This window comes from Onychostruthus taczanowskii, unplaced genomic scaffold (genome assembly GCF_017590055.1).
Source record: "Onychostruthus taczanowskii isolate IOZ18803 unplaced genomic scaffold, ASM1759005v1 scaffold10, whole genome shotgun sequence".
Taxonomy (NCBI): Eukaryota; Metazoa; Chordata; class Aves; order Passeriformes; family Passeridae; genus Onychostruthus; species Onychostruthus taczanowskii.
In genome coordinates this window covers 451,463-522,670 of record NW_024496526.1, presented here as the reverse complement: position 1 = coordinate 522,670, position 71,208 = coordinate 451,463, and the positions used below count along the sequence as shown (strand labels likewise).

At 47.2% G+C, this 71,208-nt stretch overlaps 1 protein-coding gene across 6 annotated transcripts; it reads left to right on the top strand.

The window, feature by feature from the left end:
- The first annotated feature begins 34,207 nt into the window (after window positions 1–34,207).
- TBC1D24 (TBC1 domain family member 24) lies at window positions 34,208–70,558 on the top strand. 6 transcript variants are annotated; one of them, XM_041408126.1, is made up of 11 exons: window positions 34,228–34,257; window positions 38,480–38,533; window positions 45,646–45,776; window positions 48,924–49,956; window positions 53,739–53,756; window positions 58,008–58,166; window positions 59,113–59,176; window positions 61,986–62,081; window positions 63,976–64,210; window positions 65,837–66,031; window positions 69,852–70,558. In XM_041408126.1, exons 4-10 carry the CDS (start codon window positions 48,998–49,000, stop codon window positions 65,989–65,991), a joined length of 1,686 nt encoding a protein of 561 aa, XP_041264060.1. In that variant the 5' UTR covers window positions 34,228–34,257; window positions 38,480–38,533; window positions 45,646–45,776; window positions 48,924–48,997; the 3' UTR covers window positions 65,992–66,031; window positions 69,852–70,558. The 6 variants fall into 6 exon arrangements, with proteins under 6 accessions (XP_041264036.1, XP_041264060.1, XP_041264053.1 ...); XM_041408119.1 differs by lacking the exon at window positions 69,852–70,558 and adding an exon at window positions 67,744–69,805; XM_041408111.1 differs by lacking the exon at window positions 69,852–70,558 and having other exon boundaries at window positions 45,646–45,882; window positions 65,837–69,805.
- The last annotated feature ends 650 nt before the right edge of the window (window positions 70,559–71,208 follow it).

The window sequence follows — 71,208 nt, the reverse complement described above, 5'->3', positions numbered from 1 at the left end:
GGAGAGCATCCAAAGGAGGCCATGAGGATGGGGAAGGGCCTGGAGGGGCCATATGAGGAGCAGCTGAGGGTACTTGGTGTGTTGAGTGTGCAGCAGAACTGAGGGGAGACCTCCTTGAGCTCTTCATCATCCTCCCGAGAGGCAGCACAGGAGCAGCTCTGATTCCTTCACTCTGATGACCAGTGACAGGACTCAAGGAAATGTCTGGATCTGAGGGGAAGTTTAGTTTGCATATCAAGCAAAAGCTTTTTTACCCAGAGGGTGGTCAGGCACTGGAACAGACTCACAGGGAAGTGGTCACAGCTCCAAACCTGTCTGAGTTGAAGGAGTTTTTGGACAATGCTCTCAGGCAAAGAGTGGGATTCTTGGGGTGTCCTGCATAGGGTCTGGAGTTGGATTCAATGATCCTGATGGGTCCCTTCCAATTCAGCATGTTCTATGATTCTATGATTCTGTGATAAGGACTTTTCAAACACCGCCGTGTAGATCCCATCCATTGCTAGTGCCACTGCACGGGTTAGATCACCATGGCATGCAAGGGCTCTGGTTGAGCAAGCCAGCATTTCTTCATGCTGTAAACAAGCCTGAACCTTGCCAGATCAAATCACACAGGGGTTGCAAGCCCTGGACCCTTTCTAGAAACCACCTTCACCAGGGCCCTGCCCAATGGAGAGGACTCAGCAGCTACAGGGCAAACAAATCTCTGGAGCCATCCTCAGAGCCTCTGGCTTCTTCTGCCCATGGCATAGCCCTGCTGCAACCTGCCCCACTGGCACTGGGCTGTACCCACCAGCATCACACCCTCCAGCCCAGAGGAAACAGCTGGAGCTGAGTTGTGAGAGGTTTACCCTGGCCACATTCCCCATGCTACCCTGCACTCTGGCCCCACTGCCAGCTTTGTTCCAGCAGAGGCTGCATTCAGGATTTCAGGACCTCCTCCTGAGGGATTTATTTGTGCCAGCCGAGATGTCCAGCAGGATTTGAGCTGCCTGGGTTGCAGATCACCAACACACAGACCTCTGCCAAAGGACTGATGTCCCAAGAGCACAGGGCTGGCAGCTCAGAGCTGCCCATCCGACTCCCAGGAGCTATGCAAACCCTCTGTCAGCCCCTCAGCCCTTCTTGGAGTCAAAAGCCCTCCTCTCATCCAGGACATGAAAGCACTGCTTCCAAATTTTACTGAACAGGCTCCCACATTGGTGCCCAGGGAAAGGGCCTGTGGAGCTGAGGCCCTCAGACACACTGCACCTGTGGGGTGGAGCAGGGGGCAGGCAGATTGTGACCAGCAGCAGGGGCTCTGCAATCATGACTCTTCCCAGCCCTTCCCAGCACATGAGAGGGAATGTGGGAGCCCCAGCCAGAGGTGAGGGGCGGCTGATGAACGAGGTGATAACTCCTCAGCAGATGGTTCCAAAGGCTGCACCACGCTTGGGGGACACAGACAAAACACAGAGGTGAAGCCCAGATGTTTAATTTCAGCATCTGGATGTGATTCCTAAACAGAGACACTCACATATGACTGCTCTGCCTAAAAATAAATGGTTTGTTTGACCTTCCCCTTAGCCTGCCCCAATATTTTCTGGGTCTCTCCTAAACACACAGCAGCTGGTCCCTCCTCACTGGGACCAGCCATGTGCCAGACGAGTGCTGCAGGCATCACTGTTGGCGCAGCAGCTGTGGTGCATGTGAGGGACACAGCATCAGGGGACGTGGGGCAGGGCACAGCACAGACCAGAGCTGCCAGCCTGGAGGGAAGAAGAACATCCTTCTGTATTACAGCCACCCTGGTTTGGGCTCCCACTCAGCACATTTCAGAGCAGGACACCAACCCTGGGTGTCCACTCTGCCCAAGAGCCCGCTCACAGCCTCCACCCTGCCAGATGTCTGCCCCAAAAGTGCTGTGAGAGTAGAGAGGGATGGGGCTACAGAGAGGGACTGGTCTGCAACCATGTCCTCCTACCTTCAGTCCCCGAGATCCCCCCGTGAGACGCACCAGAGCAGCCTGGCTGTGTGAGCATCCCCTTGGCTCACCCAAGTACCCAGTACTCAGCACAGCCTGGGTCTCATTTCATCACAGAGCCCACAGCATCCAATCAATCACCCAGCAGGGACTGGTAGCAGGTGCTTCCAAAGCCGAGAAGGGACTAACCTGCTGAATGCCTCGGGAGCACTGGAATAACCTGCTCAGTGATCTGGGTCTCCAGGACACGTCAAAAACAAGCAGTGCCCTTCAAAGAAGATATCTCATCTTAGATCAGAGACGCCACGCGCCAGAGAATCCACCATACTCCTAATAAATGGGAATAGTAGGCGTTGGGTGGTGCTGAAACTGACAATGAAGATAGTGATTAGTGATGACGGGCAGTACTAATTATGGCTAATCTGCCTAATGGCCAAGTCTGAGGGTAGTGTGTGTGACTGATGATGACAAGTGATGGCAGCTGGAGGACACCACAGTGACCACAGAGATGTCAGACAATACTGGTGGCAGACAGAACAAATGAGTGGTGACACAGTAATCTGTTACTTGGGTTGTTTGTAATCCTGCAGACACATCTGGCTCTGAGCATGCCAGAGTCCTGCAAGGCTCCTGAAGGATCAAACAGGCAGTACAGGAGGTCAAACCTCTCTTTGCAGCTTCCTGTGGACAGTGTGGGGTAAGGAGTGGTGGTGTGGTGTGGTGTGGTGTGGCACACCAGCTGACACCTTGGTCCACTCCAGCCCAGTTCCACTGGTGTTCTTAGACCAGCAAGAAGAGGGCAGAGCCAGCATGGTGGTGCAGGAGCTGTTGGACCCCCCAGCACAGTGGGACAAGGACCCCAAGGTCCCACTGAGATCCAGTGACCAGCTGCCCACCGTGGGGCACCCACCCTGGCACAGCCAGTCCCACACAGCAGGAGCAGCCCCATGGCAGCAGCACATGGCTCCACAAGCCATGGCCAGGGCAGCCAGCCAGGAGCAATGAGTGGGTGCTGCCAGGGTGCCAGCACAGCCATCCTGGGGGGTGTGGGTGCATTGGGTGCTGCATAGCCACTTGCAGCCCAGCCTGGCCCTGGGCACACTGATGGCATCCCCCACTGCATCAGCTACAGCAGGCAGAAGGGACAGAGGTGCCCCAGGCAGCAGTACCACAGCAGGGTGGCTCATGGGTGAAAGCCAGGCTGGCCCTTGGGGACTGGGGCGATAACTTCACACAGGCAGAAAGAAAAGGGCAAAACATGTCAGCTGGCTGTGATAAGAGCAGTCACACAAAGCAGGCGCCACTTGCAGAGCAATATGTTCACTGTCATCACACTGGCAGCACAGCAGGGGCCAGCACCTCATGCCCATCAGATTTATTCTCTGCCTGAGGTTAAAGCAGGGCTCAGGTCCAAACAAAGCTGGGGCAGATCAGCCAAAAGATGCCCAAGTATGAGCACAGAGTTACTAGCACTCATAGGGTGCAAGCAAGCTCCAAGACTGCTGGAAAAAGCAGAAACTCTGCAACCCAAGAATGGCTCAACAAGCCTGCTAGTTTGGGGCAAGAAAGGCAGGTTTTGTGGCATTTCCCTGGGATGGGTCTTGTGGTGGTGCTTCCTGCCCCCACCCCTCCTCAGGCCAGCTCTACAGTGCCAGAAGGTCCTGATAAACCTTGATGGTAGTTGGGCAGTGAAGCGTCCTCTGACTGTACGAGGATCTCTTGCATGGTACTGGAGGGAACGATCCTGCCTGTAACAGGAACATCAGCTGCCCAATCAAGATGGGGAACAAAGGAAAAGCAGTAATTCTTGTTAGCCTTGGTAAATCATTTACCTGAATCACAGCCCAAGTGAATTGGTACCATTGTTACGAGATCTTTGGAAAAAATGAGTCGTAGCCCAAGTGGAACAGTACCATTATTACCAGAAGAAATGTCCTGTAGCTTCCAACTCGGATACTGGCCAGGATGGAAACTTACTGGTGGCTAAAGCCAATCATCTTGTGACTCTGTAAACATCAGTCCTAAGTGAGGCCCTCCTCTACCTAAATGGGGCCTATCAGTACCTAAAAACCTACAAGAGAGCTGGAGAGGGACTTTTAGCAAGGGCATGCAGTGATAGGACAAAAGGGAATGGCTTCCCACTGCCAGAGGGCAGGGATGGATGGGATATTGGGAAGGAATCGTTCCCTGGCAGGGTGGCAGGCCCTGGCACAGGGTGCCCAGAGCAGCTGTGGTTGCCCCTGGATCCCTGGCAGTGCCCAAGGCCAGGTTGGACGTTCGGGCTTGGAGCACCCTGGGACAGTGGAAGGTGCCCCTGCCCATGGCAGGGGTAGAATGGGATGGACTTTAAGGTCCTTTCCAACACAAACCACCCTGTGATTCTATGGTGATGAACAAGCTCTGCCCAAATCCCTCCCTAGCATGGCTGCCTGCCCATGCTGCAGCAGACCCCAGTGCAGCTGCATTCACCAGACACTGTTGTTGGCACTTTCTTCTCCAAGTCATTCCAGGGAGGCAGCTGATAGAGCCAGGAATACCCTGGTGTTCCCATGCGGATGTGGCTGCATCCCAGCTTGTCGGAGCCCACAGGGACTTGGAAAAGAGGTTGGCAGTGGTAGTACAAACTCAGAGCTGACCTGACAGCCCACACCAGTCCTGGCAGGAAGCACCAGTGAAGGACACAGGCACCAGTGGCACCTGCAGCCCCCAGAGCAGCCCGTCCAGCAGGTCCCCCAGTTTCACATCCCCACGTACTCAGGATGATCTCCACTGGCAGTGCTGGGGATGGCAGCATGGCATGGCAGCACAGAGCTGCTCCCAGCTGGAGCAGGCATTTTCAGAGGGATGTGCTCCTCTCCCACTTCCCACCGAGAAGAGACTCCAATACACTTTTGTCTCCATTTTGAATTTGTGCTGTTTTTAATTTGGGGGATGATGCTGTATCTAGTGCAGCAGCCCTTGATTAGCACACACACCAGCACACATGCACACACCACATTGCCAGACTCAATCACACATGTTTGCTCAAGACCTTTTGTAAATCTTTGGATTCAGACCAACTTTTCTTTTCTTACATGAATTTTTGTAGTCTGATATTTATAGTTTACTTAAAATAAATGGCTCCTTATGTTTCCTGCTTCCCGCTCCTGAGGCAAACATCTCACAGAGTTGCTGCCTGTCTTCTCTTGTTCCTCAAGGTTTTGCTATTTTTTTCCTCTTCATAAACATTTTTTTGGAGCAGATTCTGCATTTGCCAGATGCTGCTGAACCTTGTCCCAGGCCTTTTCAGTGGTTCTGGTGAGCAAGACACTGGTTCAGATTGAATCAGACATCACAGTGCATAGCGGGCAGCTATGCCAAAGGGCCTTTGTGGGACAACATGCTGGAGGAGGAGGAGGACAAAGATGATGAGGATGAGGCAGAGGGGTCTCTGATGCAGGCTATCGTGCAGACTCACTCCCTTGCAGCACTGGGACATGAGGCAATCACCTGGAGTCATTGCTCTTGCAGTGGGCAGAAGGGATGGCAAGAGTCCCCATGCCCACCATCGCTACCCTGCTTGGGTTGTGAGCATGGGGCACTGGCAAGTCCCCACTCCAGGAGGGACCTTCCCAGAGCAGGGTGGATGGTGGAGCTCCATGAAACAATCAGCTCCCTCTTGGGCCAGCACCAAGCAAGCTTCTCCTGGGCTGCTCCCATCTCCAAGGATAGATTCCCACCCTGCTCCATCTCAGTGTTTCCAAAGTCAGATTCCCAGTCCTCTCCAGGCCACTACTGCAGCATTTGAGAACACTCACAGTGGCCTCATGATTTGTCCACGTCTTCATGGGGAATTTCCCTTATTGCAGCTCCTGCTGCTGCTTCTCACTGCCTCTCTGTGCATCTTTGAGAGGCCCCAGGTGTATCCTGCTGTTTGCTCTTGGATGCACAAATGCCCAGCTCCAGCAGCAAAGGGAGTGTGAGTCCTGACAGAGGATGAAAACCTCCCAGGAACCTCAGCCACTGGGCAGGCAGGCCTGGGGGAGCCAAGGACGGGGAGCCAGGGACAACCTGAGAGAGAAACAGTGCCAGTCTGCTCCCTGGCAGCATCTTGGGGTGCAAGAGCCAGGGATGCTGGTAGAGCATCCCTGCAGGCAGCAGGAGGGCAGAGGGATTAAATCAAGGTTTACGTGGCCTTTCCCACCCAGCAGCCTCTTGGCAGCTCTCTCCACTGCTGAGGCCGACGAACCCCATTTGTTTTGGAAGAGCCATTTGTTTTCCAACCCTCTGCTGTGAAGGGAATGCTTTCACTGCAAAAATTATCCTCTCTTTTTATTTCAGGCCCTGGGGCTCCATTTGGTCCTGTCACCCCAGGAGTAGCACGCCTGCACAGACATGTGCAAGCTCACACCCAGACCTTCCTGTCATCTGTGAGTAGGATCCCACACATTTACACACCAGCCCAGGTGCTGCATATCCAGAAACATTTGTGCAGGCCCGCAGCCTTCCACCCTGCACAGCTGTGTGAGCTCACACACCGCCCTGACAGCCTGTGTGTGCTCACACACTGCCCCTCTGCAGGCAGCTTCTGCCACCCCAGGAGGGCAGCTCGGGGACCCTTCTCCCATACCCAGAGCACGGCCGCGCTGTGTGGGGGAGCCCAAGGTGGCTGCAGGAGAGCAGGTGCCACGCTCAGCCTGCCGGGCGGTGCCAGCAGGGCTGGCTCTGCAGTGCTCTTCGGGGCCGTGCGGAGCCCAGCACCGCTCTGCTCGCTGGCACTGCTGAGTGGGAAGACAGGCTGGGAATCCACCAGAGAGGCTGAAGCCCCTCTGTACCCCAGGCACAGACAGGATGGCACCACTGCCCTCCCCCAGGCAGCAGCGCCCCACCACCTCCCTGCAGGAAAATATAATCATAGAATAACAGACTGGCTTGGGTGGGAAGGGACTTTGAAATGTCAACCAGTCCAAAATTCTTCAATGAGCCAGGACACTTTCCACTATTCTGACTCCAAACCCTGTCCAGCCTGGCCTTGGACACTTCCAGGGATCCAGGGGCAGCCACAGCTTCTCTGGGAAACCTGTTCAGGGTTTCACCACCGTTATTGTAAAAAAAATATGTCCTAACATCAATCTAAATCTCCCCAATTTTAATGTAAAGCCTTCCCACCTTGTCCCATCACTACAAACCCTGCTAAAATGTTTGTCCCACCTCTTTTGCAAGTTGCCTTTAGGCCCTGGAAGGAACTCTAAGGTCTCTCCAGAGCCTTTTGTCCTCTTGGCTGAACAGCACCAAACCTCTCAGCTTTTCCCTACAGGAGAAATGCTCCACCCTCTGATTGTTCCTGATCCCAAAATCTTCATCCATGCAGAAGCCTGGATGTCAAGGCATGAGCGTAGCCTGGCTTTCTCCTCCAGACAGCCCTACAGGCACGTCATCTCATTGGGAACTGCTCCAAGCCAAAAGCACCACATAGGCCAGGGCTGTTTCCTTATGGTACTTTGATCACTGCTTCTTTTCTCTTTTTTTTTTTCTATTATTTTCCTTTTTTTTCCCCCCCTTCTTTTCTTTCTCTCCTGTTTCTTCTTTCTATTTTTTCCCCTTCTTGTTTAAATTATTATTATGGGGGGGTTTTTTTCTTTTCTTATATTTTTCTTTTCCTTTTTCTTCTTTTCTTTTCCCCTTCCCCTTTCCCTTTTTTTTTCCTTTTTCATTTTCTTCTTCCTCTCCCTTTTCTTTTCTTTCTCTTCCTCTTCTCTGTTCCAGCTGCATGCAATCCACACAAAGGTCATTTAACCTTCTCACACCCATTGATCTTTTGCTGTCTTGCTCTTCTGAGCAGGGCGGGCACATGAGCACAGCAGCACCACAGGGCTGGTGGAGGGGTAACACAGGGCTGAGCCCCTGGTGGGGTGAGAGGACCTATGGCTGGAAAATGCCAGCAGATGAGTAAAAACCCTCCCAAAAATGCTCCTGCAGATTGTGTGACAATGGGCTGAATGGCCCAAATGTTCCTGCTGGGAGCAGGGCCAGCAGCAGCCAATGCCTTAGCAAAGCAGCCAAAACAGCACCCAGTGAGCAGCTGTGTCCACCCTGCCCTGCCTGGGGCCAGGAGCCAGCACCCAGTGGGTAGCTGTGCCCATTTTGCCCCAGCATGGCCTCAACTTGCTGCTAAAAAACATCCAACCCCTGAGGATAAAATATCACAGAAAAAGAGGCACCTGGGCAAGGTGTGGTCTCAGCTCCAGGGAAAGGGAAAAGGGGTAAAAAGTAAATTGAACTCCTGAGTGCCACATGACATGAGGCTGAGGGTCCTCCCTGCCCAGCTTATCCTAGAGCAGGCAGGGATGGCAGCCACCAGAGGATTTCTTCTGACAACAAATGTAGAACAAGAAAGGAGCATAGCAATGGCCAACTAGTATTTTCTAGAGTCTTTCTGGATACAGGCTCTGGGGTTCCTAGTGGAGAAGGCAGATGGTACCCAGGTGGCTGTGCAGGGCACATCCCAAGCCCCAAGGCAAAGCAGCTCCAGTGGCTGCAGGGTTTGCACCCTGCAAGACCTCACCCAGCCATTCAGGTGCCTTTCTCCCCATCTTCATCAAGCCCCTGGTCCTTGCCCAGCACCCACTAGCACACCCCTCCTGGTCAGGGGGCCCTGGCCTGGCATGATGCCACCATTCCAACTACAAGAAACATGACCTAGAGAGACAAAATGCCCTGAGTTCCCCAGGCTGCTCACAGCAGGCTGAGGACTGTATCTCCCAGGCATGAGCATGGATTTCTTGGCCATCCCCCATGTCCCTGGAGGCCTCACACAGCCTAGTGACATTAAAGGGGCTTCGCTACCCTGGGAAAATCAAGAGTCAGCATGGGACAGGATCTGGGAGAAGGGAGCACAGCCATGGGAGCCAGCTCACACATGGACTTCCCAGCCACCTGGACCACTGTGCAGCAGGATGGCCCTATGGGAGCTGACAGCTCTCCAGCCACTGGCATTGCAGCTGATTTCAAATAGGGCAAAGCAATAACTCATGGAGCCATGAGGCCAATGTAACCTCTGGCTGTCCTGAGCATCCTCATAGGGGCACAGCCAAGAGACAACCTCACACCCTGGGAAATGTCCCCCATCCATGGACCATGGCACTCCTGGTGTGACCCCAGGGACGAGCACAACCCATTCCTGTGCCCATTCCCCTGGGCCTCTGACCCTCCCTGACTTAAAACAGCTCCCAGCTCTTTCTCTTCTGGCACAAGGAGTCTTCAGAAAGGATCCTGGGCATCCAGTTTGGAGGGGAGCTGGAGCCAAGTGCCTGGGGCAGGCCATGAGGATGCTGAAGTATTTCAGAGCATGGGGCCAGGCCAGCAGGACCTGGCAGGCGATGAGACGGGAGGACAATACAACGGCCCATTTGTGCTCCTCGCTCCCGGGCCCCCTGCCCTGCCCCATGCCATAGTAAGGCTGGTATTCAGGAATTAATTGATGCAATTAAAGTGTGGCATGACTTTGCCACGGCCTCCGAAGGCAGTGGCAGCAGGCCAGGGTCTGGGTGTGGAGGAGGAGCCCCTCGCGTGCTATTCTCCCCACAGAAAAAGGGCAGATCTTGGGTAGATCTGAGGCATGAAATTGGTATAAAGAGATTGTCAGGGAAGCGTAACCACGCTGGTCTTGCTGTCATCAGCAGCTGCAGGGTGATAATTCATCCCGGGAGGCTGCTGCATCCCATCCCACCACAGCAGCACCACTGGCAGGAGGTTGCCAGACTCAACACCAAGAGGTGTCCAGGCATGTCCCAACCCAGCTGTGCTCCGTGGTTGCTCTTCTCTGGTTCTTCTCTGCAGCTCTTGAGCATGACAGAACTTGGTCATGGGGCTGAGGGCTGCACTGGCAGGTTGGGGACACCTTGCCTCACCATGGACCATGCACCAAAGGACAGGAATGTCTCCAGCTTCCCCCTTCCCTGACCCTGCTCTCAAAGAAGGCAGAATTCAAGCAGCAACTGTAAAAATATCCCAACACTGGGCAGAGAGGGCAAGGGAACAGAGCCTGGCCCTGATTTGTGACTGCTTTTTACTTGCCTGTGACTTGCCTGTGTGGGAATAATTTTCCCACTGGGGTTCCTGTGTCAAGGGGCAGCCAAGCCTGGGGCTAGCCATGGCATGCCAGCTAGAGCCCTCCCAGTTCACTGCCAGCCTGGCTGTAAGCAACCCCCTGTGCTTCCAAGAGCCAGAAGAGAATGAAGTGGTTCAGCCCAGAAAAAACAGGATGCCGCATGGGGGATGCCTTGTTAAAGATATGCAAAAGAGGACACAGACATTCAGCCCCTCACCTCCTCAAGGGTGCTGGCTCCGCAGCCATTCCAGCAACTTTCCCTAGGTACAGGAGCAGCAGCAGCCACTACATCTCCCCATCTAAGCACTGAGCACATCTGTGTCTGCTGGAGGGAGCCGGGGGGCCAGTTGGGGTGCTCCACCACAGGCAACCAGTCAGACCCTGCTAGCAACATGGTCTGGTTACTGCAGAGTGAAGGAGTCCATCCCTGCCCCTATAGCACAGTGACAGCATCAGGACAGATATCTCTTCCCTTTTAAGAGCTCCACAGCTCCTTGCACTGCAGCATCTCCTCCATCCACCCTCCTCAGCATGGTCCAGGCAACAACATGACCAGGCCAGGAGGAGGTACAGACTAGTCTGCTGGGAGAAAACAGCTCAGTGCCAGCATCTCCCCAGAGTCTCCACCCCAGCAACCCCTGCAGTCCCAGGCAATGGGCTGTGCTTTGCTTTTTCTGGGGAAATGGAAAAATGAGCACGTGCCAGCTTATTTTACACAGCCACAGAGAGGTGATGGGTTAGGGTTAGGACCCGAGTGACATCACCAGCCAGCTGCTCCATCCCGTGTGGGCTCTGGAATGGTAGAGCAGGCAGGACATCCACACAGCTCCAGTCACTGGGCTTACTGGGCTGGGGACAAGCCAGAAGAGTGGCAGCCGTGGGGAATCTCCTAGCTCCAGAGCAAGAGGAGCCACTGGGTTCCCACCACAGCTCTACCAGTTTGAAGCAGGACAGAGAGCAAACATGAGCTCAAATCTCCAGGGCAGCCACTGGAAACCCAAACAAGCCATCCAGCTGCACCACAGAGAGCTAGGATTCTCCCCATCCTTCCTTTCCAAACCCAGGGACCGCTTCTTTGCAAGACACTGCCAAAGCTGTGCACCAGCTCCTCTGCCTGCAGAAACCACAGCTCCCACGCTTTGCACACTCTGTCCTCTCTCAGTCGCTCGCCAGACACTGTGGCTTGGCCCATGCCCCACAGGCTTGGGTAAGCACACCCATAGCCCCGGGTAAACAAACAGCCCTTCCTCCAGGGCTGATGCCTCCAGCCACCACAGCCACCTTCGGCTGAGCTGGCTGAGCCACCACACGTCTCAGAGCTTCAGCAAGGTCCAGCCCCTGTGGTGGCTGTGGGCTCGGCTGCCAGCCACTGCCTCCCACCACGGCTGGCTGAGAGCAGGGCTGAAACAACTCTCAAACAAGGAACATGCACAGCTTGGCTGGCCTGCACATTGGAAACAGAGATAAGCTGCTCCAAAAGCTGAATCCCAGGAAGGCAGTGGAGCAGGAGGAAGAGGACGGTGGAGCTGCCATGTGCTTCTGGGGAGGAGACAACCCTGGCAGATGCCTGATCCCATCTCTGGGTGCTATGGAGAGGAGGATCCCAAGGCGCGAGCAGAAGTGTCTAACTCCAGCCACAGGATGCAGGGAGGTCTGCTGGGCTGGAGAGCTTTGTGCCATCCCCTCGTGTCACAGCCAGCCCTGCCAGAGGCCACACAGCCAAGCACATACAGTGGGCAGTAAATCATTAAACTGCTTTGACTGCTCAGTTAGACCCTGCACTGGAACATCTGGGTACCTCACCCTGCCTGTGGCTGCATAAGGGCTGGAGTCAGGGTCTGAGTCTCACCACCCTCTTCCCTGCACAGATCATTGTGCTTTGCCCCAGGGAGCAGCTGCCTCGCCCCTTCACCCCATTATCATTTTCTAAGCAAACGGTCCTGCACGTGCAGCTTGGAGCAGAGCATCTGCTGGTTATGTCTAGAGCCTCGATTCCTTGGAAACTGCTGAAGCAGCAAAGTCCCCCTTGAATGCTGGGTGGCTGCAGGACAGGCAGCAAGGGCACAACATGTTGCAAAGGGGCAGCTCTCAGCTCCCTCAGGACCCTGAGGACCAGGACATCCCTGCTAAGAGGCCCAAGGTAAAGCAGCCTGACCCCCCCAGCAGTACCCAGCCTGCCACTGCAGGCACAGAATGGCCAACATCCCCTGCCACCAAGAGGTTTTCTCCCTCTCTCCCTTGTGTCCCTTTCTCCCATCACTACATCCTTGGAGCCCATCTTGGCCTTGGACAGCCTCATGCTCCATCAGGCCAGGTCAGATGGGGCTCCTTCACCCTCCTTCCTAGTGCCAATGGAAAAGACCCAGATCAGACACAGCAGCAGCATCCCCAGGATATCAGATCTTTTGGGGAAAAAGAGTCTTGATGCTAGAAACAAAACTATAAATGTTCTGGACTATCATGACGACTCAATGCTGCTAATGCTGCACTGCATTAGCAAGCTCTGCATCTTGTGGGCTTGCACTAGCACAGGTGCCCAGCACCCAAGGAGCTGCACTTACAGACCTGCAGGGTATTGTTCCCATGGCACTGGGCTGGGCAATTGCATCCATCACGCGTTTGTGGTAGGGATCACTAGGTTTCTGGAAGAACTTCCAGAAGAGCGGCCTCTGGGTTGTTATGAGGGGATGAAGTGAAGGTAAGAAATGCAGGAACTGGTCGGAAATGTGGACAGGTGTCCCAGGCCAGGGCAGATTGGGAGGTGCAGTGGGCACCACTGCAGTTGTTTGGACAACAAGAGTCAGTCCATGAACACAAATTCTGCATTTTCTTGAAGAGAAAATTGTGACAGGAAGAGGCAAGTCAGGTGTTCAGATCAGCAGGAGTGTGAACATGGAGAGAAAGCTTGGAGCACCCTGGCCAGCACCTCCACCACATACAGCCTTTCCACGAGGGCACTGTTTTCCTCTGCAGGGCACAGAGGTGCCCCAGGTGTGCAGCCAGGTGCCAGACCCCCTGCAGTACACAATGAACAGCCACAGAGACAGAGAAAGGAAGAATACATGCACCAGAACACAAGTATCTTCCCCAGATAATGCAGCTACTGGGGTCTCAGGGGGGAAATAGGATGGAAGGGACCCGCCAAAGGTAACACTCAGTGGTCTCAGCTCTGTCCAGCTCTGTCGAGGTTTGGGATCACCTCTCCTCTGGCCCAGACTCTGCCGTGGCCCTGACATACCAGCCCCAGTGCCAGTGAGGGCATTCTGCAGGCCGTGGCAGCCAAGCTCTCTGCCAGCAAGGCTGCAGGCAGCTCCTGGTGCAGCCGTGCCACGGCAGAGCCCAGTGAAGGCACAGGGGCTCCTCCTGGGGCTCCAGAGGAGCCACCTCCAGCCCACACACTCACAAACTGAACAGTCTGTTCCCTTCCATTCCCAGCTGGCTCCAGGCAAGGTGAGACTGAGTGTGCACTGGGCAGGCAGCCCTGCCCACCTGCTTGAGTGGGCAGTGGGCAGGGTCAGAACATTTGCCGTTGCTGCTCCTGATACAGCACCCAGCTCCCACACCAGAAAAGGAGAGAAACTCCAAGGCCCTGGCTTGTCACCTGTTTAATAGGCACAGCAAAAGGAAGTCTATAAATCCAGTTCATTTATCTAAATGGATTTGCATTTGGCATCCCTTCCAACAAGGGCAATGAAAACAGATTTTTAATATCATATGCTAAAATTTTACTAATAAAAAAAGACCACAGTTGCCAAATACAACTGAGCATCTTAAAAATGCTGTGTGAATTAAAGTGACATTACCAAATTTGAAGGGCAAATTCTTTGTTTAGAAGCTAGCCTGCATCAGTTAGACACAGGACAGCAGCAGAGATGAGGGACCCAGGCCAAGTACCCCAGTGTGCTCCTGCACACAGCTCTACGTACACACAGCTGCTTGCACACGTCTGGCCTCTGCACTGCTTCTCCAGCAGCAGAATCATCCCTGGCTGCCGAGTGGGTGTGCTGGGCCCGCTCCCCCAGCACAGCTGCCTGCGAGAGTCGGGAGGGAGCTGCAGCAGCAGCACGGCCGGTGGCAGCTGGCCCTGGGGGAGCAGCCAGCGCCTCGCTGCGCTCTCCCAAAGCTGTGCAGCCTCCCGGGGCGATCCCACCTGGGGAAAAACCTGGTGGGTAAGATCACCTCGGGGATCAGCCGGATGCCGAGGTGCATTCACGGCACAGAGCTGGGAGCCCTTGGGTTGAGTCACAGTGAGCTGCACTCAGGTGGGAGCCAGCAGCTCTCTAGCTCCGAGCATCTCCTCCAACGTGATTGCCTGCAGTGAGACACCCGCAGAGGAAAGCGGCCCTCAGGCTGCTCCTGCCACCACCAGCTGCTCCAGAGCTGGGCCTACAGGGGTGTGGATCAGGGTATCAGGGCCCTGCTTTTGGGAAAGAATGAGGATCCAGCAGCTGGGACAGTTACAAAGTCTGTCCCTGCACATTTCTGTCTGAATCGCTGGCTGATGCTGGCTAACGATACAGGCAAGTTATCAAAAAAGCAGTTGTCGAAAGGGATAAGTCTGATTGTTCATGTCTGCCTCAACCTGTCTGCATACCTTCATGCCATATCAACAACAGTCCCCAAGGCTTGGAAAGGCTCCCACTTCCCAAAAGTCAGCAGTTTGGAGGGCTGTTTTGAGGAGTCCCAGCCTCCACTCAGCATGCAGGAATATGCAGGAGACCAGCCATCACTCCTGCTGGCCTTGTCCCCTGGGGAGTGGGGACCTCTGTGCTGGCTAGAGATACTAAACTCTCTGAGTTCCAGGGCTCCGTGTCTCAGCTCCTTACAAAGATGTCTAAAACTGGGAGAGGTGAATCACCCCCTTCTTTGCCCTTAGGGCAAAGCTGGTCTGGAATTTTCTGTCATTGTAATTTTCCTAAAGGAAAATCCACTTGTGCCCAGCCACACTTCTCAGCTCTGTGACCTTTAAGACTGACTGTCTGCTGGGAAAGCAGGAAACAAACAAATTTGTTTGGATCAGTTTGATCCAACTCGAAATATTTTTGGTTGTGGTCTTGATCCAAAGTGTTTCATCTCAGATCAGTTCTACAACCATCTGTAATTCCCTGGCAGGCTCCACTGCCAGCACTGTGGCTGATATGCTGCTCCCTCCTGAGGCCCTGCTCCTGTGCCAGGGTGGATCTCTGTGGCTGTCCTGACCAGCCCTGGCCAGGTGTGTTATGAGGGTCTCAGAGAGCTCAGCAGGAGCATTTTTCAGGATGTGCAGGTTCCCAGCTGTGGGTGCAGGTCTGTGACAGCCACCTCACAATGTCCCTGTGCAGTTCAGTGCCTGCATCTGTGCACAGGCTGAGGACTTGGCCTATGGAGCATCAGGCCTCAGAGCTCAGCAGAAGGCTCCTCTGAAGCAGCTCCTCACTGTCTTCTCTGTAACTTTTTTTGCTTCTCTCTGCTCTGGGATGATCCCATTTCTTCCTAGTATTTGCCCTATCCCTAGATTTTTACCTTTTGACACTGTACCCCTGCCCTGCTCAAAATGCTGTGTGTAAGCACAGGGGAACCTGAGCCCTGTGTGACCAGACAAAAAACCTTTGCTGTCTCTTGCTGCCTGGCTGTCTCACTGGTGTAACGCAGTCAGTGTTTCACAGAGCTATAGCAGGGAATGAAAAGTGAGGGCACCGTGTCAGGATTGACAGCAAGCAGGGGCTGCAGACAACCCCTGGCTGTGTGAGCTTGTCCCACACCAGCTCCCCTGGGCAGGCCCAGCTCCAGGCACCCCCAGTGCCAGAGGTGTTGATGGAACCACAGCCTGGGTGGAGCCTGCTCACAGTCAGCTGCATCTGAGACAGAGCAGAGCTGCTGTGACCGAGGGAATCCTCTGCCTGCAGGTAGAGACTCCAGGCAGGGTCAGGTCGTGGTGTAGCGTGAACGTCAGGTGCCACATGGCACAATTGTGCTGTCTTTCTATTTCAATCCTGGGTGTCCTCAGCCACAAGCAGAAAGGTTTTGCAAAGCATAAGCATCCTCTCCTTACCCTTGTTGGGATGCACCTTCAGGTGTGCATACTCAGAGAGCTAGCCTGTAGCAGGCTCAGCCCCAAGGGTGCCTCTGTTGGACAGGCACACACTGCTCTGCCCTGGAATCACAAAGGAGGCCTCCAGCATCACTCACCTCACTGCCACTTGCTGCAGAAGTTTGTTCATGCACCAAAACATCCCAGGGAGTCTCAGTGGCATTATCTAGAGGGTGGGAAGGAGCAGTCCAGTGAACCTCTTTGCCACTATTACAGTCTTCCCCTACCTATTTCAGAGCAACTGCAGGGGATGTAAGAGTTAGCTCACGCACATCCTCAGCAAAGGAAAGCAGAAGGCATGCTGAAGCTGAGGTCAGGTTACAACAGTGGCCTTGGGTGGAGGCAAGGTGGCCTTGGAGTGCAGGGATCCTGATGAATACCATGAAACTCTGTGGCCCAGCACAGCATAGAATCCACAGCCAGGACAGTGCTTTCAGAGGGGGAACCTGCAACTTACCTCAGCACCTCTGTTTCCCACTGTCCTGGAAAATGTTTTCATACATGGATAGTTTTTGCCATGCAGACTGGTGTACATACAGCCTGCAAGAAAGATTTTCAGGTTGGTTCTGCAGAAAAACCTTATAATGTCTGGGTGTTTCAGCCTGCCCGACTGAAATAAGAGACACACACTATCATCTCAGGTAGCCAAAGCTCCGAGGAGCAGCATTAGGAAAGCAAACGTTTGGTTGCTTGAGATTGTGCTCCATGGACCCTAAGCACGTCTTTGCTGTCTTGTTTCTAAAGTGCTCCTGGTCTCCAGGCCAGGTGCCACACAGGGCTACAGGACACATATCTACACACTCCAGCAATTTATCACTTGAGTACCCAGCTCCTGAGCTCATTTCCTGGTTAAAGACTCATTGCACTTCTCCTCTTTGAGTATGAATACAAGACTACCTGCCCCAGCAGGGGAGCATCACCACACACCTACAGACTCCAGGTGCCATGCCACCCCCATACTGGAACGTCCTCCCCTGTAGGGGGGAATTCTTACTGCACAGAATGTTTGAGGGTGGAAGGGACTTCCAGAGGTCACCTTGTACAACCCACTCAGAGAGGAGGGGGAGCCACATGGAAAACACATGGCTCCAGGGCCAGGGTATTCTGAAGCATCCAGGGGCAACCACCACAAGACCGAGCTGACATGCTCATGTGTTGTTTCTGCTTAGCACATTGCTGCTAGCTGCTATCCATGACTGCATGGGTGCTGCAATCAGTGGGAAATGCATGGACTACTGCAGCCATGAGATGGCTTTACAAACAGCTGCATGACCACAATGCACAGAGTTAACATGCAGAGACTCACACCAAGAACTGCACAAGGAGCCAGACAGCTCACAGATAGCATTGGCATGGCAGGAACCATCTCCATCTACCACTGGCAGCATATCTGCTCTCGTGGCCTCACAGCACTAGGGAGGCTGCAGGGGGAAGATGAAGGATGGGGCAGAAGGGCAATAGATGGTTACAGAGGGGTGGAAAAATCAGAACCATAGAATATCATGAGTTGGAAAGGGAGCCACAAGGGTCATCAAGTCCAGCTCTTAGCCCTGCACAGGACAGCCTCAAGAATCTCCCTAGGTGCCATGAGAAGAACTGGGAAACAGAGACTGGAAGTGTCATTGGCCGTGATAGAAAACAAGAAACCAGAAAGAGTATTTTTTGTAATGCAAACATAAGGTCTTTCAGCTCTTCATCATTGCTACCTCCGAGGGTATTACATTAGGGGGTCAGCTACAATGTGACACAAGGGCTTCTATAATGAAGATTGAGCAGTATGAGACAGTCCAAAGAAGCAGCATCACCCAAACTGCAGGACCCAGAAACATATTTTCAGTGCCAGTATTTTGTGGGAATCAAATCACATCACAGCTCCACAGCAGGATAACATTCATCCATCCCACTCAATGCCAAAGTCAGTCAGCCCAGGCAGCAGGAGCTGAGCTGTCAGGCACTGTCCTGGACTTACAGTGCTACACCACTGCTTTAGCAAGACCTCAAGGTGCTAGGCAGATGTTTGCAGAGCATCAGACATGTGGAGATGATGTGCCTGGGAGCTCTGCCAGGCTCCTCCTTCAGGTTCAGAGGAGGTCACAGCCTGCCCAGTTGTTCATGGTCTCTTTATTCTGGCTCCTTTTTAAAATGTTTGCAGTTCCTTGTCTAGAAACACCTTTGTTGCTCTCAGCAATTGTTCTTCCTAACTCAACAAGAACAGTAACTTTGTATTGTTCTGTTTATCTTTCCAAGGATAGTCTGCCTGGTTCTCCTTATCTCTTCTGTTCTTCTTAAGGAGCCTTGAATCACATCAGAGCAGCAACTCCACTCCCCATTTTTGTGGTTCAGAATATGTTGTCTGTGCTAAACCATCACTCACACAAGCTGCAGACTCTTTGACCTGCCCTCTCCCTTGCTGAGTTTTGTGGGAAGGAAAGCTGGACATAAAGCCTGGAAAGAAACTGTGACATGCTCTAAACCTGCTGATCAGGCATAATTTGTTGACACATGGTGAAGAGCCAAAGCATGAAGCTTTGTCAGAGGAGGTTTAGATCAAATAATAAGAAAAGGTTCTTCACCCACAGGATGACCAGGCACTGGAACAGGTTCCCCAGGCAGGGTCACATCCTCAGGCTTCCCAGGGTTCAAGAAATATTTGGACAAGGCTCTCAGACACATGGTGAGATTCTTGAGGTTATCGTGTGCAGGGCCCTGAGCTGGACTCAATGATCCTCATAGGACCCTTCCAACTCAGGAGTTTCCAAGATTATATGATTCTGCTGTGCTGCAGAGGGAGACTGGCCCCCAGCTTTTACGTTTATACCACAAACAAAAGTCCCAAGCTGTGAGTAAAATCAGACCAAAAATTACCTGGGTTGCCTCTCCCAGCATCTTCATCCTCCTGCTTGTTGAAGTCCAGTGGGAAGGACCTCTCTGGAGCAAGCTCACTCTACCAGGACCAGTATACTCACTTTGAAAGGCCCCAGCACCTGAGAACATGACTGGTCTTACTTCTGTGTCCCCACTGTGTCAGTAGGTCTTGCTCTCCATTGGCAGAAGCCCAAGATCAGGCATTTCTTCACCCAGTTTTCTCCTCTGGTTGCCTGTTCCTTGAAATCCCAGTGCGGCAGGATCTGCTATTTCAGGCCAGCTGTTGCATATCAAGATCTGACAGGTGATTCCAAAGGCACGGAATGAGTTTATGTCAACAAAAGATCCCATGCAGGTACCAGGAAGTATGACCTCTGCAATGTTTTTGGTCACAAGCAACCCCATAGGGAATAGTGGAGCTGGCTCCTTCAGCCTGGTTTCCAATGGAAATAAAACTTAAGTAGTCATGCTGTTTGTGTTTGTTCATCCATCCCCAACAGCTCGGAACCCATCAGCAAATTTCACCCAATCAGACTGAGCCATCAAAAAGCCAATGGTCTGACTCTACCTGTGACATGGGATTCCTCTCTTTACCAGTTGCATAGAAGGAGCCCATATAGAAAGCTGCTGTGAGAGCTCAACTTCTATCAGACACCAGGAAAGAGTACACAGAGTTTCCCCAAACACCTGCTCATGCAGTCTTTAGGCAGGACTCACACTTTCCAGAACACTAGAGGATCCACCAGAGAAAAGAGAGTCCTGGGAGGTGAGGTTTCCTTGAGTAGGCTGCCCAGGTTTGCTGCCTCTGGTTTTGAACAGAGGATGTCACCACCATAAAAAAGGAAATTTAACATTGATAAACAGAATGTCCGAAAACACCTGTACCTGATGGGCAGAAGCAGCCCCCCACCTTGTGAGACCAACACCCCAAAATGTCAGGCAGCATCAACCATGGCTACGCCCCAGAACAGCATAAGGGTCATGCTTTTCCCACCTTTCCAGATGAGTTTCAAAGATAAGGGTGTTTTTTCTCCAGGCTTCACCAAACACTCAGAACAAAATCCAGGGGAAACAATTGATGTCAGTGACTGATGTGCCCACTGCAGTGCTTAAGCTGGTCATAGGAAGAAGCACAAAAATAATACAATTTCACTGTTTGTCTAACATCAGCTAAAGGCAAAATCAACAAACAGTCTTCGTTTCTCTCAGGAGACATAAAACTGACAGCCCCAGCCTACCCTCAACAGACATGGGACACATTGACTTTGGCAGCACTGACTGCTGCATGCCGTCATATCAATAAACATAGCCATACAGATATCATGGGGAGGTGAAGAGTTGTGGAACGTGGAGAAGAGCAGTGTTTGCTAAAAAAAAGACAAGAGAGAGAAAAAAATCAGACTTATTACTAAAAACACCTCACTTTATGATATGCCCATGAATAAGGAAAAGTAGGAACACTGATGGGGGAGGCTGCCCCAGATACACTCCAGAAGACACAGTATTGCCTATACTGCTGTACAGCTGGGACCAGCTAAGGAGATGGTGATGCTGCTGCTTTCCTGTGTGCTTCCAGAATCACCTTTACCTCACCACACAGGGTGAACCACTCAGGTTGCTCCTCTCTGAGAACACAGTCCCTATGTGCCAGTTTGCTTGGAGAGGGAAGAAGCTCTGTGCCAGGCTGTGGCTGGAGAACTAAGAAGGCTAAGAAGAAGAAGAACTAAGAGCAGGGCTCCTTCAAGCCCACACCTCCTCTCATATCCAGGTCCTTTCCCACCTCACTGCAGAGAGGTAAGCCCTTGGCAGAAGTGTATTAGGCTGATGCAGTAGCTTATATGTGACAATGCCGTGATTAGATCCTGGTGCTCCTGTTACTGTGGGAAACCCACAAACATACAACTATGGCTCATGATGCAAATTTAACTCACTGAGGCGTGACTAGTCTAACACAGTCCCTTCAGCTGCTTACTTAGAGAAGAAATGTTTTTCCACCATCTTCAAAGAAAGAAGGCTGCCTGAAATGGAAGCAAGAAGCAAACAAGCAGTGCAGGCAGCAGAAAATGCCAGGCCGTCAGTGCTGAAATGCATATCATAGCACAGGACAGAGGACAGCTTGTGAAGGGCCCTCTGACTTCCAGCTGTGCCCTCGGGGGTATCAGCTGGTTGTCCCTAATCTCGCTGAGAGTGCACTGTAAGCCATTAAAAAGGGCATCAAACATTACGGGTACCAGTATCAAAGAAGTGTTGATTATCTTACCTTTTTCATGCCCTTTGTTTCTAGGTCCTCTGCCCCAGTATACAGCAAGCCCACACTTTTCCATAGCCTTTATTTTGCATCTGGCATAGTTGAAAGATGCCCCTCTTGGTGTCTTTCATGTCTGCTGGCCCCAGCACTTTGGCTTTGCTCATTTCATTCCTGAAAGTTCAGGCAATGCCTCAATGCCCACTGCAGGTAACCTGTCCCTGTGTACGCTCTCGGATTCCCCACCAAACATCACTCTTACATCAAGGAAGCTGGTCCTTGTACAAGATGCTGCTATTTCAGTGGATCCAGGGTGAAAAGGAAGGTGAAGTTTCAGTCCAGTCTATCCATGGGGAATCAAAAGTGAAATTCCACTCTTCCCAAATTGTGCATACAGTATAAGACCATTTTAAGAGCAACAATGCCCCCTGCCTGTCTCCACTCCTGCGCTCTCCTGTCTCCACTCCTGCTCCCATTCCTTTGAATTTTCTACTTACAAATCAGTTGATTTAGATCTGTCCCTTTTGTCATAACACAGCTACAACTGCGGTACAACTCCAGGTTTAGGGGAAATGGATCATTCTGGACTGAATTCTGTTTCAACATGGTAGAGTAAGTGTGGCTTCACTGAAGTCTCTGCTCTTCAGCCTGAACCAGTGCTTGGTCAAGGATGAGACATCCTCAGGAGCACCCAGAAACTCAGCTCCTTCTATTTTCAGCTTCATATTCCACACTAGTAACTTCACCCTGCCCTCTCCTTTCAACTCCTTCACCTTTTCCAAATTCTCACTGTGCCAGAGAGAAGATACTGCCAAGATCTTGCCACTGACCTCACTAGAGTTCTCCACATCTTCTTGCTCTTTAAAGGTAGAGCCATGTCTGGACTCTCTGCTTTTTCCAAGTGGGGAACAAAAGTAAAGATGGAGAAGAGGAAGGTCCTGGTGCCCAAGGAGGCCTGCTGGGCTGGAAAGGGTTTGTGAAGTGAGGTGAGCCATGGCCTGGGGTCCTACAGGGAGTCTGAGTACCCTCAGAAGAGGACTAGGAGAGCCTGAACCTGGAGCAGATCACTGAGACTCCATGGAGCAGAGCAGGAGAATTGCCAAGACTACTCTCTGGACAGACATGGGGCTGCGGCAAGATCACAGACATCCCTGACGCAGAGGAAACCAGGCACTGGGAACCTGGAACAAGGGACTAAGAAGCACAGCAAGGGAAGAGTTTGGGGTGATGAGTCAGAGGCTGAGCGCAAACACAGGAACCGGCTATCACGCGGTAACCGGTTACTGCGTGTCAGCGTTACAGTCCATGTGCATTTGCTTAGTCCGTGCAAATAAGGTCACTTCAGCCAGCTTAGTGCGGTTCTGTCACGTTGGCTAAATTGAACTGACTTGCATGTGCCATGGATTAGGCATGTGCACACTCAGCTGCCCCCCACTGCCAGCTGAGATACAGCAGTGTATTCTCTGACAACTTGCCCAGTCTGTCCACACCTCCAGCTTCAGAACAGCTTCATTGGTGGCACAGGGGAAGATCAAGAAAAAGCACCTGGAATACAGTAAGATAGCTAAGAAGGTCACACAAACAAGGTGGCAAGTGGGGTTATGCTGAAGCATAGGAAGGACACATCCCATGCCATTTCAGCCTTCCATCTTGGGTATGCCTTCTCCAGGACCATAGCCTCCCATGTTCCTCTCCTAGGCCGGAGCGGAGCCTACTGGGCTTGGATGGCTTCTTGACAGAACTGCCTTGTTAGGAGGTTTCGCAATCAGCTCCCTGTGACTGTATTAAGCAGCCTGCATCATCTGTTTTGACTTTGCTGGATTTGTCTGTGTTCAATATATTTCTCGCAAGGGTCCCAGTTCAGCCCTCATTGACGTCAATGGGAGTCAGTCCATTCCCTTCAGTGAGAGCGAGAGCTGTCCCTTGGTGCTTGTATCTCAGCTGCTCCATTTCAGTGCCCAGCTCCACATACCCTCCTACCTTTCCCTTCCCTTCCACATGCCTGGAGGCTCTACCCTCTCCCTTCTGGCTGAACAGCAGATCCTATCCCTCTCTCCTGTTCCCTGAAACAGTTTTCCACCACAAATCTTGATTTTCTGAGCACCTTCAGAATCATATTTCGTCAGCTGGACCCTCAGCAATGTTTCCATTTCCTAATCCTTGACAAAGCAGGTTTGTTGGTTGGCCTCTCCACCTGGCAATGTCCTCCTTCTACAGTACAGTCATCCAGCTGGACAGTGAGGAAGGCTTTCCCTTCAGTTAGGTTTATTTCTGCATTAGCTCGAGGGTAAGTTCCAATCCTAACTTAGATCTCTGTGTGGGTGATTATCAAAGAGGAAAGCTGAACAGTTACAGGAGTCTGAGAATCTGGTTTCAACACCACACTCTGTTAAGGATTCCTACTGAAATTTTGGATAAGTCATTTAAATTCTTCACTCCCTCCTGTAAAACTGGGAATCATGCTTCCCTCTCTACAGTGTTTTTTGATGCTGAGATGTCCTCACAGTACTTTTGAGACCACTACTGAAGTTCATGCAGAGAACTTTACATCCCCAAGCCTTTCTGAGTTAGCACCATCTAAGACACTTCAAAAATGGACAAACAAAGATACAAAATATTTGCTGATCACCCACTAGATAAAGCTTTCACCACATCCATGGACCATCAGAGAAGAGGCAAGATAGCACATGCCATGCATGCATTGTTTCCAACCTTTTCCTACAGCACTTACTCCAGTGATGCTGTGGAGAAAACCCTGTACTCGACGGCTCCATGGCGTGACCCACTCCAGCCTTGCTTACGTTTGCACGTTCATCCTGGAGCCAAACTGTCTGTCTGATTTATGTTATCCTAAGGAAGATCTTGAGTTAATGGCAATAAATTTCTTCTTTAGAGAAGACCCATCTCATGGCAGAGGCAAAAAGACAAGGAAAGAGGGAACCACGAGAATTCTTCTCCTTTCACATCCCAGCTGGGCTTGGCTGGAGCTGGCTCCAATTATGCTGGTTGCGCCCAGCACAGCGTGCACTTCTGAGGCTGCCACAATGACTCCTAGTGCCAGAGATGTGCTCTCAGGCAAAGTGGGAAGCAGATGGGCCAAACACAGCACCGCCAGCTTGTGCAGCAGGCACGGTTTGAGAGAAGGGGATTGTTTTTATCAATCAAGAGATTCTGCTGGAAGGGGAAGGCTTCCTGTGGGCTTCAGCAGCAACGAGGGAATGGCAAAGCACTCAAAGAGCAGTCAGCCACAGTTCCAGGGAAACGCTTTCAAGATGTGGTCTGTCACACTCATATATAATCCCAGAGAATGCAGCCTCAGGAGCAACCCTATATCCCACCAGATACAGAGATGAGAAGAAGGAGAGACAACTCTTCAAGGCTTATGGTGTCCAGGGTGTCCTGAACATCATCTCCCTGAGGATCTGCTGAGGCCTGTCAAGTCTGTCATAGGGAAAGCCACTCAGACTGAGCTGGTCACTCCCAGCTTCCATCTCACAGGCAAATCCTGGGTAATGAACAAGGCCATCTAGCCCTGCATCTGGTACAGATGCTACACAGCATCTGTACCAGAAAACAGGCAGGGAATGGGGATATCCAGATACATTGCTGTCAGACTAAGAAGGAACCAAGGATGTGAGGAAGCTAAAGAAGGAGGGATGGAAAAGGTGAACATGAGCTGCCAGAACCTCACTCAGGTGGGAGCTGGGCAGAAATGGCAGTGAATCCGTTATTTACGAGGAGTAAAGTGCTACAGAGTACAGCTGGGTCTGGACTACCTTCACCAACACCACAGCCTGCCAAGCTCCTAAAAAAACCCAGCACAGGTTGACTTGGGTTCTCATGCTTCTCCAGAGCAGCAGCTTCCCCCTCCCCACCTGGGGTCCACATGCACTGTGAAGCAAGTGCTTCCCAAGCATCTCACCACATCAGGGTCTCCAGGGCTTCCCCACACACCTCTATAGCCAAGCAGAGCAGCCCAGGAGCAGTGGGTCCATGCCCTCACTGCGTAACTTGCCCTCTGCAGCCCCACCTTGCCACACAAGCCTCCCCACTCCAAGCAGGGATGAAGTACGCCCACAGTCTGTTGTTGTTGGTCTTGGCTCAGCAGTAGCAGGCTGCTTCCAGCAAGAATGGTATGAATAATTGCCCAATTAACTGGAGGAACTTCCAGATGTGTGTTTGCTTTCATACCCATCCAGCTCCCCTCAATCCCACGTGCCTAACGCCGTGAAAAGTGGTGGGGGTGGGAGAGCCATGGCTCTACTAACTCGTGCAGCAGTGTGGGCAGGGCTTGCCCACTGCCTGGCTCAGCTCCCCTTTCCATCTTCACCTCCATCTCACTCTTTAAATAGGGAAATGGTCTTTTTTAATTACCCCAGGGAGAAGGAAATTTGCCCTGCCTGCCAGAGCTTGGCTATGCATGCCAAAAGCCAAGAAAGCAGAGAAGAAACTCGATCCCATGTTATGATTTTTATCAGGTGCACATACAGTGAACTCTCTTAAGACAGGTTGCCATTTTTTGCCATTTCCCCCCACCTTTTCCCACTGAACAACCTTGCACCCAGCAGAGGTTTAATGTCAGCTAAACTGCTTTCACCCTGCAGGACACTGAGAAACCTTTCAAGATTGCGGTTCTTCCCTGTTTTCAGCAGAATCCAGCACCACCCATCTGCTTCTCACTATCTGAGAAAGGGGGGCTCTTTATGGGATCCAGGTAGAGATTTGACCTGGGTATGAGGTGTCTGGAACTCAGTCAACAGAACAAGGCTTAAAGGTGGCTTAGACCCCACAGACTATGTGAGCTTCCCACCAGCCCTCCCTCACACAAAAAGTGAAAGGGTTTTCATCTCTGATTTTAGCACCCAGCTTGGCACCAAAATATCTAAGCTCCAGTGAGAAAAAGCAGAATCAGCTCCAGAGCAACCTGCTCCACCCAACAGTGCTTAAGACAAAATGAGCTGATTCACTCATGGGAGGCTTCAGTCTCTCCCCACTGCGCAAGACAGATGGAGCTCAGAGGACAAAATTACACCAGATGTCAAACTTCTACATAGCTGCTGTTTGGGGAAATAAATGCCATCCAAAACACACATTCTGTCCAACCACAGCAGGAATGAGGCAACTCCAGCTCAAGGCATTCTCCCAGACCAAACCCTCAGCCTTGAGACCCTTTGGACAAGATATGCAGAAATAACAGCAGCTAGGATGATGACTCTGGAAGCAGCACTAGCTTGGCATTGTGGGCTTCACACATCTCCTTATGTCACCCAGCTCCCAAGGCTTTACCTTGCAAACCTTCAGACATCAAGTAGCAGAGAGCCTCCAGGACTCAAGCCCAGCCAGAACATCTCCTTTAGCTCCAGCACATGGATGCACACATGGCACCGTTGAAGCAGAGGGCTGCAGAGACCTACTTCTCACCCAGCAGCTGGCAAAGCCTGAACCAAAGAAAGAGGACAAACTGCCATGTGATCCTTCCCCACAGTGTACAGAGAGCCTGCCTCACTGCAGACCAAGCAAATGCTCCTTCTAAATGAGCAGCTCCAGGGAAAGTGTGCTCCTGAAACTGGGAAATGTTTTAGATGATCTCTGCTCCCATCCTTTGAAACACAACAAGTGGACAGAGCAGACAGCCAAGCTCCAAATACCTCTGAAAGATGAATGATGGTGTTTTCCTGAGAAGAGCTCAACAGTCAGCATTAACTTTTCAGTTATCAGCAAATAGCCCAGTGTAAAAAACTCTTTCCCATGCCAAATTTCCATACCACTCATCTCAAGACTTGGATATAAAGTCTCATTTCTCATAAATCTCTCTTCAGTCACTGAAAAAGTCACTGCTGCCAGGACTTTCTTTTGCCCCTTATATTGCTATTCAAATCTAGCCCACATACAGCAATGACAATTCATTTGCCCCCTTCTCTCCACAGCACGATTTCAGCTCAAATCCAGACATGGAGAACTAAACGATCAGGTTGTTTCCTTCAGACAGACCGTGAACCTGGTTGCCGGATGGTAGCTGTCCTACTGTAATGCCTGCCTTTCACAGCTCCTGTGCTTGACCTGCTGCACATAGGGCAGCTGCTGCAGACCATCCCATGAGAGAACAGGGACTTGAAGCCAGGGGAGGAAAGAGGAGGTGACACTCATATGAGGAACATGAGGAAGGCAGGTTCTGAGATCCTGCCTGAGGGGTAAGATTGTACAGAACTAAAAGCAATAAAGATAGGGAGTTGAATAAATTTCCCAAGGGAGAAACTGTATGTTTCCTAAGGACAGAAAGACCTTGCATCTGTTCTGAGCACTGGTGTCTCAACCCACTGACATCGGCAGAGCAGGGTGCTGAGCCTACTGCCCACAGTGCTGCTGTCAGAAGGCAGAGGAAGCCTTTGGACTGTGCTGTATTTTGCAAGGGTGGAACAACTGGCTTCCTCTCCATAGCCATTGCTCTCCCCACCACCCCGCAGGACTCAAAGAGGGCCATAAATGTTTTCAGCGTGGCACTCTACCAAGCATATGTCATAAATCACAGTTCCATGCTGATAATAAGTCAGGTAATAGTGACACTTTTTTGTCCTGCCAACTGCAGAAAAGGTGGTAAAGGGGAGGGAGGAAGGTGGGGGGAGACGCCTATTAGCACCAAGCTGGATTTTACATGCGATGGAAAGTGTTTGTTCAGCTGGAAGTGAGAAGGGTCCTTACCCAAAGAGCACACGCTAATGAAAACAGAGTTTGCAGAGGGGTGAGGGGCACCAGCACAGAGTAGCAATTCACGCTCCAGCACAGGTATGAAGGCTGCAAGGATCAGGCCTGGGCCAGATCACCACCAAGTCTGCTTTTCCTCCAGCTCTATTTCACACCTTCTGGAAACACTAATTGCAGGTTCTGCTTTGCCTTAGAGGAAAACACAGGCAGGCCTGAGAGCACCCAGTGCCAGGGATTTTGGTGTAAAGCCCTCTTGAGAGCTATGCCTGCTCTGGCTGTTTGGCTGGGACAGACAAGATCCCTCTCCAGGCAGAGGCTGTCTGGGCACCATACTCTCTTATCCTTCACCAGGAGGTTCAGCCTATTCTCAGGTCTCTAAAAAGCAGATCCATGGGATCACAGCCTGGTTTTGAACTTACTTGTCCAGCTACCTTTGCTGTGAACTCTGCAGGTCCCTCACTGCTGCTGCTCAATCACACTATGAGGTAAATGCACCAGAGACCCTGAAGACCCAGAGCCAGGAGCCCAGAGACATATTACCATGAGGGACGCCAATTCCAAAAAAAAGTTCCTGCTTTGCCTGATGAAAGCCAATGAGCCTCCTGTGAAAAGGCAGTGCTGTGTTTGAGCTGGTGCAGTGGAGTGTGGGGGAAAGAAAGGGATCAAGACAACATCAAATACAGTGCATGGCATAAATTAAGCAAGATTTCATTATCTATCTATGTCTGTAGCACATGACTGACCAACAGTCCCTGGTGCTTATAAGATACACCTGCACTTAGAATAAATCAAACTCCTTCAGAATCACCTTCCCAGGAAAAGCCCTTGGATTATCAGTCATTCCCTAAGATCCCACAGATCATCAGGCAGGCACCATATGGGGGGAGGAAAACTGTCATGTGCAAGATCCTTCTGCAATGAATTCTTCTCCAGAGTCAAGAGTTGGTAAGAGTGCTCCAGAGAAGCCCAATAGCCAGAGGAATCTCTGTGGACTGGACCCTACCAGGTATGGAACACCACAGCAGCACCTGCAGCCAAAGCTGGATCCTAACAAGCAACATCCCACTCTGGAATACCTGGTGCAATATGCTGGGAATGTACTACACATCATTGCAGTCTCCTCATGGAGGAGGGGGATTAAAGTCATCCTAAAGGGAAACTGCTAATTCCTTTCTCACAAATCCTCTCTCCACACCAAGAGGATCACCCAGTACCAGAAGACAACGTGTCACATTCATGGTACAATGTGACTGCTCACCCCTAAAAGGCAAGAGCTGCCAGAGTTGGGGAAGGGACAACAGGGAAAGCTGGCTGCAACCCATCCAACCAAATGGAAAACACAGTGTCCACCGAGTACTTCTTGCAGAGAAATGCTTGGCTGCCTTCCTGACTACATTCCTTTTGTGTCATTAAAAAATCCACCAGCACTCTCCCAGTTTAGGGACCATTGGCCTCACCTACATTGCCAGGAGTAACATCAGCAGCTCATCTAGAGGGGCAGAGCCACGTCTGGCTGCTGGAAGTGGATGAGAAGTGATCCACATCACTGAGCAAACCTCTCATTAAGATGCTGGCACGTGATAGGAAAAAAATTTGCTTAATTATCCCCTAGTAATTCCCAGTTTTACCCACAGGAGGTCAGACTTTGCTGAGCCTTATCAGCTTCCCATGCAAGCAGCCCAGGGCAAATCTCATTGCTGCAGGGCCAGCAAAACCACTGTTTTACTAGCCCAGCTTAGGTTTTGGCCTAAGACCCTTCTGTGCTTCCTGGCATTCTCTGATGATTCTCCAGCTGCTCCTCTGCCCACATTACCAGTCCCAATCTCTCCAAAGCCGTTGGACACACATGAGGATAGGTCTCATGTGATGGATCATTCTATCCACTCAGCCATTCCTCACTTGCTTTTCTTTTCTTGCTTTCATGTTTCCCAATCCAGCTTTCCAATCCCTCCACGGCCCCTGTCAAAAAGCCTCCATTATATCCAGTGCCTCGTCCATAACTCCAGCCTGGTTTCATAAGAAAATGTGAGCTATACAACTGTACATAGAAGAGAAGTTTCTGTTCCTGTAGGTTCTGGAAAACATATGTTCAGGGGGAATAGCATTCCCACATAAAGGAATGGTTCAATATGAGCTCACTTGTTCTCATTCTTCAGAGAACAGAGAGACAAGCCACCATCAAGGCACAAACCCAAAGGTCACAGGCTTCACCCACCACTGCACTTGCAGAATTACTTTATTTCATGCTATGTGAAAGTGTTTCAAAACTCTGGAAACTAGTTAGATATTAAAAAAGAACTTTCTTTCATCCCTCAAAAGCCTCTGTAGACACTGCCTTCCATGCCCAGGGGCTCACTGGGCCTTTCTCTTTATTTGAACCACTGCAGGGTTTAGGACTCAGAGAGCCTTGGCATTCTTTGGCTTCTGCAAAACTGCCAGCAATGAACATCTTCCTCCAGGAAGAAGAGTAGATGCATTCAGATATGTTTTCCACCAGTCATCAGCCAGCTACTCAAGCAAGGTCTTCACCCTCTCTCTCACAGCCACAGACAGTCCAACAGCCTGAACACAGGTTGGCAGAGATTACTCATATAGCCATGCAGCCTCCAAAGTTTTACATCCACTCTACCTGTATCATCTGCCATTTTCACCAAAACCCACAGACTGCTGTCTCCTTTTATCATGCATTCACACAGGCCCCTCTCCTGAAAGATTTCCCCACATTGACCTTATCTCTGTGCCCTTTATCTTATCTCTGCCTCCTTGAACTCTATCCCCTTACTGCACCCAGAGTACCAGAATTAGGTAAAACCACCAGGCAATGCAGAGGCTTTAGTCACCATTATACTCCTAAATTACCTCTCAATAAGGCACCACTGAGCATCAGGACAGAAGTTCAGAGAGAGCCTTCAATTATTCCTACTTTCAGAATACTGAGAACAACTGTCTGGCTAAACAGTATGTTCAGCTCCGATAACAGCTCACATTTCAGGAGAGAAACTCCGAGACTCTCGTCCCTCTCCCTGTTCCTGCTCTTGCTTCTCCAAAGCCTGTCAATCCCCAGCTTCTTTTTCCCATGTTAACACAATGTCTCTGCTGCAGTTTTCTGGGAGGGACGTGAGAATACCAGTACTGCTTTACCTCAGAGGGGCACCATGAGCCCAAGTATGCAAAATACATGTCTCACATATTACAGTGAGAGGATCTATAAATGCTGAAGACAGATGAAAGCTTTCCATCCTCCTACAAAACCTTAGCAAATGCTGCCAACACATCTCTGTCCTCCCACCTCTCCATCCACTTTCATCCTCTTTTAAACCTGCTTTCCTTGTTAGCTCAGCTTCATTTAGCACAAGGAACATAATGCTTTGCATGTGTGGAAGTGTCCTCTAGGACCCTGCAGAATCAAACACAAGTGAATATAAAATAATGTATTATATTTCTAGTTTATATTTGGATAAACAAATGATTTCTCATCAGCTTCTGGAAATGGCTCTCATGCTCCATGACACGAGTCCATCGCTGTCCACAACAGCATTAGCCAGTCACAAGGAAGCCTTAAAGGAAGCACATTACAAGGACTGCTTACTGCTCCCCAGTTTGGAGGTTAGGCCTGCTTTGGAGCAGTGGGGCTGCCCTGCCTGGCCACCAGCAGAGGTAGCAGAGCCCAAGACCCCACTGACCCTCTGTCACAGCACAGTGGTCGCTGAGTCTCTCTGCAGGACTTAACTGGGGTCTGCAAGAAAGGTGAGGACAGGCTTTTCAGCAGGCCCTGTAGTCAGGAAAAGGGGGGATGGTTTTAAACTGAAATAGGGGAGATTTAGACCAGATATTAGGAAAAGGTTTATTCAGTGAGGGTGATGAGGCCCTGGCACAGGCTGCCCAGAGATGCTGTGGCTGCTCCATCCCTGTTCAAGTGTTCAAGGAAGTGTTGGACAGGGCTTGGAGCAATCTGGTCTAATGGAACATGTCCCTGCCCATGGCACAGGGTGGGACTGGATGGGCTTTGAGGTCCTTCCAACCCAAACCTAGGATTTTATCTTGCCTCTCTGCCCAGGAGCTTTAAGGTAAATATAAAACACCCAAGACCCTGTTTAAAATGCAGCTGCAAATGGCTCCAAGTCCTCTGTGTATTTTATGTTTCATTATCATGTTTAGTACTTTCCTTGTGGTCCTTTGTGGTTTCCTTTAGATTGTAAACCTTCCAGGTAAGGGATTTGTTATCTCTTTGGCAAGATCCAGCCGTACCAAGCTGTGTACATATACAACACCATATAAAAGATTAGTGCTTTATTGGCCACTGAAGCATTGCTAGTTAATAATCTTTAATGTGGCAGTTATTTATCCAGTCATAAACAGAGCACTGCTGCCAAGCCAAGTCAAATAAACACTAGGGAAATCCTTCATCTTTAAAATGAACCATTTTCTGTCCTGGCCATTGTAGGCTTGGCAAAAAAAAAAAAAAAAAAACCAGACACATTGTTACTGAGCACAAAAGTAGCCAGATTTTAAAGCTTTCCTAAAGCAGCAATTGTTTCTAACATCTGCAATGAGCTTTTCCCAGGGCAGAAGCACAGCCCAAGTTCTCCTCATGCAGCACTGCTTTCTGTGGGATGATGACCGAGGAGCCAAACAAGGGCTGAGGCTTAATATCTACGGGGTATGCTGTGTACCCTCTGTGTTATCTCTGTGGAAGGAGAGCTGCACAGCTCACGTCACGAAAGGCCCTGAAGGAGCACGTCCTGTGGAAATGCAATGGTACTGCTTTCACTCTGAAGCTGTACGACCAGAACTTCAAAGAACACCAAAAAAAAAAAAAAATTAAAAAAATAGAAAAAAAAAAAAAAAAAACACAAAAAGCTTCCAACAAACCCTGCATATGCTAATTGCCTTCAATAAAAACCTTAGTCCCACATATATTACTGTATTACATTGCTCTGAGCTTAGATCATGCTATATGTGAAGAAGTAGCAGAGGGATAAGATAGGGCTGTTTATAAGGAGGGTAACATTTTCACTTAGTTAGGAGGAAGACCCAAAAGGACCTTAGAAACAGTTGATGGGTAATTAGTCTCCTTTCCCTCCTCCCAAGCTTTCATTGTAAGCTTCTACATAAAATGATTATTATTATTACCTGGGCTAACACTAAACTACTGCTACTGTTAGAATTCTATCACAGCTAGTGCATCCATCCAGCAATTCCAAATCTTTATTTCATACAATATTACAATGGTTTGGGTTGGAAGGGATTTCAGAGCTCATCCAGTCCCACCCCCTGCCATGGCAGGGACACCTCCCACTGTCCCAGGCTGCTCCAAGCCCCATCCAACCTGGCCTTGGACACTGCCAGGGATCCAGGGGCAGCCACAGCTTCTCTGGGAAATCTGTACCAGGGCTTCACCACCCTCTGAGTAAAGAATTACTTCTGAAAATCTAATTAAAACATACTACCTTACAGTTATTCCCCCTTTCCATTCCCCCTTGTATTTCTGCCACTTCAATAAGCCACACTATTCCCGAATCTGTGATGGTGAAAGTTCTTACTGAACATTACCAGACTCAGTGTTGAACATGCCGTTTGAGAATCTGTGCTCATGGAAGTTCCTATTGAACACAACCGCTTATAGTGCCAAACTGGTTATAATAAGAGATTAAGCCCAGCTGCCATCACTCTCTCTGATCTCTAACAACCAGCTGGCTCACAAGGGGTTTCTTTTTCACCAAATTTCGATAGTCTTATCACAACACTGCCGCAACCACCATGTCTGCCCCACACTGCCCCTCACTGACACCCACCACTCCTCACAGTCCCCATCACCCCTCACACTCCCTAAATTTTGGCCTGCACCACCCTCACAGTCCTTCACTGTGACCCCTCGCAGCCTCCTGTTCCTCCAAAGCTCCCATCAGCCCTCGCGGCCACCCTCACCACCCTTCCATCAGCTCTCACAGCCCCTCACAATCCCTCCATCGCTCCTCACCGCCTCTCATCACCCCTCACCGCCCCTTACAGGCCCTCACCAGCCTCACAGCCCCTCACCGCTCCTTACAGCCCCTCACCAGCCTCACCGCCCCTTACACAGCCCCTCACCGCTCCTTACAGCCCCTCACCGCTCCTTACAGCCCTTCACCGCCCCTCACAAAGCCCCTCACCGCCCCTCACACAGCCCCGCTCGGCCCCAGGGCCGAGGACGCTCCGCGCGCGCCCGCCCGGCCCGGCAGGACCGCGTGCGCGCGCCCGTCCCACTGCTGCCGCCCCCTCTGCGCAGGCGCGGGGCCGTTCGCGCCCCCGGTCCCGCCGGACGCGGCCCGGAGCGGCGGAGAGAGGTGAGGCGGGGGCAGCGGTGAGGGCGGCTCCAGGAGCCGACCGAGGGGGATGAAACTCGGTGTCCGGCGGTGGCATCACGGCAGCATCCTCTGGCGAGGGGCCGGGAGGGTCCCGGAGGAGGCCGGCTCCGAGACCGGCCTTCGTCAGGCTCCCGTGTCCGGGCCGCGGGTCGCTGGCCGTGCGTGCTCGTGCGAGACCAGGCAGCAGCTGCGGGGGAGGCTCGGGCGCGGCCCCAACCGCTGTGTGTGTCCGTGGGCTCCGGAACCCAGGGCGGAACCGCCAGGGGCGTCGGTGCCCGGAGAGCGGGCGCTGGTCCCCGCGGCGAGCCGGCCGTGGGGGCTCTGGGCTGCGCCGGGGGGCTGGCTCGGTGTGCGGAGAGGCTGGAAGGTGTTCCGATGGCTTGTGCGAGCCTCAGGTGCCGGTCGGTGCCTCAGAGGATCTTTGACCGCTGGTGAGGCTCGCCCCGGCCCGCACAGTTTGCACCTATCCTGCCAGCCCACCCCCGCAGCCGGGCAGCGGATCTTCGCAGGGAGAGCTCTCTAAGCGCAGCACTTGCCTTCTGCACCCTCTGCCTGCAGTGTTTTTGAAATTTCTATAATGAAAGTAGAATTTTGTTGTGAGTTTGTTTTCACGTTAATCTTTCCGGCCCATCCTTCAGTGAAAATTGCTGCTGGGATATTGGGGCTGGCACACTTTTAGCCACCAAACACCAAATTTAGAGTGCTGGCTGGAGCTTGCCGAAATGCTCCCCAGCCTCTGTGGGCCTGTGAACACAGCGAGCAATAGCCGGGAGGATGCAGCATGCTCAGCTGATTCTGGCAGCAGGAGTGATGACACCTCTTAGGTGCTGTGTACTTGTGATGAGAGGAAAGTGGGACCTTCTCCTTTGAACTGTATTATCTCAGTCCTTGTGGTTTTATGTTCAATTCCTACAAGAAGCCAGACCATCTGAGAGCTTTTCTGGCTTAGAGGAAATCCCGGTAGGATTTTCAGAGCATCCAGGAGTACCCAGAGCATAGAAATAACATGGATAAAATCTAGGGCACTGTATTACCAGAACAGGGAATTCCCTGTTGTTGGAATTTCCTTCTTTCTGTAATCACTAGCTATTAGACTATTGCAAAAGACTTCTCCAAGGTAGTTACTCAGGAACAGCAATTATAACTGGAACTTATAAGTTCAAGGATTCCAGCAACATTTTATGGTAACTTTTTGTTCCTTCCAAGCAATACATGATACTTATATCCTTTGTAATTTTCAAAACAGATGTGGATAGTATTGCACAATAATTAGCTGTTGGGAATCCTTGTAATGAAAGTCTTTTCTGTCATTAATATTTGAAAGTTTGCAGGTGTTCCCATGACCAGAAATTTTAACTCAAACACAGCTTTCTCCCTGGTTTTTTGGGGGTTTGTTTGTTTGTTTTGGTGGGGTTGTTGTTTTGTTTTGTTTGGGATTTTTTGTTGTTGGTGGTGGTGTTTTTGTGAGTTTTGTTTTGTTCTTTGTTTCTGGTGCATTTGTTTGTTTGGGGTTTTTTGGGATTTTGCTGTTAATGACTAAGTGCTGCCAAGTAAATGTTTCTAGCAGGCTGTTTGTGAATCCATCCCATATTTAAGTACCTCTGCTCTTCCCAGCTCACTCCTTTTGTTGTGATCTTTGTTTTCTCCCCTTGGTTATATTTGCTTATTTGTTCTGTTAATCTGAAATCTTTAAGGACCTGCATCCTCTGATCACCCTGTTATTTGGACTGTAAAGAAAAATGGGAAAAGAAGCTATCCCTGTACTGAAATAACTGTCTCTATATTTAAGGCAAGCAGAGCAAACCAGTCCACACTGCACGGGTGTCTCACCATCTCCAATACCAAGGTTACTGCAGTCTGATAATGCATTGTTTAGGCATTATTGTTGTATTGTATGCCTTGTCTGGTATTTGTTTAGGTCGTAAGTGCCTTTGCTTTAGTGCTGAAGCCACATACAGCCAGTGACAAGCACATTATTGGTAACATCCCATAATTTAGGTCCTTGCTGTTCTTCTGGCTCTGTAGAATTCCCCTTGCCCTGCCTGTTAGGTTGGAGAGGCAGCTGGAACTGCTGCTGTTGGGTTGTGTGGCTGCATGCTGAGGCACAGATACGTGTGTGTTACCACTCAAAATTGATAAACTGTGTTAAAGATCTGAAAGAAAAGCAGCTCCTTTTATTCTGTCTGTACAGCCTTGAATCAGAACTAAAGAACTACAATTTCTCTCAAATTCATTTGGGGATGCCTTTATTTTCAGGTTTATTTGCAATAGTCTGACACAATTGAATGGGGTGTGTTGGCAGGTGCAGTAGGTTTTGTTGCAGAAATGGTGTTCTTGAGCTATTTCCTGCTTTGGTACTTGACCAGTCACCTGATACAAAAATAAATCTTATTGCACTATAATTAATGATTGACTGGCTTGGAGTCCACATGTGTGGGTGGGAGTATGTGCTGGTGAGGTCCTGTTCTGGACTCAAATGTTTTAAAATCTCTGACTGTAATACACAGAAGTGCTTGTATCTGTGGTGTTCACACTCTTAGGCTTTAACATAACTCATTTTTTCTCCTCCCGCTTAAACTTCTGCAGTTAGAGAACAATTGCCTGGACTTTCAGAAATGTTTCAAAAGACCATGAGCTATTGATTCCCACTGTCTTGGGAAGGAGACTCAGGAGAAATCTAGGACAGTGCCAATGTCTGTGTTAAAGAGTGTGCTGAATGATGCTTAGAGCATAGGCAGCTACCTCAGCAAGAACCACAGAGTGGTTTGGCTTGGCACAGCCCTTAAGGCTCATCCAGTTCCACCCCCTACCATGGGCAGGGACACTTTCCACTGTCCCAGGGTGCTCCAAGCCCTGTCCAGCCTGGCCTTGGACACTTCCAGGGACCCAGGGGCAGCCACAGCTGCTCTGTCCCTGCCAGGGCCTCGCCACCCTCACAGGAAAGAGTTTCCCCCCAATGTCTAATCTAAACTTACTCTCTGTAAGTGTAAATCCCTTTCTCCCTCTCCTGATTATGTTGTCAAATAAGTGTAACTTAGGTGTAGCTGCCGAAATTCAGCACTGCATTATTTTGGTATTTTTTATGGGGATAACAACTTAAAGGAGAAATAAATCATACACAAGTACAAGTGTAGTGACTGCGTATGGTATTTAAATACTCTTTGAACAGAGAGAGACATAATTCTCTCTCCCAGGATCTTTCCTGGGGAAGACAGTGAGAAATCTCAAAGAAAGAAGAAGGAAGACAAGTCTTATCTCTACTTGCTGCTCCTGTTGTTTGGCACATGTGGAATGTGTTGTGGAGATTGTTTACCAAGAGTGATTTGGTTTTTGGACTGTGATGGTGGTTGTTTGGATTGATTGGCCAATTAGGTCAAAGCTGTGTTGTGACTGTCTGTAAGGATCACGGGTTTTTCTTTAGTAGGATGGTATAGTATTAGTATGATAGTAGTAATATAGTGTAATAGAGAATGGCTTATCAAAGCATTCAGCCTTCTGAATCATGGAGTCAGAGCACGTTATTCCCTGCCTGGGGGTTGTCCTGAATTGATAACTATGTTTCAGAAAACTTGTACTGTGTTGTTGCCAAATCTGCTACACTATCAACATTTTGAAAAGAAAACTAATGTTCAGGTTAGTTTGAATTTTTCTACCTAATAGGACAAAGGCCAGATATCAACTCTCAGCAAATCAGCTGCTCTAACCCCACAATCCACTGCATATCATCCGAGTATAGTTGGATTTGTTTCAGAACTGGTGATCCAAACACTGCAGAGCTGGAATTTCAAAATCACATACCTGTGCAGCAAGTACCTGTGAGTCCTTGGAAGAGAGACATTTTCCAGAGATTGCCTATTTAATGCAGACTGTACATCCTGTAGAGAATAGGGGGAGCTAAAAGTATTTGTGACACAGCTGCCACAAGTAGTAATCCTCCTTGATTTTAGAGACTGAAATGACTTGTTGATGCTGCAAGCACTTTAATAATTTGGTTATTTAGCTGTTCTCTTTGGTGAGGGTATTTGTCACCTTGTTTTCTATAGCACAGTTTCAGGAGTGAAGGTGGGAAGCTGTGCATGCAGATACTTTTATTTTTTTTAAGGTGTGGAGGTCAGTGGTGCACCTGATGCATATCAATGTTGCCCAGTGCACTGTTTAAAATAGTCTAATTTTTACAGATTATTTTTCACCTCACAAACAGGCCCAACAGAAGGGAGTAAGATGTAAGAAGATCTGTACAGTCACAAGTCCTAAGGTAAGGGTTAATAAAAAGCACTTCAGTGTGAGCGGTGGAGGAGTTTTGGGATTATTTTTGTTTAATAGTTTTGTTTTGTAATATCTTCATTCTGTAAAGAAAATGTTTGTTTTCTAATGTGGATGTGGAGACAGGATTCCCGCTCCTGGTTTACATTTCAATATGCCTGTATCCTCCAGATGAGAGACTTGGAAAGTATTGGCCAGTGCAGTGCCACTGGAGAGAGGAGTAGGTGTGTCAGGTATGTTAAATCCCTTCAGCTTTGCTCAGAGGAAGCACATGGGTGCAGAGCACCCTCCACACCAAAGCTTCCTGTAAAACCTGTGCCCTGGATTCTGAACTCTGTGACAGGGCCAGTTCTCTCAGTAGCTGTTCAGAGAGAACACACAAAGCTCTCTCCCCAGGAAGACTGGAAGATTAACAGTGTACACTAATAGTAAGATTATAAACTTGGCAACTAACCTGTTGTGATTTTGAAATCACAATCATACTAATGCAGGACTAGGGTGGGATTTCACACTCATCAGTTTTTCATTACGAGGTGCTGTTTCTGTACCTTTGCTGCTGCACAGGAGTGTTTGTTGCTACTCTTTTAATAGAGCATAAGTTTAGGAAGATGACAGAAATAAGTACCAAAATAAAGCGATGTGTTGTTCCAGTTTCCTGAAATGGAGCTGTTGGCTGAGCTTAGGTTCTCCTTTGCTTGTAAAATGTAGTTGCTGTCTGAATATCTCCCCTGTGTAGGGTAATCTCCACTTGATTTCAGGAAAGGGTAATCCATTACAGGGCATACCAGATTATGGAAGCTTTTCTTCTGAGCAACATCAGAAGAAAGGAAAAAAATCTGTAGGGTTTTGCAGAGCTGGAAGAAAATAAAATTCTGAGTAAAATGACAGCTTTAACTAATTTTTTTGTGTTCATCTTACTGTAAATTGGCTTTTGCTTTCCAACAAAATAATGCTGTGCCCTTATATTTAGTGTAGACAATCATGAAATAGTCTGAGATAATGTGGTTTCCCTACCCTGTTTTTAGCTGCTGGCTAAAATTATGGGAGCACAGATCTCCCCTGGAATAAAAAAGTTGTAGGGATACCTGCTGGCAGGAGTAAAGTGTACATGTCCATTTGCTTACTACACATCCAAGAAGTGTGTGTAGTGATTTCCATAGGCTCAGCATAGATTAAGGATTTGTGTGCTCCATTACACCAGGGTTATTGCTGCTTCCACAAGTTTCCCAATTTAGGTACCCCTTAAGCTCTCCAGCACTGCCTGTTAAGGCTTTATATGTTCACTGAGGAGGTCTTAAACCACTATAAACATGTATTAGTAGTTAATTTTACAGAAGAATTAAACTGGCATAAGTATCCACACTGATACTTGAATTGTTTTGACAAAATTGTCTTTTTGTTTTGTTTTAAAGATTATATGGGGAATTGGGACATTGGCTGGTTTCCTGGACAGACGTTGAATGGCACCATTCATATTTTGAACCTTTCTCAAGAGAGAATGTCCAGCAGTCATCTGTGTGGGTGTATTTTTCATAAATATGAATATTGGGACGAAAGTTATGCTAAGCATTACTTTTTTTAAATGGCACATATATTTGTTATTTTGTATATATACAATATATTGCCATGTACTGGGAAAGGCTTCTTGGCAAACATCTCTCCTAGGAATGCCCTTTCCTGATATCTCTGATTGTGTCTTCTGCTTGTAAAAATCTACCTGTGTTTCCATTCGTGCTGTGAGCTGCTGTTCTGGACCTGAAGAAACTCTGACTGTAAAAGAAATAACACATGGCTGCATGTACCTGTAAAGTACATGTTCCTGCACCTTCTGGCTTAGATAAGAAGAAAATTAATAAATCAGTGTTTGACAGAAACCAGTGCAGACACTGTGTCTAAGAGGAGAACATATCATCAGCAGATATTTAAATATGTTTTTCTGCCAGCAAAAGTAGTGGAAAAGAGTCTCAAGGTGATAGATGTCAAACTGACAGCATCCAGTGCAACAGAGAGGGAAAAGGAATTGGATTATTGTGTATGGATTTGATACCATGTCAACTTTTTCACTGACAGTCAACACTGTCTTTGGTTCTACGTAGTTGACTGTACTTCCAGAGAAAGATATAAAGTGAGGTGTTATGGGAAGGTTAAAATAATAAGACCAAAGACTGTATGTTCAGAGTCCAAGGTTGCTGTTGAGAGGAGACAGCAGTAGTTTGTAATTATTTCCGATTTTGCAACCAAGGGAAGACAAATAATTAGCGGAATGTGAAGGATTTTTTCACCCCTATGGTTTGGAAGGACCAGAAGGAAAACTCAGACAATGTACACAGAAAATTGTATTGATTTTTTGCACTACTTTGATAGATATCTTTTTTATAATGGATCATTTTTAATGCATCATGTGAGATAGTTTTGCAGGTTAAGTGCCATTTTCTTTTGATCTGGAGGGAAAAAGGTAGGAATCACCCTCTCTTTAATTCTACTGTTTGTTCCTTGAGTTTTTGTGGTGTAAGCAGGAGGGAAAGCTACTGACCTGTGGCTTTGATAATGTTTCCTCCAGTATCCTCTTACAATGCTCTGCTCTTTAGCCTTTTTGAACCTTTGTGGAGCCATTAACCATTTCTTTCCTCTTACATTTTTTCAACAAAAATGTATTGTTTTTCCCCAGACCTTTATCTTGTTTGGTTCTGTGTGCGCCTTTTTGGTATCTTACTGCTCACAGCACCCACAGGGACTGGACATCAGAAGTGCTTGTGTCATCCCAACCCAGAGATGGGAAGGAGGGGATGCTTTGTGTTGAAGTGCTTGCAGCTATGAGATGTATCTAATTTAGATATCAGGAAGAAATTCTTTACTCAGAGGACAGCGAGATCCCGGAGCAGGGTGCCAGGAGAGGCTGCGGCTGCCCCATTGCTGGAAGTGCCCAAGGCCAGGTTGGATGGGGCTTGAAGCAACCTGGGATAGTGAAAGGAGTCGTTGTCAATGGCAGGGCTTGGAATGAGATGATCTTTAAGGTCTCTTCTGACCCAAACAGTTCCATGATTCCATGGCATACACATTCTCCTAAATATAAGCTACTATCACTTACCTGCCCAGCAATGAGGAACTTCTGTGTCTGAATGTGCGTCTGAACTTTAATGAAGTGCACAAGAAATTAATTACAGGTAATTTAGACTGTTTAAGAAGGTGATAGTATGTTCCTGAGAAAGAAAACATGGGATTCTAGGACAAATTCTGTTACTGTGCTTCATGTGCAGTGGTGATATCCCAAGAGAAATCATCTAAATGCCTAAAAGTATTTGCCCTGTGTAGAGTGCTCTGATATCACGTCTTTATCAGTCACTTGGGAAACTGAGAGGTTTTTAGACTTTGTCCTAAAAGCATATCAAAAACCCAGCAGGAAGCACCTAATAATCTGCTGTCACGCTATTGCTAAACTTGTAATGGAACATTGTCAGGAATTCTATCGTGGCGCCCAGCTTGTGAGTACAGAGTGCCCCGGGCACATCGCAGAGATCGAACTGCGTTTAACCACGTTAAAGCAATCAATCCATCGAGCTCTGTGTGTTCTGCTGGAAGGGATCATCACTGCACAATGCAGCCACAGGCTCCCAAACACTCTGCATGAGATGAGCCGGTTGCTTTCTAATGCTAAATGGAGTGTTTAATTCAAGCTCTGAACACATCTGCACCAGGGAGGGGTGACAAAGTCACCTAAGCTGTACAACTGTGCTTCTGGTCAGGAGGTGTTTGGGTGCAGGGCGAACAGTGGTGTCCAGTCTTGTTGCCAGATCCATGTGGCAGAGATGTCAAGGAGTGTGCAGGATTGGGAAAGCTGCAGAATGCACTGAAATGTACTGGGGGAGGAGAGGGAAGCTGCCTGCCAGCTGTCTTTTGTTCTGCAGTTACTGCTACCTTTTTCTGAGTTGCTTTGTGCTTCTGTCAGACTTCCCTTTAGGAAGCAAACATCTCAGAGGAGATTGAGTACTACTCTCAGAGTGCCCCTCAAGGATGGAATTAATCTCAGACTTTTGGAGTTAATTTCCTCTTACTGGGAAAAGGACTAGTAGCAGTCTTGAGGAAGCAGTTCTCTTTATCTCTCCTTTTGCCTTCTGCCTGGATTAGTTTCACAAGATTATGAAAAAGAATAAATTTGAGTATTTTCCATGCCTACAACACTGGTCAGAAATATAAACACCAAATGATACGCTGCAGGTCTGGAGGATTACATTACTCTTGATCTGAAGGACAGCATAAAGCAAAATTTGCTTTCTATTAGAACCTTAAAAAAATGCCTGCCAAAATGTTGGTTGTCAGTATCTGATTGTATCTGTACATAGCAAAGAGCTGAATCCAAGGTCATATAACCGCTCATGCACGAAATGAAAAATGTAATTTTCAAATTTGGTAGTTCCTATTATAGAGCAACTACACTAGATTTAAATGAAGTGTGTTAATAATCTTTTATTGAAAGATTATATGATTATATGAAAGTCTGTAGGCAGACTTTCAGAACACAAAGTTGCAAGAACACCTAAATGGAATGGGGAACCAGGATCTCCTGATTAAATGTTGCTTGGGTTTTTAGGATGCTGTCTTATGTTTATTAAAAGCAATATCAAATAATGTAATCTCAGGCTTTAGCCAAAGTTGGAATTGTTTTTTAAGAAGTTTAGACTGAATATTTCACTACTGTAGAGTATTTCATGTACTCTTAATTTGACAGAAATAATTGCTCTCTGAGTTACTTGTAGTTCAGATATTTCAGTTTGCTAGTTCCTGCATTTTGTAAAGAAAAAAACAAACAAACCCCTTTAATAATAAAATAATTATTCTAAATAATAAAATCATTGAAGTTGCCCTCAGCCATGTTATCTTTAGTAAAATTGTAACCTTATATTCCCTATGCTGAAAGTAATAGTTCAAATCTTTTTTTCTGATGTGTTTTTAGACACTTTTTCTTCATAGACAGTATGGGAATTTGCCTGTCACACTTGGCTTCACTGCTGTGTGTTTTATACAGATTCAGACAGTTTTCAGCAGTCTTCTGAAAGCAGTCCAAAAGACAATGGGAAGAGCTAAGGGAATGAAATGGAAAATGTGGCTAGAATAGCTAGCTAAATATTTCCTGAAAATTCAGTCACAGACTTAAAATCATGCAGGTTGCTATGGTCCTTGCTTGGGTTTGAATTGTAATGATTGCTTGTCTGCTAGAGAATTTAAACTTAATCTTGAAAAAGCTTTTGCCTGTGCTGCAGCCATTGTTGGCAGATCTTCAGTATGCATTTTTCAAGTTGTACTTCTCACTTGTGTACTTGCTTTTTTTTATATTGCACTTTCGTGAAGAGCTCTGTTAAAAACAAATAAATCTAACAATCTACAATTGTGGGGCAGGTACTAAGAAGAAAGCTCTTTCTACTGATTCTGTTCTTCTATGTTAATTCCTGTTTTTTTTAAAAGTTAGTTTGATTAGAAAGCATAATGGCTGCTTACTCCTAGTACAGAACTTCAAAGTTTTGTGGCTGCTCAGAGAAGCTGTAGCTGCCTCTGGATCCCTGGAAGTGTCCAAGGGTTGGACAGGGCTTGGAGCCACCTGGGATAGTGGAAGGTGTCCCTGCCCGTGGCAAGGGGTGGAACAAGATGAGCTTTAAAGTCCCTTCCAATGAGTCTATGGTTTTTACGAATAATGCAATTTTTATTTTTTTTGCTAGTTCTTATAGTGCCCTTATCATTCTATGCTAACACATACTAGACTGCATTGCAGTTCTGTGCTGTTTAGGTGCTCATCCATCCTGTTGTCTCCATCTCCAGTCAGAGGACATTACCATAACATGATGCTGACATCTCTAAAGCAGGAGGGAAAGCAGTTTGCTGCAATAAGGGTCTGTAAATGAGTCTCTGCCTGCCTATAGCCATATCTATATATATACATTTTATTCTGAAATGTTTTTTCTCTTCTGCCTGTCTTACCCTCCTTTATATAGAGGGGTAAGCAAGGTAGTTCAGGTGAATATGGGACTTTGTGACACACCTGCACTCTCACACAGCCATCCTCTTGTTTTACCCCCTAACTGAAACTCCAGCCTCCCTCCAAATACGAGTCTGCCTACTCGCTTCATTGTGGTGGGAGGGATGGGCAGGAGACAGCCCTGACTCACTGGCTCTTGACTGCTGAGGGTGAGACATCTTCTGTCTCCTCTTCCCAGCAGCCCAAAGTTAAGCATTGCTCTTTACATGATTACCAGAAGAGAGAACTTGCCTCACAGGAGAGCGAGAGGACGATTCAGAAAGAGTTGAGGAGGAGTTGAAGGCTGGCTGGAATTTTCCTGAGATTTCTTGGGCTCTTTTGTGGCAAGTAAATCCTCCCTGTTTGAGGCCTGATGGCTTACAGTAGCTGCTGGCAAGGTATCAGGAGCTATGCACCATTACACTGAAGCACACAAGTTCTGTTGGTTTTGCAAGCACAGTTAAGAGCTGGTCATGCTCTGGCAGCCCTGATGATGCCCAATTGCTTTGCTGTCATTTTTTCTTGCAACATCTAGACCTGTGAAAAGTATAAGCAGGCAGACCTACTTGCAGACCCCACAGATTTATCCCAGCCAGAAAATGTATAAAACTATGGGCTCAAATTAAAACTTCTGGCAGTCTGACTGCCACATATTTCAGTGAGCTTCAAGAGCACATATTAATCAAATTCCTGGAGCAGGCAATAATTGCTAAAATGAAAAATGTCTGTTTGATGCAGCCTCTAAGTATGCCTGTGTATCTTAGGAAATAAGACAGGAGAAGAAAGCTTACAAGGGAAAAAAAAAAAGCCAAAATGAATCTGGATGTCTTAGAAAGTTGTCTTATATGATGAACATTTTACTTAACCCTCCCTAATATAAATCTAAGCAGATCCCAAGGGATGATGATAGAAGGTGGAAGTGTGCTGGAGACTCCAGCATGCACAAGCAAGTGATAGTTTCTATCCTGAAGTGTCCAGGAACAGAATGGTTCATCTCCCCATGCATTTGCCACTGCAAAGTAGGATTAAATTTCTCTTCTACAATAGGACGTTATTTTAGGATTTGAATTTAAAAGGAGTGGTTTTTTGATTCCCAGGTGGAGAATTACAGAAAAATGTTCACTTACCTGGAGCTGACGTTGCCTCTGCGATGGACTCGTGTCCGGCTGTTACCGGATCTCCAGGAAACACATGCTGAGCTCACACTGAGACCCCACAGCTGAACTGTGTAAGATATCTCACTTTCAGAACTGGAGTCAGGACAATGTGTTGCCTCCTTTAATTACAGTCTGAGAATTGGTTTCAGATGTGGAAGAATGCAACAAAAAGAAATGGTGAGCATTTCTGTATCGCTCTTATACTGTAAGAATGATGATCCAAAACCAGTCTTCTTTTCATAAAAAAGACCCAAATTAAATATGGTAGAGAAGAGCTGTCCAAAAGCATTCTGTGAAAGGCTCCTGCATGCTGCTGCCAAACTTTTAAAAGAGGAGCTAAATTTGGGGCTTTAAGCATGTGATTCCAAAGTACCCAGGTTAACATTTATTCAGAATTTAAAACTGTCTGGATTGGCTGCTATTGCTGCTTCGGACAAAATGTTTGATTTCTTTTCCAAAGGTGCAGCTACGAGGATGAGATCTCATCTTGATGGTATATCTTCCTTAAGAGTTTCAAATCATTTTAAAGCACCTGATTTATGGAATGTAGCAGCATGGGAAATGGATGGTCTTTGCTGCTACCTTCCTGAAAGTGTCTTCTGAGAAAGCTGCTCGGGCAGGCACGGGCTCAATCCTCACTCACACCACAGATAGGTCAGCGAAGAAAGATGGAAAGGGTCTCTGTGTAGAGTTCCAGCAAAGTTTGTTGTAGAGTCATGCTGAAGGAGTCCAGGGACAGAGGACAACAAAGCAGTGCAGTGTCCTGGGTTAAGTATGGCGTCAGAGGCCAATCCAATGGTCTGTGTGCACAGGGGCGGTAGAAGGGCAGGGCAAAGGGCAGTGACATATAGGGAAAGGAGGTAGATTAACATAGTGCTGCAGAGCACTATGGGAAAAACCTTTGTATCTCACCCCAAGCAGAGGCATTCTCATAGCCTGTGTCAGATTCTTCCAGGGCATTACCCTAGAAGTTCCCTAATAGGCTGAAATGCCTCCAGAATGAAAGACCATGCCAATAAATGTCAAGTTCCATGCGTTTTTCAGTCTGTCAATACTGGAATGACTAAGCTTCTTTGGAGGCCTTTCAATAAATATTTTCATTGATTTAATCTTGCTATATAACATCTTAATTGGACAGAACAGTTTTGTGGACCTGTTGGATTTTATAGTGTTATGTTTGCCCAATTATCCAATCACAAATAAAAGGCCAAACAAAATTAAATATAACAATAATTTTAATAAAATTTAAATGAAATAGTTACATTCAATAAATTGGCAGTATAATTTGGTTATAATAAAATATAGTCTGGTTTGGGTAATGACGCATAAGCAAAATTACCGCGGGGTACGGAGGGCCTTGGGACCCCTGCCACCTCACGGACAAGCTTGCCAAGCCCAAAATTCCCCCTTTATACTGTCTATTATCAGCATCCCCTCCTATTTTCGATTCATCACTCTGGTGTCTCCACCCTCATCTTCATCTTCCCCGCGCATGCGCCACCATCTTTTTGGGGGTCGCCCCACTCTTTGGGGGTCGTCCAGATGAAGGCCGCTCCTCTTCATCAGGTGTCCTTTATTTCACCTTTTGGGTTACACATGCGCACCAAGCTAATATCATATATGCCAAACCAAAGTTATATAAGCCAATATAATAAATCTTGTAAATTAACATATTTCTGATTTCCACCCAAGTTTCCCCTCTTTCAGTTAATTTTAGCAAGTTTTATCTGACTCCTTTTCCTGCCTTGAACATCTACAGAAGATAACGGGGGGTGGACCCTTCCCCTCTGCTTTCCTAGCTTTTCACCTTTTTAACCATTTTGTTATCTCCAAATATTGATTACTATATCCATATTGATTACTGTTTCAATTTTACCAGCACGAATCACACCTATTTATCACAATAGGGATTGTCTGCCTTTGCAGAGTGAGCAGCATCCACAGCCGTGTTTGTGGCTTCAGTTGGACACTGAGGACATATGGGCAGAGGTTCCAGCACTTGGCAGAGCTGCTGCGATAGTGGAGATTATTGTGCATCCCCTTCTGGCTTTGCACTGACTGATTAAATCCAGTTTGGATATGGCCTTTAGTGGTCACAGCCACACTCTCTGCTGGGACACAGGTGTGCTCTGAACCTGGAGCCAGCAGGTAGATCAGGTAAACCTGGGACAAGGCACTAGAGGCCAGAACCTGATGTTTCAGCTCCTAGTGCTGTCACAAAGGTGTATGTGGCATCTCCAGTGGGAGAGGTGTTTTGTGCCTCTGTGACAGGGCTTGGCCAGCATCCAGAGCAGCACTTAGAAAATGTAAGTGCTTTAATGACGGTGTTTGAAACTGACTTGACCCTGTGCTGCAGTCAGGAGGCAGGGTTCTTGTCCTGCACAACTCTCTCTTCTGGCACTAGCAATGATCTGACTGACTGTACAGCGGCACACAGTCATTGCAGTTGGAAAAGACCTCCAAGATTGAGTCCAACCTTTGACCAATCACCACCTTGTCAACTAGAGCACTAAGTGTTACATCCTGTCATTTCTTGAATGCTTCCAGGGATATTTCTTCAACATTGTCCAGGGACAGTGATTCCACCACCTCCCTGGGCAGCCTGTTCCAATGTCTGACCACTCTTTCCATGAAGTAATCTTATCCAATAGAAAAGAAAAATTGTACCAGATTAACAAGCTAGCCTCTGACTATGTGGTCACACAAGTGTTATTACCAGCTCAGAGAAATTACTTTGAGGACATGGCTGTGGTTAGTAGGAGCACACTGTATCTCCTCAGTGGCCACACAGTTTGAGAACACCATATACTGCTAATGAGATTGCATCCTTCTAGTACAAGTTTCATTTATGCTTCTCCAGAGAATTGGAAAGAGAGGTTGAAAAATGAATGTACTTAGCACTGTATTTTTTTTGCAATGGGAGTGTTCTGTTCTCTTAAGTGGGATGTTAATTTAAAGGTCAATGCCTCAACTTGGACTTTCAGTTAGGGAAATTAATTTCCAGGAGAGATGTCCTCTTGACTGGCCTTTGTTTAATTACTGCAATAGGAGTCACTGACAAAATGGAAGAAAAGTTTGGCTTAAAAATAAAAAGGCATCTTTAACTTTCTTTGCTTTAGAAAACATTGCAGGAACAAGTATGTACATATGTGTGTTCATAAAGAAAAGAAGAGATTATCTGTTACTCAAACGTCTGGTTTTTTACTTCCCTTTTGCAGAAAAATCCAGGAGTCCATTGATGGCTAACTAAAGTCTGTTCTCATGATTTATGTGATTTGCTTCTCCTGGCGCCATGGATGAATACAGCCGCTTTGTGGACTGGGACAAAATGGATGCGAGTGCCCAGAGCCAGGATACAAAAGAGCTCACCTGCACAGACTTACATGAGCTCAAGCAGCTCGCCCGGCAGGGCTATTGGGCCAAAAACCACTCTCTGAGAGCCAAAGTGTACCACAAACTCATCAGCAATATCCCATGCCGTACAGTGACCCCGGATGCAAACGTGTACCGGGACATTGTGGTGAAGATCGTTGGAAAACGCAACAGCAGCTCCCTTCCACTGCCAGAGTTCGTGGACAACAGCCTGATCCCCACGTACTGCCTGAACGCAGAGGGCGTCGGGGCCGTCAGGAAGATCATTCTGTGCATTGCCAATCAGTTCCCGGACATCTCGTTCTGCCCAGCGCTGCCCTCGGTGATCGCGCTGCTCCTGCACTACAGCAAGGACGAGGCCGAGTGCTTCGAGCAGGTCTGTCGCATCCTGGCTTGCAACGACCCATCCAAGCGGCTCATCGACCAGACCTTCCTGGCCTTCGAGTCCTCCTGCATGACCTTTGGGGACCTGGTGAACAAGTACTGCCAGGCGGCCCACAAGCTGATGGTGGCAGTGTCCGAGGATGTGCTGGAGGTGTACTCGGACTGGCAGCGGTGGCTCTTCGGAGAGCTCCCCATGGCATACGTTGCGCGGATCTTTGACGTCTTCCTGGTGGAGGGGTACAAAGTTCTCTATCGTGTCGCACTGGCTCTTCTGAAATTCTTTCACAAAGTCAGAGCTGGGCAGCCCATGGAGTCTGACAGCATCCAGCAGGACATTCGAGCCTTTGTGAGGGATATCGCCAAGTCGGTGACCCCAGAGAGGCTCCTGGAAAAAGCCTTTGCTATCCGCCTTTTCTCCCGGAAGGAGATCCAGCTCCTGCAGATGGCCAATGAGAAGGCTTTGCAGCAGAAGGGCATCACGGTCAAACAGAAAAGGTAGGGCTCAGCGCAGGTAACCTGAGCAATCTCCTGACTTTTCCCAGTGTGGGGAGCAGTCAGGCAGCCCTGGGTAACTGGTGGGGAAGCTCCACTGGTGCATGCTGGTGTCTGCTGATGCGCTTTGTCTGCAGGAAAACTCAGCAGCTGCAAAATAAAGCATTGCTGGGATTGTAATGGGAAGTGTAACTGAAGTGCTATGATACAAGAAGAACAGAAGTTTCTTGTAGTTTGCTCAGTTATCAATCTACATGGGTATATATTAATTACAAGTATCATATCTCAAAACTGTGTTTCATAAGCACTTTTCAAACTAAAAGGCATTTTAGCAAAGTTGGTGTACTGGTTTTGTTTCGCCAGTTTGAGATTTCCCATCCAACGCACTAATTAATGTAGTGGGTCTAGCGCTGGCTAAATGCTAGTGCACCCACTATAATATACTTACTTATTTCCTGCTGTGAGATAGGATTAGGAGGAAGGCAAAGAAGGCTCAAAGCTTCAAAAAGGTGTAAAGAAAGCTTTATTAACAGTAACTAAAGCAAAGATTAATAAGAATCAGGATAAAACCTTTAGAACGCTTCTCCTCCCCCCTAGAACCTTTTATTTCACACTCAAAACATACAGAAACAATTCAGGCAGTTTATCACTTGTAGAATAGTCTTTCTTCTGTTCACTTAGGGAGAGGAGTCCCTCTTGTCAATTTATGGAGACTTCTCCACAAGAAAACAGTTCTCTCATGGCTTTTAATTTCCAGGAAAATCAGCCACGCAGAAAATCTGCAATGGTGAAATCCTTCCCATTTTTCACAGCTTTTCCCACAGCTGTGTTTATGGGCCATGTCAACTTATGGGGTACTATTTTTAGGATGAGCTGTTAAAGAGCAAAGGTTTTCTTAATCTATCCCTGAATCGTCTTCATCTCTGGAAACAGAGGTCTTCTTTCCCTGGAGCAGAGGGTCTTCATCACTCTTCTCTCAATCTCTCTCTCTCTCTCTGTTCAAACTTCTCCTAGGATCACAGCTACTTTAACATCTGCTAACTGTAGCTTGGAGGCCTTTGCTCATATCTAAAATTTGAACACTTCATCTCCGCATACATTTTCAATGAGTCACAGGGAAAAAGAGTCTGATGTACCAATTATATCCTTCTCCATAGCTTTACAAAAGGATTTCAGCCCTAAGATCAAGGCATCTCCTCATCCCTCCCATCTGGGACTTGTCCCTTTCTTCGCCAACCTTGGTGTCTTCGTGTCGTTCTTCTACATGTTCTCACTCTGTCCTTTTCTCTCATCCGAGGGAGGACTGAAGGTCTGCAAGTCTTACCTGTGCACTGAAAGAGTTAATATCTCGCCCGGGGCCTGCAGATGGTTGCCTGACCCCAGCCGGGCTCAGTAGCTTGTGGCTGGAGCTGTGGCTGGGCTGGGTTGAGGGGAGTGGCTCGGATCTCAGCAGCCAGGCCAGAACACGGCAGCAGCACGGCCGGCACCGATGGCTTCTCCTGCCCCTGCCCAGGGGTGCAGGCGAATCCCATCGGCAGCAGAATCTTGGCTGAGCCAGCCCGGCCCGGGGCGCTCCCGGGGCCCGGCAGACTCCAGCTCAGCCTGGGCTAGCGGCAGGGCAGGGCTTAGTAGTGGCCAGATGTTAGCAGCTGCAGGCCTGGCCTGGCCCCAGCCCCGTGGCCTCCCCTCCCCCTGCCTGGCCCCACGACAGAGCCCACCCAGCCCGGCCGAGACACGGTCTGGCCTTGTTACCTGCTCTCAGGCCAGAAGAGAAAAAGAGAATTCCCAGGATTTTTCATTTTTAACATGGGTGTTCACAGAGGCGTGTTCAGCTTTCTGGTGGTTCAACAAAGTGTCAATATTCAACATGACTCACTGGTTTTATCAGGCACAGAGGAAGCTCTCAGCAGCTCCAATGATAAAACCAGCACTGATAAATTACTTGGAAGAAACATACCCAAAGAAATGTGAAAATTGATTCTTAAATATGATATTATTTGTATAAAATGTCAATTTGATGCTGCCCAGTACTGTGAATTCAGCAGTTTCTTTAGTGTAAGGCACTGTCACAGCGGGGAACATTGTGCTTGACTGAGGAGGTGTTTTAACAGAGCAAGGAAGAAATATGTCTTATTTTCCGGTTACTTTTTAAATAACTTTGACTGCAAGCCTCCTGGAAGTCAAGAGTGTAGTACTCACAGGTAGGAGTTGACCTGTTTTGTGACAGGTTCATGTACTATTAGAAAAAACAATTTTGAAAGAACCATGGAAGAGAAGAGTGACTATACAGATCCAAGAAACTGTTGCATAATCACAAGCTCTTCTCAGAAATAAGGAGAGGAAGAACTAACTCTGAAACCAGTAAATGAAATCCTGCTCTGACGTGACAGTAAAAGTCATAATAATAAAAAACTTGGCTGAAAGGCCTCTCAATAGACATAGAAAAGGTACCAATATATTAATCTGAACAAAATTAGCATCTTGCCAAGTGCAAATGTATGTGCAGATAAGTAGTGCATGTTCTGTTTTTCCAGAGGCTTCTGACAGCAGAAAACTTCTCCCAACCATTTTTGAATTCTCAAGTTTAAGTGTTGGACAGTTTTATGAACTGCCCTCTGAAGAGAGGTGACTTCTAAAAGTCCCCTGGATCAGTGAGTGTGGTATCTAGTGTTTGGTATTCTAGATGCACGCTCTCATTTTCTCTAAATCTCCACTGACATAGTAGCATCTTCCAGGCAGCTGCATTGCTGAGTTAATTACAGTGTTGCAAATAGTTACCATTCCATGGCATGGCAGTAAATACTCAGTACATTTCAGCCTAAAAGATCACATAAATGTTAGCCGAATCTCCTTCATGTGTCTGCATACATGTAAAGCTCCCCCCGGTCTCTTCCAAGGGTTAATTTTTTAGACTCACAGCTTGGTTTACAGTCAGCTTCAGCATTTTCCTGTCAGTCTCAAATATTTCAGGGACTTTAGCTACTGGATTGTCACACTAGAGGCAGTTCAGACCTTTGTATTTGGAACTTGTAAAAAAATATTGACTCCTCCATTGTGTCTTCCTGTTGGGAAGTTCAGGAGAGTTGTAATATCCTTAAGTATATTGTTTAAATTGAAATTAGAGCTTTAAATTTTTAAAAATTAATAAATAATTTAAACCAGAGAAAAAGAAAACATGCATCAACCAACCACAGATGCTCCAAAAGCTCCTGCTGTATTAAATGTCACAGAGAAATTCTCACAACAGTGATGCTTTCAAGGCAAAATTAAGTAATATACCCAGTTAAAGCCAGTAGTTACTGCTATGCCAGGCAGAGTTGCCACTGAAAAATTTTCATCCTCTCTTGGCTACCTTTGTAAACCCACTGAAATTTCTCAGTGTCCCCAGGCACAGTGCTGCTGGGAGTTTGACTTGGCTCAGTTTGGGTCCCAGTGTGGGCAGATGGAAGTGCAGGAGAAGTGAGCTGTTCTCCAAGGCTCCATGGGGTGCCAGTGAGTACTCTTCTCCAGCTATGTTTGGCCTGTGCAAGGAGAAGATGGTTTCTTTTCCCATCACATAACAAAACAGGGAGAAAATAGAAATAGAAATGTTTTAACCTGTCTGATTATTTTTTAGTGCTTGGTGACTCAAATCAAACCTTGCTTTGTTTCTCTCCAGGCTCCTTTCACTCACTCACTTTGTCATGGATGTAGAAAGTCACTGATCTTTTCTATCTTTTTTGTCTTTCTCTTTGTATGTTCTCCTTCTGTTCATTCCATCTCCACTGCACCACTCCTGTTTGCAGTCTTGCACCTCCCAAAAGGTAGGTTAAAACACTGGAGTCTCTGCACTTTGCTCATTCCTGCTGTCTTTGGCTTGTTGTTTTTCCGAGGCAGTCAGTATTGCTAACAATGGGGCAGGAGAAGCAGGCCAGCAATCAGAGCACCTGATTGCTGTGCCACATCTCCAGAAAACTCTCCTGCAAAGTTAGTTCATAGCACCTGCAAAGCCATGAGAGAAGGGGTAGTGGGCCAAGGGCACAGCACTTCAGGCAGCAATACACATGTGTTTTCCACAGTGGGAAAGAGAAAGTATATGCTGGGATTATGGTTATGGCTATAAAAGGCCTTTATAATAATGGTCCTTTCTACTCTGAAAGAAAAAGTGTAATTTTTTTAAACATCTCAAATAACAGCTCAGAATAGCTGTTGGGTATCATCCCAACTCCAAACCTATTAGAAAAATTTTGGACTGACCACAACTTGGCACACTCCTAGAAGTGACCTGTCTCTATTCATAGTAGTTTATATTTGCTTTTAAGTAGGTAGGGTTTTTTTAGGGTTGAGAAGACAAGACTCTTTTTCTGTGTCAAGGAGGTCAGAGTTACTCAGCCGCAGAGCATTAATGGTTAATGAAGTAATTTATCAAGTCTTGGCCTGAAAAGTAAATGTTAAAGAACAAAACCCAGTGAGTGGATTATGATATCTGGTAAGCAGAGAACCTGGAAAGAGAAAGACTGCCCTGTGAGTATTAAACAGCAGAGATGTTTGGGTTTAAATTCATGCCTTTGAGAATCCTCTGGCCTTGCTGCAGGTGCCCTGAGTTAACTTTAGTGAGTGATGCACACTAACATTTGTACTAATTTATAAAATCAAAGCTGGAGTGAACTTCCTCATCTTTTCATGTTTGAAAGAACACCTTAATAGACTTAGCAAAGCATGTTTCATACCATAACTTCTGTGTTGAGGATTTTACCTCTGCTAAATCAAAAAGCTGTTAATCCCAGTCAGGTGACTCTTCAGCATCTGTGTATTATTTTTGCAGTTAGGTTGTCCTGAACGCAGCGGAAAGCCTTGATTTGTGCTAGGAAGCAGTTTGGGTTTGAGGGGACTTAGGGAGAGCAGGGAGTCTGTTGATGCTGCTCTGGACGCAGGATTGGGTTTCAGGTTTATATATTACAAATTACTTATATTGCTCTTTATGACTGAAAAAGAAATCTCCTTTTACCACGCAATTATGCCCTCACTGAAATTATAATGGATTTTAAAGATAATGCATCTCCTCTAAGATTTGACCCAAGCCAGAGTAGAGAAGGAAGATGCAATTTGGTGAGTAATCTTTGGAGTTGAGTATTTGTTGTTTTTTGAATAATACAGGGCACATCCACTTTGACATCTGCTGCTGCATGTCCTCAACCTTGGCTTTACCTTTGGTAGCTTTGAGGTCTCTGAAGCACATAATATTAATTATACAGCTGGAAAAGTAACATTCCTATGAAATTAGCAAATGCTGCTTTGTTAAACAGTAATTGTGCTGGTTTTCAAATCTAATTCCTTGGAATAATAGCAGTTGAACAAGTCTTTCTGACATCAGCAATCAAGAGAAGGTTGTCATGCGAGTCCCAGTAACTGAGGAAAACACTATTGCAGGGTAAAACATTCTGAATTTGTTCAGTTCTCGTGGTAGACTTTAATGCTGTCCAAATTTACTGTTTTCTCAAGCTTCTCTCAATGTTTTCACAGATGACCCCAAAAAGGGTGGAGTGGTGAAGGCTGAACTGAATTTTCCTCAATGAATAAAACAAAAACATTTAGGTTTTTTCTTAGTCTGCTTGTTCTGTTCATTTTCACTCGTTTACTACTTTGAAAAGCAACTGCCAAACTGAAGGAGATGATTTTCAGTATCATTAGATAAATACTGTTAACAATAAGATAATTAATACAGGTTAGATACTGTAACTAGTTGCAATCTAGAAGCCCCCCAGAAAAGTTCTATTTTTGCTCAGCAGCATGGAGTTTGGTTTGATAGGTGCAAGCTGTATATGGACATTTCTCAACACGGGATCAGGTTTCAGTCTCAACCATCCACAGCTGTGATTTGTTACTGGGAAATAACACGTCATTTTGTTTCACATTCTTTGGCCATGTTCTTTGGTTTAACTAGATGGTGCCATTAAATATAATATTCATTACCATGATATTCAAAGGGCAGGAACAGTATGCCTGGTAAATCAGAAAGATCTGTTTGAAAAGGTGATACTCTACTTACATGAAAGAGTCGTGGGAAGGCACAGGGTAGTGAAAGAGATGTGTTCAGAATGCTGCTGAACAGGCTTTGAGAGGGGTTTGGGTAGGAAAGTATTTAAATCAGCAGTTTATAGTAGCCAGGAGAAGGAAAAAAAGACAAAAGCAAAGATACCCTGAGTGTGAGAGCCTTTTAGAAAAGAGAATTGAAGTTTAGTTGCCTAAACAGCTCACAGAAATGTGAAAAATGTACAGACCAGGTATACAAATAATTCTAAGGCTTGCTTGAGGTGTAAATTTAAACCTGTTTTGATATTTGTTATTAAGTCTTAGCCTATTTATCACCATTGCTTTTCTGCTGGAAATTCATTCTAATAAACAGTTGACTGCTCTGAATATTTTTTAATTCCTTAAATGTGGAGGGAGGAAAAATCTTAATTTCTGCTGAGCTGAAACCAAGTCTTTGTCTCTCAGCTCTGTTCCATAGTGACATCAGTTTTAGCTGCAGACCTGCCAGAACGCAGAGGATGAGACACTTTCTAAAGTAAGATTTGGAACATGAGGGTTCAAGGCTTGGCCCCTACTTTGTTTCAGTGGATCTCTCCTTTGCCTCAGATTGCTGTGTTTAAAAGTACAAATAATGTCCCCAGTCAGTGATACTGTGAGTTTTAAAACCCATAAATAGTTATGGCTTGCTTAATAGCTGCCCACGGAAGTTCCTTGCATTAAATAATGCAGGGTAGCAATGCAAAGACTGATTTCATTCATTTGGCTAAAATAAGTAGTAATTTTTTTAAGTGACCTGAATAGTCACTTCATTTAAAATGCTGACACCAAGGTGCCTACAGTGAATTCCAGAAAGCAGTTCCCAGTGTCTCCAAGCAAGCACTGCTCTGCATTACAAATGCTGCTGATTTTTTGGTACTACGAGCATGAAAAATAAAAAATGTATATATCTTGTGTGTTTTAGGGAGTGAGGTAAGGTGTTGAGGTCCATGCAGATGTACAGTACTGAGAGGCCCTTCATGGTCATGAAACTGAAAGAAATGCATAATTGTCAAAAAAACCCCATCAGAAATAGGCAGATACTTGCACCTGAACCCTTGCATGCAGAGCAAAGTCATAAAGCTTTATTTAACACCTGGCTGCCCAGTAATTCAGTGACTTGTGTAAATTCTCTGTCCTTGGCTGGCTCCATTGCATTTTAAGCATTTAACATAGACCATGGAAGGAAATAACATTTAATTCCCAGGCTCTGGTTTGCATGCTTGTTTAATCTGAGAAATGAAGGCTGGTTAAGATGGTGATGATTGTTACCTTCAGGTGTTTAAAAGCCACTAATCAATCCTTCTAACTGTATCAGACCCTTCCTGGGGGGGTACAGGGATTTCCTTCCCAGTGTCAGTGTCTAGCATTCCTTAGTGTTCTCAGGCTCCATCTGTAACCATGATCCCAGGAACATTTTTGTTTCATAATGAAGTGGAAGTCATTGGTAATTACATGTTTCCAAGAGGTGGAACTTCTCAAAAGCTTCAAATATTTGCCTTGGATTAAAATTGCTTGCCCTGTAATACTGATTCCTCTAAAGTTTCTGAAGGGTTTAGGAATTCTCTAATTGCACGATATGGGCAGGACTTCAGAGGTAGAAAAAATACTACCCCTTCCTCTCAGATCCTGTCTGTTTAGGTATTCTGTTCTCTGTGCTTAAACACAAGTGCCAGCGAGACTGTTACAAACAACAAATATAAGGCCACGGTAATTTTTAGTGGCTCAGTGTTGTGTCCTCTGTGTGTAAAAGTGCAGGCCACAGCGGCCATACAGAGGAATAGAAAATACAGTCAAGCTAGATCTCTGCCTCTGAGGATTTTGTTAAATTGCAGTAGTTTATTACCTTCACCAGGTCATGGCCACCTAATCCTGTGGATTCAAGCTTTGACCAATAATTTATATGCTGGATTCTGTTAGTGTTCAGCTGTCTTCTTATGTTTCAGTTCAGTAACCTGAAACTTGTTAAATTATTGCTTCTCAGTGTTTTGTGTTGTATTTCTCAGGCAGAATGTGCACTTGGCAGTTCACGCTGAGAACTTCAAATCAGAAATTGTGAGTGTGAAGGAGATGCGGGATATCTGGTCATGGATCCCAGAGCGATTTGCACTGTGCCAGCCCCTTCTGCTTTTCACCACCTTGGAACATGGCTGTAGTTTGAGCAGGTGAGGAGAACCTTCTTCTCTCTTCTCTACTGTAGGGCAGAAAGGAGCAGCTGGTGAAGTATTTCCTGGATTGATAAAAAGGCCATGCTTAGTCAGGACTTGATCTGAAGAATATCATTAACGATGGAATATAAATGTGACAAATTCCTGTTGCCTACAGCATTTGAGTGGGATATTTCCTATGCCAGAGTATTTTAAACTGTTCAAGATCAATTGGAAAGGTCAAATTTGGATCAGTTCACAGATTCTGCAGGTCTGAGTCTGGTTCCTTAAGGGTTTGAATGGTGCAACTCAGTGGCTGTTCTGCAGGCACTTTTGATAGATAACCACATTCATACTGATCCAAGGAAGAAGAGAACTGGAAACTGGAAATTACTGATGAATCTGATTGGGTTTTTTTTTAAGTGAGATAAACTAGATACAAGTTGTCCTTGCACTGGTACGGAGCACTATAACCCTATAGCCCCTAATAATGACTTTGCCATCAGCAGGTAGTGAGGCGGGGAGTGACCTACTCTCCCAGCCTTATGTGTCTGTGAGGAAGAGCAAAAGCAAGCAAAGAGAATGCATCTCAGTTAATTTCCTTGAGAACGACCTAAAGCCCTTCAAGGGTCATCAGTCCTAGGCTGTTTTACAATCCTTTAGGTTGTTTCAATTCAAAATGCTGTAAAAGGCTGCAGATGATCTAGGTAAGCTTCTAGTTATTCTCAAGAGACACAAACTGTACAGGGGACTGAGTAGAGAGCAATTGCTTGATAGTATTCGCTTACACTCAGCTGTATTATTTACATGGACTGTATAAAGTATTTGTAGGAAAATTCTTAGTCTTCAGGTGGTTTTTTGCCACGGCACCAGTTGGAGAAGGAGGCGATGCCTGACGTTGAGGAGGGAAAGAGCTGCAGTTGGTGACAGTCGAGTGCTCACTTTGTTGTGCTCTGCATTTCAGGTTCTATTCCCACAGCGAGGGACACGAACCAACTCTGCTCCTCATCAAGACAACAGCGAAAGAGGTGAGGCAAGAGACAAGTGATTAAACTGGAGTTTGGGCAGTACGTAAAGCTGTGTTGCAACACAGCTGTTTATAATAAAACAAATAAGCAAGATTTGGCTTTGTTTTTTTAAGAATCCATGCTTTAAATTATTCTATTTGTTGGTTATAGGACTATGCATTCTTGGGCAGACCTTGCAAACCAGGTCTTGGTTAACTGCTTTTTCTCTTGCAAGTAGTGTGGGTTGATGGACTAGAGTAGCTCATTTTGCTCTTGGACAGACTCTGAAATGCAGAATCGGACAGAGTGGGAATTGTGCTAAAGTTATGTATTCATAGGAGACATGTTCATTTTCTCAAGGATATGAGGAAAGAAAGTAGCAGAATTTAAATGGTATGAATAATGTTGGACTACATGATGTGAAAACAAAAGCCTTATTCATCTTGTTCTTGATTGGGAAAAAAATAAGCCAAGAAATCTCTGAGAACCTGAGGAGGAGTGCACACATCCCTTTTTTCTGCTCCTGTATGTGACAATATTGGACAGCATAATGTGAAAACAGCAACATGCTTGTTTAAAAAATTAATACATAAAACAAGAAGATTTCCCAGAACCTTTTCAGGAGGCACACAGGAACTTCCTGTAATGGTGGTGTTGTCTGTGCCACTGTACAGGACTTTTAAATATTTTGTATATAACATTAAGCTGTTACTGCAGCCTGTGGGCTTTATTCCTGCCCATACAGAATCACACAGAATTACTGGGTTGGAAGAGACTTTTAAGATCATTGAGTCCAACCCATGCCTTAACACCTCAACTAAACCATGACACCAAGTGCCACATTCAGTCTTTTTTAAACACATCAAGAGATGGTGACACCACCACCTCCCTGGGCAGAACATTCCAGAACGTTATCACTCTTTCCATAAAAAAAAAAATTCCTAATATCCAATGTATATTTCCTTTGTCGCAGCTTGAGACTCTGTCCTCTGGTTCTGTGAGTTGCTGCCTGGAGAAAGAGACCAACCCCACCTGATTACAACTACCCTTCAGGAAATTGTAGAGAGTGATAAGGTCACCCCTGAGTCTCCTTTTCTCCAGGTTAGACAGCCCCAGCTCCCTCAGTCGTTCCTCACAGGGCTTCAGTGTTTCCAGCCCCTCTCCAACTTTGTTGGATGTGCTCAAGCATCTCAACATCCGTCCCAAACTGAGGGGCCAGAACTGGACACAGCACTCGAGGTGTGGCCTCACCAGTGCTGAGTACAGGGGAAGAGTGACCTCCCTGCTCCTGCTGGCCACACTGTTCCTGACACAGGCTGTTGATACAGGATGGTGCACTCCTGATACAGGGTGCCATTGGCCTTTTTTGGCTACCAGGTCACACTGCTGGCTCATGTTCAGCCGGCTGTCACCAGCCCCCCCAGGTCCCTGTCCACCTGGGCCCTGTCCAGCCAGCCCGTCCCCAGACTATAACATTGCAGGGGGTTGTTGTGGCCAAAGTGCAGGACTTGGGGCTTGGACTGATTAAACTTCATCCTATTGGACTCTGCCCATCCCTCTGGACTCTGTTCCAGGGCTCCCTGCAGAGCCCTCCACCTTCTGACAGATGGACGCATGCTCCCAGCTTCGTGTCGTCTGCAGGTTTACCAGTCAAAATCTCAATCCCCTCATCCATGTCATCAGTAAAGATATTGAACAGAGCTGGCCCCAGCACAGAGCCCTGAGGGACAGCCCTGGTGCCTGGCCCCGGCTGGATGCAGCACCGCTCAGCAGCACTCTCTGGGCCGGCCATGCAGCCAGTTCTGAACCCAGCACAGAGTGCTCCTGTCCCAGCCCTGGGCTGCAGCTTTTGCAGGAGTGAGCTGTGGGAGACAGTGCCAGAGGCCTTGCTGGAGTCCAGGTATACAACATCCACAGCCTTTCCAGCATCAAGGGAGACCAGGCTGGTCAAACACGACCTAAAAAAAAACATGTATTTGCCAAAAATAAATAAATAAATAAAAACCCTAGGAGAAAAATATGGGGTTTTTTTCATGCTTATGGATTTGGAGGGTTTTTGCAACGGGTTGTTCATCCTTTATTTGTATGTCTATGGTTAACTTTTAGAATGAGGAGAATTTGCCTTATGATTTTCTGCCTCTCATACCCATCAGGCATATCACATCAAATAGACTTCTGGGTCATTTAGATGTAATTCTAAATCTGAATTTACATTTAAATCTAAATACAGATTTATCTATATAAAACAAATCTGATCTTCAGTAATTTTGTCCTAGGAGCTCTGCTTGTATTGCTTGTGGAGGCCAAACAGCAAATGCACCTTAGAACAATTCTGTATAATCATAATTGTTTTTCTAATTTCTGGGGGGAAAAAGCACATATGCTTTCATCCCACTTTTGTAGCTTCATTGTTTCCTCTGTGTGCACATGGCAATGATGTGTATTGCTGGTAGCAAAAAATTCTAGTGCAAACACAAGACTCCAGAGACCAACTCAGCCCTCAAAGGGCTCGGACAGCAGCTCAGCACGGAGTGATCTATATTTTGGTACCTGAGACTGTGTTAGAAAATTTCTCTTTTAAGGCATCAGAGTATGAAATAATTTATGACACTCTTAGGATTTAGAGGTAACCAACCACTGGTGACTTAAAGCAGCTTAAATCTGTCTTTAGATATAAGTACTTGTGCTGCTTTAATCCACTGGTGTAGAAACTCTGGAACTCAAACTGAAGTAAAACCTGCAGTTTTGGTCTCTGTGTCAGAAATGTCAGTATCAGTGGGTTTAACACTTTCTTCTTCAATGAGAAGCCTGACTGTGCTGTCTGTGCCAGGTCTGTGGGGCTTACCTGTCCACTGACTGGAGCGAGCGCCGGCGAGGAGGGAACAAGCTGAGTTTCTTCGGGACGGGGGAGTGCTTTGTGTTCAGGGTGAGTGAAATTTTGTTGTTGCTGCCCAGTACCAAGACCGAACAACTGTAATGGTTAGCTATCACCTCTCTTCCACTTAAAGAGGCTGCATTATATGCCTTTGTAATTTAAAAACTTTATTGAACTCTTAATGTGGAGGAAAAATTTTACTTTTAAGTTTTGTGATGACTCTTTTTCTCCCCTTGCACAGAACATTTTCTTAAAAGATCATAGAATCATCAAGGTTGAAAAAGACCTTTAGGATCATGAAGTCCAATCACCAATCCAGAAATACTATCATGTTCACTGGTAAACTATGTCCCCAAGTGCCACATCCACACATTTTCTGAACACCTGTAAGGATGGTGTTGTGGTTTGACACTGGACAAATGCCAGGCACCCACGAAAGCTGCTCACTCACCCTCTCCTGCTACAGCTGGGCAGAGGAGAGAAAATTTAACAAAGGGTTCATGAGTTAAGGACTGGGAAAAAACACTCCAAAGGCAAAACAGGCTCAACTTAGAGATATAGAGTGAATTTATTACTAACAGGATCAGAGCAGGAAAGTTAGAAGTAAAATAAACCCTTAAAAACACCTTTTTCCCCCAACCCCTCCCTCCTTCCCACCGACAGTGCAGGGAAACAGGGTTGGGAGGTTTGGTCAGTTCATCACCAGAGGTTTTCTTCCGCTGCTCAGGGAGGGCTGTCCTTCCCCTGCAATGCCATGGAGTCCCTCCCACAGGAGACAGTTCTCCGTGAGCTTTCCAGTGTGGTTCCAATCTCACAAGCAGCAGCTCCCTGCGACCTGCTGCAACATGAGCCCCTCCCAGAGGCAAGCAGTCCTCCCCAAACTGCTGCAGCAAGGGTCACTCTTCCAGGGGGTGCAGTCCTCCAAGGACAGGCTGCTCATAGCCTCCTCCAGTACCCACCCGCGCTGGCCTGGGCACCTCCTACACAGGCTGTGAGTGGATCTCTGCATCCCCATGGACCCCCACGGGCTGTGGGTGGATCTCTGCATCCCCATGGGCCCCCACGGGCTGTGGGTGGGTCTCTGCATCCCCATGGACCCCCACAGGCTGTGGGTGGATCTCTGCATCCCCATGGATACTCATGGGCTGCAGGAGGATCTCTGCATCCCCAGTGGATCCCCACAGGCTGTGGATCTCTGCATCCCGAGTGGATCCCCACAGGCTGCAGGAGGACAGCCTGCTTCACCATGGCCATCACCACAGCCTGCAGAGGAGTCTCAGCTCCAGCACCTGGAGCACCTCCTGCCCCCTCCTTTGTTATCACAGAGGCATTACCACCGTTTCGAACTGGCCCAGCCTTGGCCAGCAGCATATCCATCTTCAGAGCCATCAGGGGTTGTCTCTGCCAGGCATGGTGGAAACTTCCAGCAGCTTCTCACAGAAGCCACCTGTGGGGCCTCCCCACTCCCAAGAACCAGGCTGTGCAAAATTGACACAGATATTCACTCTACCCCTTCCCTGGGCAGCCTGTGCCAGCACCTGACAACTGTTTCAGTGCAGAAATTTTCACAATGTCCAATCTCAATCTTCCCAGGGACAACTTGAGGCCATCTGCTCTTGTCTGTCTCTTGTTAACTGGGAGAAGAGCCTTACCCCAACTGACTCCACCCTCCTTTTATGCAGTTGTAGAGAAAGATGATATAGAGATGAGAGATGTAATAAGGTGACTCAGAAGTTATTGCATCATTTCTTCAACCACCTGAAAAGCAAAGGAATAAACTATAACATCTGGCCTAAAAGAAGGGTTGAGCCAAGCTTTACTTGTGACTGTGTAGGTGGAGACTCAGCCCTTTACCTCTGGAGGTCTGCTGGAATGTTCTTTTCTGAGCAGAACTCTGTGTAGTGTCGTACACTAATGTCAGCTCTGCCCTTTTCTGCCTCTGCAGCTGCAGCCAGAAGTGGAACGCTACGAATGGGTGATCATAAAACACCCAGAACTGGCCTCGACTGGATCAGAGACAGAAAACCATGCCCAACCAGCTTCTAGCGCCCTTTCCTCCAGCAGCATCCCCTCAGATCCTTCAGATCGCCTTTCTCCCTTCTTAGCAGCTAGGCACTTCAACTTGCCTTCCAAAACAGCCTCCATGTTCATGGCTGGCAGCAGCGAGTGTATCATTGTAGGTGAGTCCTTGTGAAAATCTGAGCACAGATCCTACCCCATCTCTTTCTGTCCACCTTAGATACATGGTAACTACACCTGACCCCTTTATCTATGTCGTTGTCACCACAGGTAGAGATAAAATTGCCCAAAACCTGACGTCATTTCTCAACCGAAATTTTCTGTGGGAAAACATGCATACAAGCATTTTAGAGAAGAGAATAACTCATGGCTTTAAGTATAGTCATTCCTTCATACTGCCTAATTCACAATGAGAAGTAGCTCTCAAAAAGGAGCTTACTTCCATCAAGGCTTTTGAAACACAGAGTAAGCTATAAAACATGTTAATTCTCCAAGAACTTTATTGGATCTGTGGTGCTGCTGACTTTGGCAAAAATCTGCTTAGTAAGGTTAGTAAGGTTAAATGGGATTTATAAGGAACAGATCTAAAATCATAGTTGTCATTTTCCCAAAAGTCTTTACTTGACACTTGTTGGGAGAGCAACTGGCCTATAATTTCCTCTGTAATGTCAAGTGTTGGCTGATTTCCCACTTGGCAGCATGTGCTCTAATCATAAAATCATGGAATTGTTTAGATTGGAAAAGCCATCTAAGACCATTGAGTCCAGCCATTACCCCGGCACTGCCAAGGCCACCACTAACCTGTGTTCCCACATGCCACATCTACATGGTTTTTGAACACTTCCAGGGATGATGACTCCACCATTGCCCTGGGTAGCCTGTTCCAGTGCCTGACCACCCTTTCAGTGCAGAAATTTTCCCAATATCCAACCTAAATCTTCCCTGGTGGTTGATGCATTTTCTTCTTGTCCTGTCACTTGGTCTTTGGGAGCAGAGCCTGACCCCCATCAGGTTCCACCCTCCTTTCAGGGAGGTGTAGAGTGTGATGTGTCCCACCAGCTCTGTCTACCAGCTTTAGGTAAGGGAGTCACTTATATTTACTGTGTACTGCACTACGGGTGGTAATGAAATGCAGGCTTGGATAGTAGATACATAGAAGTGTTGTACACAGCTCCAGCTGTGGACCAGAATTCCCACCCTTTTGATTCTTCAGATGGCTTTAGTAACTGTTCTTTGATGGTTGCCCAGTAAACAATAGGGAATCTTCATTTTTGTTCTCCTAACACATTTCTGTCTAATTTTATTTCACTTCTCTGCATTTTCTGACTGGAAGCTCTGTGAACCTTGACATAGGCCCACAGATAACCAAAATGCTTTTAACTCTTACATGGTCTTCAAGCCAGTGCTGTTACTTACTGATCTTGTTCTTCTCCCAGCTTTGATTTTTGACTGCTAACAGAATTATTTGGTTTTCCTTTACTGGAGAAAAATTGGCAGTTGTAGCTTCCAATATTCTCCAGCACTGAAATACAAAACTTAAATGCTGGTAGTTTTTGTTCTTGCTGAGTTCCATTACTTTCTTATTATTGAAAGAAATCATCCAGTTCTGATATTATCATTCAAAACCTATACATCTGATCCTGTACTGTTACATCTGAAGACAGCAAGCAGACATTGCTGAGGGCTTCCAGCTGTTCCCCGTGGGAAAAGCACTAAAGTCTTTGTACAGCTGTTTCCCATGCCAAGAAATGCAGAAATATCCTCACCCTGTCTTTGTCTCTTCCCAGGAGGTGGTGATGGCCAGGCTCTGTACCTTGATGCAGATCTGAACCACGGGAGAACCAGCCACTGCAACACTTTCAATAACCAGCCACTGTGTTCTGAAAGCTTCCAGATCTCCATCCTGGAGGTGTGGGGCTTCAGGGACACCATGAATGGTTGATGTGACTACCATTAATCAGCTAGTTTTTCAGTTGTCCAAGGTAAATTCCGATACAGGAGCTAAGTTAGAACATCCTTTCTGCTGGACTCAGTGCTGTGAGTCATTCCTGAGTGGTGCACTTGGATGCAGGCCTAGTTGTTTACTCTTATTTTATTTAAGATAGGTCAAGGTGAAATAATGTGTCTGGTTAACTGTTTGCCCTTTTACCTCTGGAGATCTGTATTCAGGGACTTTTGGTAAAAATGAAAATGTGATGAGTTCAGAGCCATGCTAGATGGATACAGGTCCGAAACACGGGATAGGTTTGAGTCCACAGTTCCTCGGAGGCACAGCCCTGGCTGAGCTGTGCTGCAGAGCTCTGAGCCACTGGCACCAGTACCTGGCCTGAGCCAGGAATATCAAATGTCTCCTCACAGGGAACACTGGTGACCTCAGATCTGACATAGAATAGTAGTTCGTAAAATCACTGCCCTCCTATGAGCACACGTACAGACAAATCAGTACCATTAAGTTATGAAGCTGTTCTTTCACACCAGAACCATGATTGCTGATCTTCTTGTACCAAAACCTTTGACATGTTCCAGTTAGAGCAGTCTGCCTCTGAGAAAGGCATCCAGGCTGGACAATGATATCTCCAGGTGTTGATTTTGTTTACATTCCTATTCCATATCAGTATGATGACTTCAGAGTGATTCCCTGTGTCAGGCAGCTGAAAGCCAGAGAGTATCTGCAGTGCTCGGAAATGTTCCTTTCCTCATCTTTCCTGGGAGCTGAAATGAAGCTTTAAGTCTGAAAATAACTGTGCTGATATCCTTGTGTGTTTGGGGAATTAGACCTGGTGATAACAGGGACTTAATCCTTTCCCCTCAAGCAAAGAGAGGAAGGCAGGAGGCAAATCTGGGAGTGGATGGATTTCCCAGGAGAACTAGAGGCAACACTGTTTTTCCAAATGTCTTCCCAGTGATGAGATCCCTCCTGAGAAGCTAACAGTTTTCTTCCTGTATACTCTGGTAGGATTTGGGTGATGAAAAGAGGCTGTGCCTCTTTCTTGAGCATTCCTACATTCTCTGCAGGCATGTCCTGTGGCATGTGTTGTCTGGAGGCAATTCCCCAGAGTCCTTATCCAAAAATTGCACTATCTGTTGTGGAAAATCTCCCACATGGAGCACAAATACATAAACGTCAGTGAATAGTCCAGAGCATACAACAGGATGCTCAGAGCTTCAGTGAGTAACTTACTAGTAAGACTTATCACAACAGGGAAAATGAAGGGAAAGAGAAATTGCTGATTTTCTAAACAGTTCAATCTAAAAAATTGCAGTAGAGTGGGATTGCTACTTATTGTTATTGCTACTTAAGCTTGAAGTTCATTAAAAGAAAAAAATTAAATGAATAATGTTACAATCTAGGCTGGACAGGGTCACATTCATATTCAGAGGTCTGAGGTGAGTTTTTGGTCATGCTGGCTTGTCCAGCTTGCCAGCCATGAGAGTACCTCATGGCTTGGGAAAGAGTTGCCTCTTGCAGAGTATGTGAATAAACTTGGCAAAAATAAGATTTGCTTTTTAAGGTGCCATTTTGAATTTTTGTCAAAATAACTCTTTGAAAAATTAGCCTATGTGCAGAACAATTTCAGATGTCTTTTGCACCATTTGTATTTGCACTTGGATTCTGTCACCCTGTCTGAGAGTCAGCATTGGCCTCCCTTTCTCCTTCCCACACAGTGAGTTCTGCCCAATTGTCTTTTCACAGGTTTACCATAAGCTTGATTGAACTGCAAGAGGTAATTCAGTTATACTGATATATTTTGATGTGGAAGAACTCAGTCATCTCTGGCTTTTTGGAAACACTAGCTGATGCTGCCTTCTATTTTTCCAAGCCACCCATGTCTCTTTGCCCCTGCAGGTATCCCACAAGCTTCTTCAGGCAAAAGAAATCACTCAGAAAGTATAGGTACTGCTTAGTGTAGGTGGGATTTCTGTTTGGTTTGCATCTCCTCTTTTGAGCTTGTCTGAGGAGGTGCCCTTGAGAACAAAAAACAACTCAAAAGCACAATAGTATTAATTTCCAGCTTGTTGTCAGAAATTCCCTGGAGCTGTGTGTTGGTAGGATTTGTGGGAGTGTAATGTTCTACTCCAAATGAATAAATTTTATCTGCAAAAACTTGGCTGCATCTGGCAGTGTGATGGGATTTCCTCACTCCCATCCCTGCTGGGTGCAGCTATGTCAGTACATTGTCTTAAGGCATATCTAAGAAACATTCCTCAGAAACATGTTCCTTTCCCTGCTCTGTTCTTGGTGCACAGCAGTTTGGGTGTTTAGAATCTGAAATAACTCCTGGTTCCTCAGAAAGTCGTCATAGGATATCAGTGTGAGAATCCCAGGAGCAGTACTGGACGCCAGGCACGGGACTGGTTTGGCTTGACGAACTACTGCCCTGCCCCAGCCACCATGTGGGACTGATCTGTGTGGTTTGAACTGGAATCGCCTGGATGAGCAAGAAGCTGCAATAATCCAGGGAGAGCAGTTCTACAGTGCTGCAGCAACTTCACACAATCCTTGTGTTCAGCAAAAATGGATATTCCTTGTCATGGTCAAGTCCTCATCCGTCATTCCTGTTGTGGTTGTGAGACACCTTAGATGAGCAGCATTTTGACTTGGTTATCTTCCCAGTAGCAGAGAGGCATTTTTCCTGTCTTTGTAGTTAATGATTATTGCTAACCAACTGTATATCTAAGTTCATGCAAAACTCTTGAGATGGAGGCCACAGGCTGGTTTTGAAGACAATGACTACAATGGACACCTTATCAGAAATTGGAGTTATCTCAAGTACTCCAGCCATGAAGTGCTTTAGTCAGTTGTTACTTACAGCTCTGCACAGCTGTTGAAGTAGGCTGTAATCCCTGTTTGTGATCCTGCTGGCAGCACCAAGAGTGCCAGAGTTACGGGATGGGCTTGGGCTGGGAGCTGCAGACTAGGCATTGGTCACCACAGTTCTGTGAGAGCATCTGTGCTTTCCTGAAAAGCTGCTTTTTGCTTTGTCATATTCCTTAAAGGCAGAAAATACTAGAAACTCCTAACATCAGAAACCTGACCTCACTGTAAATGGCAGCCAAACTGTTTGCAGGCTATGGGGTCTGTATCCAGCTGCAGCCAGGCAGACTTCACTGCACCTGAGCTGTCTTTCCTGCAGCTCATGCACTTTGGCACACTGCTTTTTCTGATGCAGCACGTTAATCAACCTCCTGTTAATAGAGACAAATCAGCCAAGGGAAGGGAAAAATTCTCATTTCCTCTCTGGTGACGTAGTTGAAGTCAGAATGGAGCGGAGGTCAGTACTGTTCTTCGAAGAGTTAAACCATGCCAGTAGAGATCTGTGGTGAGCCGCATACGGGTGACGTGCAGATCCATGAATTCATGTGTGTGTATTGAAATTGTGTACCTTTGTCCTTGGAAATTCATCCTCATTTTTGGAGGAGCATAATCTCTGCCCATGGGGACACTGATGCCACAGTCAGGAGCTGACCCACAAGCGTGGCACTGCGAGAGTTCGGCTCCTGTGAGTCACACCGAGTCAGGCTGTCGGGTACAGCCAAGGCATGGGTACCTGGCTGTTCTGCAGCTCTCTGTCATGGATTTCAGACTATTCATAGTCAGAATGAATGTGTGTGTACTATTTGGGGTGATGTGTTCTTCAGATGAGTGGTGATGTGCTACCAAGTTGGTTTTCTACCCTATCTTGGAATCACTGCCCTACGTGAATGGTATTTTTGTCACTGTGCAGAATCATGGGTATTAAAGGTATTTGACTGTGGAGGCTGCTGGCTTTGTCCTTTATTCTTGTCTTTTCCTTCCTGTAGGGCTCATAGCAAAAGGCATCCTGAAACCAAGAGAAACCCTGGAGCATGTGTTCTCTAACAGCTGTCACTGCAGTGAGGTGGTTACATGGTTCCTGATCGTTTCAGATCTCACAAGACTTCCCCTGAGATCAGGTGTCAAAGTGACTCTGAAGTCTCTAGATAGCCAATTCTGACATGAGCCTTGTTCCCTTTCAGGGCCAGAGAGCATGGTTTGCCCCAGCCCAGCCTAAGCTTAAGTTTAAAAGTTTAAAATGGAGATTAGGGGTGTCCTCTGGCTACCAGCACCTGTAAGTTGTAATCAGACCATACAGTGACCAAGGACGTAAATGAAAAAAGTGTAATTCCACGAAATTTGGGGGTTTAAACAAACTGCTGTCAGGCTAAAGGGGTTTGGGTATTTTCCCTCAAAATAGTCCCACCCCCACCATATCCACCTCATACACAAATCTGGCCACCTCGTACTGCTGTACATTTCCAAGAGCAGAGCCGTGGTTTAAGGCAATGCAGTGTGGAAAAGGGATTGCTGAGCTGGCAGAAGCAATTCCCGGATGATTCATTCTCTGGCCAGCTCTGCTCTGCCAGGAGGTTTGCTGCACAGGAAGCCCGTGGCCACTAGGGGTTCCTCTCAGCCTGGTCCTGTGCCTCCATCACCAGTAAATCTATCCTTGCAATCTAAAAGAGCTTTCTTCGCATGGTTTCCAAAGGTGACCTGAGCCTTAAATACCATAAATCAAAATTTTACACCTCCCTTGAAGTCTGTAAACTTAATCATGAAGGAGCTTAGTAGCAGGAAGGTGTAAGTGAGGGATAGTAAGGGGCTGAGCAGGCAGCTGTTTTGGGACCTTGCAGCTGCTGTAAACCCAGTGACTGAGACCTGAGAGGGGAATGTGCTTGACTGAATCAGGCAGCAGAAGCTTGGTGTCCTGCCTAGAAAGCACGGTGCTGGGAAGGTCCTGGATGATGTCTCAGAGCTGGTAGCAGCTACAGGAGCCTGAGCTGGAAAAAAAAAAGCTGGCTGTGCTGTGTCTTGCTGTGCTGCTGCAGTGTGAGAAGAGCCTGATGTTTGCCAGTTGTGCTTTTTTTTCTTTTCTGGATTTTCTGTACAGGCTTTTATGTAAATGTCTCAGAGACACCTGCTTCCTTGAGATGTTTTATAACCAGCTGTGGCACAACATTGCCTCTGCCAGCAAATTATAGGGTTTTCTGCCTTTTCAAGCCCCTCATTGAGTGTTTCCAGATCTGCCCTGCTATTGCCCTTCCCAAGCACTGGTTGGGCTGCCGAGCCTGTGCCTGAACCTCTCCTTGTCTGTACTCTGGTGATATAGGCTGCTGCTGACTGATTTCAGACCACACAAAC

Coding starts and splice junctions, on each gene's coding strand:
- TBC1D24 (XM_041408126.1), top strand. CDS start 48,998: ATGGATGAATACAGCCGCTTTGTGGACTGGGACAAAATGGATGCGAGT. Junction 58,167..59,112: donor CATGGCTGTAGTTTGAGCAG/GTGAGGAGAACC, acceptor TCTGCATTTCAG/GTTCTATTCCCACAGCGAGG. Junction 64,211..65,836: donor CAGCGAGTGTATCATTGTAG/GTGAGTCCTTGT, acceptor GTCTCTTCCCAG/GAGGTGGTGATGGCCAGGCT.